The sequence below is a fragment of the Rhodamnia argentea genome, chromosome 6 (assembly GCF_020921035.1).
Source record: "Rhodamnia argentea isolate NSW1041297 chromosome 6, ASM2092103v1, whole genome shotgun sequence".
Taxonomy (NCBI): Eukaryota; Viridiplantae; Streptophyta; class Magnoliopsida; order Myrtales; family Myrtaceae; genus Rhodamnia; species Rhodamnia argentea.
In genome coordinates, this window is record NC_063155.1 from 26,489,198 (window position 1) to 26,551,207 (window position 62,010).

Here is a 62,010-nt window from a genome sequence, read left to right on the forward strand (position 1 = left end):
TCGGCAAGCCACGTAGATGCCATGTGTAATTTTAGGCAAAGGTTACTAGAGTTGGCACCGAAATAACCGTTTTTCAAATAAATTGGCACATAAGTGTCCAAAAAAAATGGCATCAAAGTGAGTGTCGTATACAAGTATTGGCACCCTAGGGGCATGCATGATAACATTTCTCTTCCCCGGCCTTATTTCTGGCTAATCTATTTCTTGCCAGAAATAGATTTAAGTACAGAGAGATTGACAACGAGCCGTCGTTGGTGGTAGCGAGATATGGAGATGGAGGTCGGTGTCGCATGTTTGCTAGGTAGAGAGAAAAAAGGCTTCAACGTTGCAGTTTAGAAGAAGAAGCCCTAACGACAAGCGACACCCTAAATTTTGGATGGGCCGACTTACTTCTATTTTTTGTTCTAGGAACAAAAAAGTAACTTTTTTCTACTTCTGATTTCTCTTCTAAATCTATTTCTGAATAAAACATTTATCCCAAGAATAGAAAAATAAAATTACGTTACTAAATAGATTTCTATTCCAGAAAAAAAAAACATAAAAATAGAGAAAGAGAAATGTTATCATGCGTGCGCCCTGAGTATCCTTTTGCCTTAATTTCATGTATATACGAATAAATTACCGTTTTTTTTTATCTAACCGGCGATTTTTCACACTTGCCCACTCTTTTAGACGTTCGCCAGCATCAAAGAAAATTTATTTATATTTTTTTGTGGCAATGGAATTTAGAATCGGTCGATGAGTGGGAAAGAACAATATCAAGTGCGAGAATGTGAGGAGCAAAAAACTTGGACTGGACTAACATTTTCAAGGGTCCAAATCCAAGCTGACGAGGCCTAAGAACATCTATATACGATTGACACAAATAAATCTAACAGAGGCAAGTATCATATTACTAACATAGTTGTTTTTATTATGATTATTGTTATTATTTTTATTATTTGAGGAAATTTGTCGAAAAGGTCCTAAGCCTTGCACTTTTGCCACCTTTTAATTTTGCAAATTGAGTCCTAAATCTTTTTTTCGTTTTGCCAATTGAGTCTATCCGGTCAATTTTGATCGGAAATCATTGATGTGGACACCGACCTTTCTATGTGACACGGTCAACGCCGACGTGGACGCCGACCATCCACATACACACTTAGATTAGAGACTGGATTAGCTATTCGTTGGGTGTCGGATGCAAAAAAGAAAAAAATTGATTAGAGATTACCTTGACGAAAAAACAATCATAAGTACAACCACTTTGTCATAATCATCAAAAGAAATGATGGGATGAACTTATCTTGCTTGCTTCTTGTTCATGAAGCTTGGTCCTTGCTTGAGAAAAGCTATATGCTCTCACAAAAGAGTGGCCAACCCAACGTCCGCGGAGGCATTCCTGTCCTGCTATACCTAATCTCATTGCATTTCCAACAGTGCCAAATGCACAGGAACACTGGCCACAATTACCCCTAGGGCGACCTGAAAGGGAGTCATTTTGTGCTCCCAGAGGTGTCAATTGTCCGAATCTATTTGAAAACGAAGAGGGGAGAAGGGAAGAATTGTCCAAAAAGTCCTAAACCTATCATTAAGCCTATCGTGCAACGGTCAATTCCCCTAAACTGTGACAATTTAGTTCTAAACATTTTGGCGATTTGCCAATTTAGTTCTAAATCCAAAAAATGAAAGTATGCAATTCTGAAAGAATTTTTAAGAGCTCTCGATGGGCCACTAGAGCTCCTTTCGCTTTGGGTAAGGGTTCCAACATTAGGTGGTCCATGCCGAATGACTCTGGATTTTATCCTCAGTCATAAATGTTCTTGAACAGGCCCAAAAAATAGGATATGAACTTTATTAAAAGGGAAGAAACGAATATGATATTTAGAGACCCAACCTTTGGCGGGTGAATCTGGAATATTTAATGGGTTAACTTACTAATAAGGAAGAGAATCAGGCCACAAAACAAACATTTGATAGATTGGCATCTATGCATGGAAGCTGCCAGCCTGACAGTCGAACAATACCGTCGGTTACTTCTAACCACACGATCTTTCAATTAATGAGTGCTTTATGCAAAATATGCAGTAATGTTGTATGGGGTCTACGATTGAGATTGTACTATCTCTAACAGTATTGTCAGGGAAGCTTTTTCCTTTATGCATATACTCTGTTTTGTGCATCCCTGTTACAACTCAAAAATGCATGAAATCGGCCAGGGTTTCGATTGCCAAAAAGCAATTGACTCTGTTCACGCCGGGACCATTCTTTCTTCACGAGGAGGAGGCAAATGAATCGATAACGCTCGAGAGATGGAACAAACTATTAAAAGAATTTGCAAACTGGTGCGCCTACAAAGTCAAAAGATTAGACCTTTTCCACATGGGTTGAGTTCCTCTTATTAATTTAATCTGGTATCAGATCTCGGCATCATGACACAAATCTTCAATAAAGCCACTCTAATGTTCATAACAAAAAATGAAAAAAACATAGCTTGTATTTTTTCTTGTATTGTTAGATGTATCGAGATAATTGAAAACGGGGTAGATTGTAACTAAATTTTAGATGCGACACGTTTATTGAAATGTACATTTGCAATTTGTCGCGCCAATTTGCTTATGTATATAATAAACTAAGTCTAATGTAATAATTTTTTTTTTTTTTGCAATTCTCAATAATCAGCCATCAGGAGGGATCGTTAACTGTGTGATTAAGAAGAAAACGAGAGGAAGAATTTGGGTAAACAGACAAGCAAAACGAAACAAACGATTATCATCTGTACATCGAAAGAGAGAGAACTAAAGAGGACTTCCAAAGATGCTCATCATCAGCAGGAAAAGAACAAAACGAAGCAATACTCTAGGGACACGATACCGACAAAAGAGTATTAAAAAATCAAGATTGATTGACCGCAATTGGAAGGGGCTAATTACAACTCAAAATGCAGCACCAGAAACTGTTGTTGCTGTTGTTGATGATCCTCTCTTGATGCTCTCAATACATGTGGTCTCGTATACCGGCAGCCCGCTCGAGCAGTAGCCTCCGAGGTCGTAATTCTGCAACTCGAACAGATCGGAGCTCGAGTCGCTCTGCGCGCCGTCGTCTTCTTCTTCCTCATCGAATCTCTTCACGTCTGTGCTCTCTGATGCATGTTTCGCGAAACCATTGTTGCCGAAACCCTTCTTCTTCTTCTCCGAGCTCGGTTCTATCAGCTTGAACTTCTCGTCCAACCAACTCAGGTCGTTGCTTCTCTTGTTTCCCGAGACGGCGTCGTTTCCCAAGTGCGGCGCTTTCACGTGCTTGCCGTCGCGGTTATTCTTCGAAACCACCACTTGCTTGTGATCAGAGTAGCTTCTGAATTCCTTGTACGATTTGGTGGGAGTGTTTAGTATGTATGCTGGAGGAGTTTTGGACCCGGAGCTCAAAGAGGTATACACCGACTTTGAATCCGCCACGGCGCTCGAGCTCCTGAAATGGCTGATGCTGCTCCGCCTTCGCCGCCTCCACCCGGGGCTCTCGTCCTCATCCTTCATGGACTGCGTTGAGGAAGGCTTCGACGACGACTTCTTCTTCTTCGAAGAGGACTGGCTGAAGAGGGAGTTCAAGAAGCTCGCGAGCCGCCCGCCAGGCGAGCTTGGCTGCCGTGGTTTGGTGATCTTGCTCTTCTCTTTCGTTTGCTTGTTCTCGCTTGGGACGAGATGAAAGTGTTGGTGAGCATCCACTTGGTGATGTTGATGATGATGGTGCTGATGCTTCGTCGGCACGTCTAAACTCATTCTTCCTCCCCCTCTAGAATTGGCTTCCCTTTCTTGACCTCTCGCCATTGCCGCCTTTTGCACCAAGGTCGTGGCGTCGTACCCGGAAACAACATCGCCGTAGCCGGAGAAGTACCGGGCAGCCTCGAACACGTCGAGCTCGCCGGAGTCACTCCTCTGGTGGAGCGATTTCCGGCTGATAGTCCTATCGGCATCTGGACATGGAGTGATGGACATGACTATCGCCAGGGCTCCGATATTCCTCTCTCTCTCTCTCTCTACTGTGTTTGAAAGGCGTGGGAGGTACTTATGATGAGAATGGCGATCACAAGAATTAGAAAGAAAAAAAAAAGCGAGAATTTGTGAGATTGTGTGGAGAGAAATAAATCAATGATGCGATTGGGAATGATTGAGAGGTGGGAATAAGGTCGCCTTTAAAAAAAATTGTTTGTTCTTCACTGTTCATAATACAGTGTATGATGAGTAATAATTGACTTCGATTCGTTAATGGGTCAAGTCAATCACCTAACAATATACATCTTCCCAACATATTTTGTAACCTGCCATTTATATCTTGTTCATCATATTAGAAAACTAGTCTATGTAATATTAGGTAATCACATCAATATTGGGTAACCCCGCTTATTTTTTTCACTCGCATGTTATGTAGTCCACGATCATTCCACGTATTGAGTATTCTACTTTGAGAAATGATTATGTAAATATCATTGATCTGCTGTAAGATTAACGACTTATTTTGTGCCACAAAAAGAACATATAACAAATAATTTAAAATTATTTTGAGGTCCATTCTTTTAAGAATTTGTGACTCACAATATTCCGAAGACTTAGTAAAGTCCTTATATTTTCGGCCCAAAATTTGCTTAGATATGTATAAACAGGTTACCTTCAGAGATTTTTGGAAAGAGACAACCACACATGATGGATTTTTTTTTTTCCTTTCCTTTTTGGCTTTTTCATTTGTGAAGAAAAAGCTGTGGGGGCAGAAGGGAACAAGCTGTCATGATTTTATGCTTCTGAGATATGAATTAGCAGAAGCGATGTTGGGGATGATGGGGGGGCAATGATCTGTGAAGAACCTTGGATTCTAGGGGTTGGACTTGGATTTTACTAGTGGCACTGATGCGTCCATGAGCAGTATGTACTGTATGGGGCTTAGCATATGATGGTCTGGAAGATCATGATAGTGATGAGAAATTTTCATGGTGTCCCACTTTTTTTCTCTTTCCAGGACAGACATTATGTGCACCCATATGTATCCCCTACATGTTAAAAAGAGTAATGAGAAAGTATATATCAGTGGGGTTGAAATGGAGAGAAAAATTGACAGTTTGGTCTTTTGCTTGTGAAGTTAGAAAGAAGTCCACGGTATTCAATTTTGGATTTTCTATGGTATAATATTGTACCGTGCAATTTTTCTTGCACGACATTATTGCGATATAAGTACAACGGAATGTGGTAAACTAAGAAAAATCAACATTTTACGAGGATTTGTATTTAGTCACGAAGAAATGTCAGTCACGCGGTTTTCATTGTTGATCTATGGACAATCCCCATTTAATTTTTGTTTGTTATGCTTGGATTGGAAATTCTTAGGCAATGGTGGGAAGATAAAAGCTTCCCATGGCCCATGCATAGCCATGGTCAGAGAAATCTAAATATACTGCTTCAGATCTGGCGAGGTAAATTAGATTTACCTCCTCTGTTTGACATATTAGCAATCGAATTGGAGGCTCAAACTAGGCTACATCTTTATGAATATTCTACAATAATCAACATACCATTATATTTGTGAAAAAAGGCATCAATCATGTCCTAGCCTCGAATTTTCTCTAGCAACAATGACATAAATGGTCCCGAATTTTCGTTCAATATGCAATGTTGTTCTTGAACTTTTGATTCGTCTAATATGGCCCCTCAATTATTAGTAAATGTTCAATCTAGTCCCTAAACTATCTCGCTAATTTAAATTGACAAGATCTGCTAATGTCGGTTCCAATCCGTTAAGGTTGAACGGGGAAAAAGTTATTGTAGACGATTCAAGCAAGATGTTAATCTCAAATCAGGATATTATAATCCCACATCATTAAATAGCGTTTAATTTGTCGTTTGAGTACACGGAAGGACTACATCGAACATATACTAATAGTTCAAGGATCAAATTGAACTAATTAAATATATAAGGACAACATTGAATATTGAGCTAAAGTTCTGGGCAATTTGTGTCATTTTCCTTTCTCTCTTTGCTCCATCTAACCCTCTCGCCTTAGCGCCCCTCTATGGCGGTTCCGTCACCATTACCTACTACAGATACAGCCTTGGCCACCTTGGCAAAGAGAGAGAGAGAGAGAGAGAGAGAGATAAATTTAGATGAAGGTGGTGTTGGAGTTGGCGAATATTTCGGGGACCCTTGTTTCTCACACTGGGCACGCCCATGTGAGTTTAGGGAAACCGAAGTATGATCCGACGACATGTGACCCTTGCGCACGTAATGCGGGGGTGTTGGAGTTGGCGAATATTTCGGGGACCCTTGTTTCTCACACCGGGCACGCCCATGTGAGTTTAGGGAAACCGAAGTATGATCCGACGACATGTGACCCCCGCGCACGTAATGCGGGGGTTCGAGGGCAGCGACCCCGACACGGGTGTCCTATTGCCCGGTCGCAGGAGGGGGGGTTCCGCTCCCGGTGAGTGGACGATTGCCTCGTTCGCTAGTGAATGGGTGGGAGTTCAGGGGCAGCGCCCCCGAAACAACAACGGTTTTGGGCTTTTGTTTAAGTTGGTCCATTGTTGAGGGATTAAAGGAGTTTCGGATAAGTTTAGGTTTTGGGCTTGTTTAGGGCATATATATTTGCTCGTTTTTTGGCTGATTATTGTAACAAGTTGTGAGGTTGTAAACCTAAATATAGTGAAATCTCTTTATAAGACGTATCCCTATTCCGGGATGAATGCGGGCAAATCGTGTGTAGTCTAATTTTCTTCTATTATCTGTGTGATCATTCCGAATTGGTTTGCAATACATCTTTTTAGGTGGGGCGGTGATGGTAGCGGCGGCTGCGGTGGCTGGAGGTGCATCGGTGCAAACCGTGCTTGCCATCTCGGGGAAGAAGAAGAGACGAGGGGGAAAAAGGGAAAAACAAAGGAAAAAAAAAAAATGAAAGATCAAGACAGATATCAGTAATTGAATATGTTGATGTGATCTCTCAAGGGAACAAGTTTACTTAAATTTATTCCTAAGCACCGAAGTCGGTTAACACACGCATGCCTACTCTTGTGGGACTTTTATTCTGCCTGCAGCCGTAAGTTAAGACATGGTGAGAGTGTACAGTAAAAGTCCATAGGAAGATTGCGAAAGGAGGGTCCAAGTTTGAATGTGTCAACATATACGGTTGGACCCACCATTACTCAAAAGTTTAAGGCGACACGTTTTGTGACAATTAGGATATATTAGTTACTCTACACTACACTAATTCTCCATAGTGGGACTTTCTAACATAACTCTCGCACGAATCTCAACAAGATATAGACGAAGAGTGTGTTTATTTTTTGGAAAATTTCATGATGTTTTCCATGAAAAGTGGTTAGCTCTCATTTGTTGGTAGTATGGTGAAAAAGTATGTTCGAAAACCTTTTTTTTTTTTTTTGGTCCAAATGTTCGAAAATCTGTTCAGGTGTTGGATTTTATTTGAAAAATGGGCATCGTGTTCTGTTCTGTGAGTCGGTGTGTTTTTTCGTCCTCAAAGAGCGAGCTAAGAGTGCACCTTCAAGAAGGTGAAAAAGGGACCGAGCCTCAACGAAGAAAAGCGAAGAAAGTGAAGAAGAGCGTTTGTTAAAAGACATTTATGCTTAGAAAAATGATTTTCCCTATTCAGAATCGGGAATCCATTTTCCTAATTTGAAGTATCAATATATTCATTAACCGTTAGTATTATTTTGCGTTGACGAGTCATTTCCAATAAACCAAACAAGTGAAATTTCGAAAAATTAATTTGTGAAAAACTCTGTCCTTAAAACCAACACAACCGAAACATAGATTTCATTGTCAAATGAAGGGGGTAGTTGCCAAAAAAAAAAAAGTCATAAACCTATTATAATTATATCAATTTAGTCCTAAATCTTTTTTTTTGGCCAATTTAGTCCTAACCCTTTTGCATTTGTGCTAATTTAATCTTTCTCGCCGACATGATGCGGCCGACGCTGATGTGTCAATTTTTAATAATATTTTTTGAACTTTTTATTTCTCTTTCTCTTTCTTTTCTTTCCCCTTTTTTTTTTCTTTTCTTCTTCCTCTTGCCTACCACTAGTGACGGCGAGGTTGGGCCTCACCTAAGTCTAGCAATCAACTGGAGGAAGAAGAAAAGAAACCAAAAAGAAAGATAAAAAAAGAAAAAAATATAAAAATGTAAAAGTTTGAAAAAATATTAAAATAATATTAAAAATTATCACGTCAACACCGATCACGCCATGTCGTTGATTTCCGATCAAAATTGATTGAAAGAACTGAATCGGCACAAATGTAAAAAGGTTTAGGACTGGATTGACACAAATGCAAAAGGTTTAGAACCGAATTGACACAATTACAACTGGTTTAGAATTTTTTTTTCGATAATTTTCCCTAAAATGAAGGTATTCATTATGATACTTTGCGTAAATTTGATTGTGTTTCTAATACGATGGATTATATGACGTAAGTACCCCGAATAAACATCCAAAGGAGTCATGCAAGAATCCCGTCCTATTCGTGAATATATATTTAGTACATCTGATTCCTAGAACATTAAATGTTGTTGGCACTGATATCGACTTCTTCTTCTTCTTCTTCTTTTTTGTTTTGTGCCAAAAGCAAAGCAAACCAAGCATGGCCCAGCAATATTTGCATGCCTCCCACTTACTGCGCCGGTGATGGAGCCTTTAGAAAAAGGGGGTAATGCTCCAAATTTGCATCTTCCTTGATCTCTGTGTCAAAAAAGGCTACTACGCCTATTTATCGAGATTCAAAAAGTTTAGAAATGGAATTTGATTGAATACCTCGCTATGTGTTCTTGTCGTTTTGCGCGACCTTCAACTCTAGATCTGTACCGTGATATAAAATAAAGAGAACCTCTTACTTTTAAGATATCTCAATATTTTTCCCTCGCGAAACCGTATCCCCGTCGGCATATGTGTTAGTCGATAGTTCTATTTTGATCTCTCGCCCGTTTCCAATTTTAAAATTTAGTTTTCTTTTTTTCATCCTAAAATGACCTCCCGGGATAGTTCAAATGTCGAAATACCCTTTATCTCTCTACATGTGATTATGCAGTTCTTTTGTATTCTATTTTTTTGGCCATATAGCTTACGTTCACTATTAAATGATTTAAGTATTGCGTAAGAAACTAGTTTCATTTGGTCTTTCAAGTGCCATTTTTTGTGTACTTGCAATGCATGTGCACGTTTGTTAGTAAGAGTGATTTAGAAGGACGGTTGCCACATGCCAAGTTTGATTAGGAAGTAGGATTTCATTGTTGTGAGAAGCAATTAATGGGCGTGAGAATATATTAGTCAACTCAAATTGAACTACAAATGTTAACGAGCTTGAATTCGAGTGTCTTCTTGGTTATCTCTCGAGTATGAAAATATTAGTGGTTGTACTCCTCGCTCTCAGCAAGTGGCATCGGAGCTCATGGCTGATCGCATGGGCCACACCCTCAATGTGTGTGCACACTTTGTGGATATCTCATGTAAGAAACATTGGACGAATCTGGAATCAGGTGGAAGACGATGATTCAAGAGGAGTTGGAATTCGGTTCTTGCCGAGTTTGGCTAGGCTAAGATGGAGCTTTGAGTTGAGACATGGTTCAAAAGGATACTTAGAATAAAAATTTTAACGTCAAAAGACACCCATGAGAAGAGATTAGTGGAGATACAAGTGTGGGAATGTTGGTGAAACAAAATCAGACATCCTACAAGTTATTTGAAACGAAGCACTTCTGGGGATATGAGTTTGAGCCATAACTAGGTAACTTGCTGGAAAGTCTGAGTATTGCTAACACATCAAGATTCAATTATAAAAAAAAAAAAAGAATTACCATCAATGATCAACAACTTCAATAAGATAAATGAAAATTTCCTGATGGTAACAGTTGTGTGATGTCTTGTTTGGAAATTGCTTTGAAATGACGAGGATGAGAAACAAAAGAAAAAAGAAAAAGTGAAAGGTAACTTTTGACTATTGAAGAACAAGATAAAAAGAGCATACTTTTGAAGTGTTAGCAACTCGATGGAGGTGCTCCATAAAAGCTTGCACGTAATTGGCGGGAATTTCAAGAGCTGATAACCCGTTTCTTGTATATAAATTTACCTCGTAAATAATCGCAAGTGCTTCGAGAATACTTGTTAAGAAGAATCTGCGAGGATTTTCGCAATATTAAATCCTGAAAAGAGATAGCTAGCAATCACTTCATTTAGGTACATAAAGAAAAGCTCCAATCTTATTTTGTGTCGGCCTGCACTCGTGCCATCACTCGTGCAAGCATAGAATTCCACGCAAGAACACGACGTCAGGCCAAACGAAAAACGAATATGCCCAAGCAAGCAAATTTTGCTAACACCAGACCGGATAAAACTGAAGATGACCTGATCTCGACAGTTGCATTAACCATGCTATGGTCCTGTCAATATCCAACAGCAGTTCTATCTTGCCCTGGATTTGGGAATAGCCCCTAAGCTTCCAGAGGATGAATGGCGATGGTCCCTTTGCTCTTTCATCAGTCACCACCACAATTTGGCCCAACACCAATCCGGGACCAGGACACACAGACCTTGAGGTGCTGTGATCATTCACTGTCGACCCTCTTGATTGAATCTTTTCTGCTGATGTGTTTTTGGAAACTTGCGTGCAGAAAACCCGTGTGAGAGTTTGTGAACTGCAAAAGGCAAGCCTTTTCTACTCGAGTTCAGAAGCATTTTGTCAGTTTTGCAGATCATGTGATCAGGGCAGCCTCATGGGAAAATTGATGTTTTGGTGTGAAAAAATATGGATAGAAGACAAATGGTCTTGGTACTCGGGGTTTATTTTTGGAGTTCAAACTTCAAAACACCAGAAGTGGACAAGAAAATCAATATCAATTCAATCGTGACCGAAAACTAATAGTTAGAAGCATCACCTTCTTATTTGTTGGAAAAAATATGGGAGGAAATGGAGTAACAATGTAGTCGGTCTTTGGTGCGTGTAATCACCCTCTTTTAGGATTGATTTGCCCCACGAAGTTGCTATAGGTTTCTGGTAAATTTTCTTCAGAATACAACAAAATCATGGTGAGATTACTGGATAGCAATTCCAGTAAATTTCCTAAAACTCTCCGCGAAATAATGAAAAGATGGTTGTTTCTCTTTTGAAGGAAAACGAAAATGAATGGAATGGTAGAAAATGAACAGAATTTTCCATATATAATAAGAATAGAACGCACATCTTGGTGTCCGAACTTCTCATACGAACACACCTATTCATGCCTGAAAAATAAATCGCAATTTGGAATACACCTATTCATGTCTGAAAAATAAATAGCAATTCGGACATGACCGTTCTTATGTGAAAATCGCCATTCGGACACAATCGTTCATGTCGAAAAATAATTGTTGATTAAGGCTTATTTTCGTCCACAAGCGTGCAAAGTGCGCCTAATAACCGCGCACTCTCAAGCGGGTATGATGAGGTCTAGCTCACCCATCCATTTCTCCATTTGAAAAACTACAATAGTCTTCTTATATTTAAAGTGTATTGCACTCTCTCATCCCTTCTGTGTGGGATAAGGAAAATGCGTTATTTGTTTGTTTTACAAATAAATACCAACATTATTTACAATAACATAATGTTATAATCAAGATAATGCCAAATATACCCATAAATCTCATTACAAATCTAAAAACTAATCAGAGAAAATTTCATTTAGGATACTCATCTGTACGCTCTACTTCACAAGATTTGAAGCTTCTGAATATTTCGCATGGTAGGGGCTTATTCAACGACGTATTCTATTTTGTCGAGGATAGGATCGATGCCCGGGAGACCTAGCGATTCCGACAATTCCATTGAGTAGCCCCACGATTAAGTTGGACACAACTGCCGATTCGCGCCAGAACATTGGACTAAAGTGGTGCCTTGTTACCACATTGTGATGCAAGAAAATCGGACCGTCTTCACTAGGTCAAGGAGTTACAATTCCTAATCATTCTACCATTTGCTTTGGATGGTCGTTGTCTACTTTATTTAACATCACAAAAGTTAGATGACAAAAGACTATACTTAATTAAAGCCCTATGATACATTAAAATGCATCTCGTCCTCGCCATCTGAAGTTGTGTTTGGTGGATTGAGTTTTCTGGACGACTGGAAATAGCTCCCAATATGGATATCCTGTTTTATGGAGTGCTTTGTGAGCGCAGGAGTTATAAGACTAGATTTGAACAGAAAAGCGAAATCCGAGAGATCAAGAAAATCAATGGAAAAACGAAGAAGTGTTTGGTTTGATGGCCGGAGGGGACAACTAGAGAGAGAGCGATAATCTCCGATTAATAGATATCGCCACTAAATCGATGAAGTCCACCACCATCGACCGACGCCGATGGTGTTCCACAGATAGTTACCGCATTACTGTCTAACGTTGCTCATAATCTTTTCTTCTTCGATTTTTGCCCGGACAAGAAAAGTCGTACCTGGACAACAAATCCGTTGAATCTTGACCCTAGGCCTGCAGCTTTTGTTATCCCGGTTGTATAGATGTTAAATCATGTTGGTATTGGATATCGTCCTTTATAACCATGCCTTTGTCTGCCAAATTTGGCCCTGGACTTAAGAAGCTAGACAATGCAGTTAAATGTGAACATTTCTAGTCTGATCCTGATAAGCAGGCCAATGCCTCTCGAAGCATCGTATGCCATTCACATCGCCTGGTCGAGAGAAGGAAACAAGCTCAATCGACCAGCCCGATCTAGTGCGGCGGTGCCCCATATCAGACCTCCATCGAGGACCCACAGTTAAATCCGAGTTACACCATGATAGTATCGACCGAATTTTTGTACAAACACCAACCATAGCCTCATTAAATCCGAACAATTACATGTTAATAAAAAAACCCCAATTCCGGCCCGACCAAGAACACAAAAAAAAAAAAAAAAAAAAACCAATTGCGGCAAAATTTCTTCGCACTCCCGCTTGATCACGTCGATCATATCACTCGTGGAATTGAGTTCATGTAAGAAAAAAATAGAATGGTTTTTAGGATAGGATGAGTTTGGGGTCATGGAGGTCGAAAAGCGCACGCGACACGTTTTGTCGCCACACGGAAAATTGGCCTGGCCTTGGTTCGCCACCCGCAAGGCGAAAATCGACATGCATGTCATAGTTTGTCTCGGGTTCGATCTCTGGTTCTCTTTCTTTCTTATCTTTCGGATAGATACAAATGCCTGCGACGTTCCGTTGCTTTCTTTTGCTACGCACCATGAGTTCTAAAAGCCAGCTTCTATGGCCTTGGTTCGTCCGTGCGTCCCATCTAATGTCCGCCCCCTCGTGTTCCCTTTCGGTGTCCCGAAATAGTCCCCATTGGAAACCGAAGCCCTAGTGTCGTTATTAGGAGTCCTCGAGAAGTGAATTTCTCTTCTTTGTGTCGGAAATGCCACAAAATACATGTGTTTGTCCTTCATATTGAAGGGAATGAATGCTGGGAGCCAAAAATAGTGTTCCGTCACTATTTTTCAATGGATGTGGCCGCAGATCGATGTTAATTATGTCCAATGCTCGGTCAAGTAAGAGGAGATCGTGCTCGATCCAAATCTGGACCGACGCTATGTTTCCATCGCTTAAGTGATCTCATGTTATTTCTAGGATTTGTCACATCCATCGCGAAATGAGCTCAATGTGGTTTAAGCTTATAAAACCCTTGACGTAACATATGGATTGTCGGCTGATGAGCTAGCTAGACAAAAACTGCCATTCCGAAATGGAATAATAGCTGGAAAAGGGACATATTGAAACAGATACAAAGTGGTGCTTTCCCAACTCCCTCATCAAACCCTAGTTACAACCCCATATCCTCAACTCTGTGGATAGGTTGATCATCTCCAATCTAAGTCTTGATTCAGTGTGCATGTCTCCTCCAAATTCATCGGACCTACACGACCCAAGAGGAGTTGCTCATCGTGCCAGTTCCAGATGGGACACGACCCGAGTCTGTCCCTTCATGTCACCTCAAAGTGGTCATCGGTGGTCTGGTCGGCTCGAGCTACAGGCCCCTCCCCAGCTGAAATGGGCACTCGGTTTGAGTTGGCCAGTGCTTTACCTACCCATAAAGAGAAGGGATGAGATAAGATGAACATGTGCGACGAGAGTCCGTGGGTTTCGAAGCTCATTCAGAAAGCAAAATCCACATAGAAGTGATAAGAGTTGTGGATCTGTGAAGCGAATCTGGTCTCCGCCAAAGCTATGCCTCCTCTTCTGAGTTCAAAAGGCTTATCCTTCTTTGAGGTCAAAATGGAGTAACGTGGCCATACTAGCTGCACTTAGAGTGCTGCATTTTATAAAGCAATTATCGTCTGAATCCGAGTTTCCTTTGGAAAAAAAAGGCAAAGCTCCATGCGGCTTATCTTGTTGCTGACCACCCAAGTTGATGAGTGAGATCTGATGATGTCTATGCAAGTTGACTCCAGGAGGACTTCTAAGGGAGCTAGACGGGGAAAAAAAGGAGGGACCGATGCTGAGAGGCGCCAATAATAACTATTCTATTCCTGAAAACAATTTCAATTTCCTGGATAAGTTTCTGAGCAAAAAAACGTATTAGATAACGACACAAAGTTTATGTTCCTGAAACAGCAATTCATTTAATAACACACATACAATTTCTACGGCTGCGATAAAGGCTAGGATTGCGACAAGAAGTGGGGCTAGTATTGCAATAAGCGGATGGCGGCAAGGGACCGAGGGCTGATGATTGGCGGATAGCAAACGGTGACAAGCGGCTGAAGATCAACAACTTGCGAGCAGGGATGGTCAACGAGAAGGGTTCTTATTTCTATTTTTGTTCTAAAGATAGAAAGTGGAAAATTTCTACTTCTCATTTCTATTACAAACTTATTTTTGGGCTAAAAGTTTTATCCTGAAAATAGAAAAATAAAATTGCATTATTAAGCAGATTTCTATTTCAGACCTGTTCCTAGAAACAAAAAAAAAAAAAAAAATAGAAAAACAGAGAAACATAATACTTATCATGCGCACCCTAAAAGTGGTCCCTAGGGAATTTGATCCTCTATGTTTGCTTGAATTTCGCAAATAATATTAAAAGTACTTATTGGTATTTGTTATAGAAGATCATTAAACACACATTTAAAGAAAATTCTTGACTTTAAACATAGATTGGGAATCTAGTTGTCGAGGTCCAGTCTGCTAGAGGCCTTGGCCTAGCCGTCGATGCCCTATTCCAAGCCTTTCCTCGGGGGATCAAGATATTTTTCCTAGCCACAATTAAATCTTAAATGCGGATAATGACGTTCAACTTTCAAAATTAAAAAAAAAAAACATTTCTTGTATTAGTAGATCAAACAATAAATGCATTCAATGGATTTACTCCAAGATTGTGGTGTGGAAAAACCCAAGGTCATCGAAAATTGATTTGATTTTGGGCGGATTCAAGCGGTGAACATTTAGAGATCTCTTATGGCAGTTCAAGACTTTTTCCTTTGTTTGGATTGTCTTTTCTTTTTTATCCCACTCTATTTTGGGAGCTTGTAAGTATAAATAATTTTCTGCAGCTGATTTTGGGTGAATGTGGAAACCGGTTCAGCCATTCGTCCAGTTGACAATGATGATGTTCATGACATGACTCCATAAATTCTCCGAGTTAGGCCCCGCTCCCGGATTTAGATTTAAGTCTAGATTTAGGATTTCACTCTCTCGAACTAGATCTAGATATAGATCCGGGAATTCCTTATAGGTATTTGATATATATTCTTTCAATAACATACTGATGTTCGTGTTACGTCGAATTTAAAATGTGCAATGCAAGCCGTTGCAAATAGTGTGAGAGTTCTCGATGTGTGCTCATCTTTGAATTTGGTGATCGGACGTCGAACTTTTATGGTGGCAGTTCTAGTCTTAAAGGATGAGAATGTGCCTCTAGCTGCAAAATATGTTTTGTTATTTGCTTTTCGGTATTTGCTTTTTTCTATAGTTATTTGGGAATTGTTAAGCTTGAAAGCATTCTACGTAGAGTATCATCCTGATTAATGAATGGAATCTTTCATTCAACTCACATTTTTTGTTTTATCTCAAATCAAAAACAGATTCTGAGAGTTTTAGGGCGTGCATGACAACACTTCTGCTTTACAAATAACTTCAAAAGTAGAAGTTGATTTTTTAACTTCTCCTTCAAAAGCAAAAGTTGATTTTTCTACTTCTGCTTCTACTTCAGAAGTTGATGTCTGATCAAAGAAAGACGTTTGATAACAAGACAAAATTTTTGCTTCTAAAATAAAAATTCATTTGGTAACGATTGAAAATTTCTACTTCTAAAACGTTATTAATACAAAAATATTCTACGAAAAATTATTAATCCTAATCAAATGAAGAAAAAAAAAGACTATTTATTGACAAAAAAAAAATAAAGTAAACACGTGGATCAATCTAAATGAAATGCAAACACGAATAATCGAACATGAAACATCGTCGGGTATATAACCAACTAGACCATAATGGACATTGTTCACCACCTATTGTGAAATAACAACTAAAAAAAATACAAATGAAAAGATTATTTGGTTCTTCCGTAATTTCTTTTTCTTTTTCATGTCCCCTTTCGTTTTATATATATACAAAGAAAACGCAAATCTGATTCTACATTATTTTTGTTAAAAAAAATCGAGGCTGCCTTTTATTAAAAGAAAGAAAAAAAACTGTCGAAGCAGAGGCCTCAACTCGACAAATAATATACGAATTGGGTTCTCCTTTGAAGCTGTCCTTGAACATTCCTGTCTAAAAAAATGCTAGAAGACTATCTTTCGGAGGTTCCTATTAACCTTTGGTCTCGAGATATAAGTGCAAAAAAAGTGACCTCAAACATGGATATATGCGAGATATCCCACTTGACCAACTACATGATTGCCGAGCAACACAAAAACCGCAAAACCAAAATCAGTTAGGATAAAGAGAAATAACAGAATTCATGGTCTTAACATGGCATCAACATATTCCACATTACTTGAGCTGTAATGTCAACTTGATTACGAGTTCACCGATTTCGAGAAAATCAAGGGTCTCGGCCCGGCGAACACGAGTACATGAACACGGAAAAGAGAAAAGGAACAGGGGACAAGCCAAAAACATCCACTCAATACTTGAGCTGCAATGTCAACTTGTCAACTTGTACTTGAGCTATAATGTCAACTTGTACTGAACCAAATGAGTGCTTGAGTTGCAAAGTCAACTTGTCTTGCTGAACCCCACAACTCTAGACTAGACAATTGCCAGGTACAAGCCAAAAAACAGACCTACAACACAACAAATTCACCGGCTAACATTAAGAACATTGCCAAAAAGAGAGCCATCTAGAATGCAACAAAAGTTCAGTCTAGGAACAAGATTTTAGACTAAAAAAAGAACGTTAAAAGAACGTCAAGTAAGGCTAACATTAAGAACATTGCCAAAAAGAGAGCCATTCGGAATGCAACAAAAGTTCAGTCTAGGAACAAGATTTTAGACGCAAATTTGTAACCACATCAAGTAGAAGAACTTGCACATATGTCAAGTGTCAAATCAGATGAAGATATAGTGAATGTGATCTGTTACAAACATCACTAAAGACGAGTATAAGACTACATCATGATTTAGAGATAGAACGTAACTAAAGAGAATGAGGAATTCACAATGATGCACAGAAACAGAATGGACAATACTATGCCGGAATAAGTGATATATTTCATAATCATGACCATGATGTTCATTATCTACCTTGCGCTATGTCAATGATTCAAAAAACATATGCGTATGATGCTCATTCCGGAACTGAAGCTATGATAGCTCTAGTCCAAGCCCTTGTTCCAGGAAAAGGCACGGTCGCAAACAACATGAGGCCAAGCCACTGAAACTCTTCCACGGGGCTAGCCTTACTTGCATGATGAATTGAAACTACTAGTGTTCCGCAACATGAACAACAATGTTTTCTTCACACACTAATGGGTTAATTATCCACTTGATATTGCATATGAAATAGGGAGGAAAGATAAATTGCAACTTCCGCGAGCTTTTAGATTATACATTCTAACCTCACTAAGCATTAAATGTTATGAAGATCGTATTTAGGATGAGTCTAGAAGACAGATCCAACGAGCATCTATGATAGAACAATAGGTTTCACAAGTAGTAAACACGCTACCTGCCATGGTTATATCCAAAATCTAATTGCAGAGCAACCTTGTTACCGATCTACTTTGGGCTCCTCACTCTTGTCGAAGCCATTCACTCGTACAATGTAAACCTGAAAATGGCAATGTCAATGGCGTTTCACTTAAAATGGTAGCCAAATGAATGAGCACCATCCAAGAGGAAGTAAAGCATTGTACGAAATGATATACATGCAATTCACAGTTAAATTTGTGTTTACAACATCATATGTGATGACAGTACTATGTAAAGCCAAACACACTTCTCCCCTTCAATCTATATCCATGATATTTTTAAGTCCTTATAAATTCTATGATCCATCAATCTTTGGCAAAAGAAAGAGATGATAAAAAGATACGCCTAAATTAGCAGCACTTGGAAGCAAGAATCGATATCACACAAATATAAATTCTATGAACTCCATGTTTTAGGAACTTGTTCAAGTTGTCCTCATGTTTGACTCAAGCATGACCATCAACCACAAGCAGAAAACCAAAAAGAAAGTAAATTTACTAACAAACAAAAAATTCAGTACCCACAAGCAGCAAAAAGGAAGATCATCATAGTTATCTTCGAGCTAATAGAGGTAGAAAAGCAGCCCTGTGTTTGTGTGTAGCATCTCTTGGCATAAAGTCACGGTTCGTAGGAGGTAGAGAGAGTGCGGGAGGTGGCTCCGTCCCCGACATCCAAAATATTTACAACCAAAGCTTTATCTCAAAATTCATGTCATTCAACTATCAAAAAACAAAAAACCCAATATCATGGAATCTCGTCCATATAATGATCACTTGCTATTTTATTGGCAATATGTTTCCTAAGAATGTTCATCTCGGTTCCCTCCTCGGTCGATAAAACGCATGTAACCTCATCATGCGCAGGTTCACACACATACTCCGGATTCCCATATTCGAAAAAATTCCTATCCCTCTTGTCTTGATCACGGATGTAATTATGGATAGCACAACATGTTACTACAATATGTGCTTGCTTTCTAATTGAAAATGGAGACATGTGTCTCAAAACAAAGAAGCGATTCTTCGAAGCCGCAAAGGATCTCTCAATGATATTCCTTAGTGAAGAATGCTTATAGTTGAACAACTCTCTTGCTCTTGTTGGTCTCGCATTGCTTTTGAAATCATTTATATGATATTGTTCACCTTTAAAAGGTGTTAAAAATCCCGGAGTTGATGCATACCCGGAATCTACCACATAGTATTTGCCTATAACAAAGCGTTCATAGATTTATCATGGTATGCACCTGCAACAAAATCATAAAGAAAATTTCTCTTAGAATGAACAAATACCTAAGGGTGGTCGAGGAAATTGTAGTTCGGGAGTCTCAAGTGCTACCGATGGCACCCGATAATCGTTAGCCGATCCTTCCCAACTAGCATATACAAATGTAAATCTCATATCAAAGGAACACACACATAGCACATTTTGAGTGGTAATTCCCTTTCTACCTTTGAATCGGATTTGCTGGGCAACAGGTACGGCAGCATGAATATGGGTGCCATCAATAGCGCCTACGTATCCTTGTCAGAGTTATGAAAGACTAGCATCATACAACGTTACCAACAAAATTAAATCGTTTGTGCAAATAACGTATGAAAATCTTACCTTGAAGTAAGGTTCATGCTTAGGATTTAAAAGAATCTCTTGTGGGACGACATCAAAGGGAGGTGGTACGATAACCTCCTTTGCTAATTTTCGAACCGCTTTCAATGCTAAGTTAAAATACTTACCGATAATCTGTCCCGAATGTTGGAATCTCTCACACAAATCTCTATTAGAGTTCTTGTGAGAAATCGTACATAAGAAAATCCTAACATGTTCATCTATTTTAAGATATCGACTATCTTGTAACCAACCTTTTGCTTTCGGCAAACCACACAAGTTAAGAAATACATGTCTCTCCATACTAAAAGCTTTGAATGCTCTATCCGAATGTCCATGAAGAACCTCCCTCATCCAGTTAGGTCCCGACAATATCTTGTCTCTAACAAGTTCTCTCGTGTGCATGGACCTATGCAACTCAGTAAGGTACAACCATGCCGTCGGTAAAAAATAATCATCCTCATCAAAGTCTTGATCACCCGATAGAGTTCCTTCAACTGAAGCTATTTGATCATTTACCCCCTCCATATTACTTAAAAAATGAAAGGTGTGAACTAATAAGCTACCTTATCACAACATAAGCCATCACGGGGAAGTGGAAGGTGAAAACAAAAAGTAATTAAGGAAGCTATAACATATCTACTGATAAGTAAGGAATATAAATAATAATCGGCGGATAACTAGCAATCCAAAGTAATCGACATAAGTCACGACATAACCATAGTAGCATAATAAAAACAAAGCCAAAGTGTATCAAATACATAGGTCTTCAGTGAAATGAAGCCATATATAAATTCATAGCGTTTGCAAATATCTACTTAAATAGAATTAAAAAGTGCAAGTCTCCATCCGGGTTCTGTAAGGACGAAAGCCTCTCTCCAAGCAGCATTTAAGTAAGCATGGTTCATTGCTTTGGTGTAAAGGCTTGGGTCCATGTCCGGCATGCCTTTCAAGATGGTAATCATAGCTCCCATGGAGTAGGGGTCTACAGGTTGTGGAGCGTGTGAGGTGACAGAGGTATGTGATGATTGACTCATCTTCATTTTGACGGCTTCTTGAATGACTTTGCAGATGCTGGCAAAATCGTATGCAACGCTCTTTCTCCTCCTTTTGGAATTTGGAGTCCTATCCAACTTGTGCTTCTCACAAGTTGGGGTAGCTGTCTGTTCATTATCGAACCCATCTCCAGTTTGGCATTCATTACCCGACCCCTCTCCAACCTGTGGATCTCGTCCTCCTAATTCCTTACCACCGTCATTTTCACCAAAAGCACCATTGTCACCATCATTTGATGACACAAACTCCTGCACATTTCCTGTTGTATACTCCCCAGTAGCATATGTATCCTCAAACAAAATACAAAGATGATGATACAAAGGAAGCCATTCATTCCTGAATTTGGCCCATTTCGGATTAGCCTGCGCCATTTGCAAAAGAACATACATAAGCAATGTTATTAAAGTATGCATAGAAAGAAAGAACCAAAAGACCAAGTAAGGTTGTACCTTGATATGAGACCCCCAAACAGTGTCATTCTCCACGACAACCTTTTTGTTTATATTATCCCATCCAAATCCCGATTGGCTAATAAGCTTCTTAAAACTACCGTATTCGTCCTTCGGTTTGAAAGTCTTGTTCTTGAACCGAGCTAGAGTATACTTCTGTCTTGTCCGTTTATTGTACTCTCACCGAATGTTATTCCACCCCGCTTTGTTGAAGGTAGTGGTAATTCGATTTCCCTTTTTAACCTCGTCTACCATGACACTTACAAACAATTGGGTCAATTGGTCGGTCCACTTTGCAATGACTGTGTCTTTGTGGGAAGCCATTTAATCTAAACTGGTTGAGTATAAGATGATGCAATTCATTAAATTCAATTACAACATTCCTCAAATTCATAAAGAACATGCTTATACGCATTACAAAATAATAATAAATAAAAAAACATATCATAGCAATGGAGGGGGGGATACCATCTATTTATTGGCAAATCCAAATAAAAACAGTCTCGATAGCCGATATCTGCTGCGAGTGGAATAGTCTTTGCATACCTATCAAATTCAAAGTGTCCGATTTGATCGGTTAGGGCAAATTTCCAACCATTCGGGGACAAAAAAGTAAACAACTGAATTTGATGCAAGAACTAAATGCCACATCATACGCTTAAAGGAAAGCTCCATTGAACAACAATAAGCCCCATAATGCCTTTTGACATGAAATGGTAGGCGATCAAACACCAGCATGCAAAAAAAGATGAGTGGCAAAGATTGAGGGATCAAAAGCCATAGTAGAAAGTTCACTCTCCCTAAATTCTTTGATTTTTCCTTTTCCATGGGAAGCATGTACTTCTCCTGCTAGACTACCTAAACACACGGTTTAGCCAGGGAAGCATAAGACCGAGGGCAATGACAACAAGCACCTCCCTCCTCCCATCTTTTTCCCTATTCATCCTCCCAATTCCCGTCTTCTTTTCCTCTTTCTTCTCAAACAAAAACCTAAGAATATTTACTAATCAATTATGCATAAGATTTGTAATTGTGAAATATGATGCTCTAATATAGCAATTAGCTCGACAAGGATCAATAAAATTGTGACAATAAGCGTAGTGGAATAAAAGTATACTAATAGATGGCACCGGTACAACATGAACGCTTTGACTGAACCCGAAGAAATTTGACCGAATTTCTCATGGAAAGAAAAAGAACTTCCCGACCATTCCATCGATTATAGAGCATCTTAGCATGAACAAGTAAACGATTAACATGAATTTTCTATACGATGCAGTCTTAAGTTGCAATGCCTTGTATGAACGATTTTGCATTCCCAGCTATATCCTCTTGTGAAAGAAAAGTCAATAGAAAGAAAGGGCTTTGGATGTCCCATCGTGTCCCCTGTTGCAAGATTGTAGTTGCATCTAACTAAACTTATTTGTAGTACATCTGATGGCACATGAGACAACCAAAGCCCTTTCTTTCTGTTAACGTAGCTTGGATTTAGTCAACATTTGACTAATGAAAACCCTAAAATCGAATTCAAGATAAATGCAACACAAATGCGAGGGAGAAAACCCTAACCTCCAGCAAATCTGAGTTGGGGATAAGCATGCGTCGAAGATTGAGGTTGAGCTTCACGGTAGGGAGATCGGCTTTGCGGTGGGTTACTTGTACAGAGAGCGAGCGAAGTGGGAGATTTTGCGGTCGGTCACTTGTACAAAGAGCGGCTGAAGTTGGAGATTCACAGCTTCGTGGTGGGTCACATGTACATAGAGCGCGCGAAGAGATAGACAGGTGCTCTTGTAACTTTTTGATGACAAGCGAAGAAAAGCTTCGTAGACGAGCGAAGAGTCGACCTTCTCGGACGAGCCAAGAGAGAGCTTCACGGATGAGCAAGGAGTTGACCTTCGCAGAGGAGCAAAGAGAGAGCTTTGCTTTGTCGAGCTTCGCGGCAGCGAAGACGGACCTTTGCTTCGTACAGAGGACGGATGAGCGAAACACCACCAGAGAGAGAGAGGACACGAGAGAGATAGAGAAATATGAAAAGGAAGGGCTAAAGAATGACAAGTTACTTTTTTTTACTTCTAAGAACTTTCTCAAAAATAGCTTCTGAAAGAGAAAGTTGTTTCAGAAGTAAAAATATACAATTACGAACCAAACGAATTTCGCCGTCAGAAATTGCGTTACCAAACGGATTTACGCTTCATAAGCACTTTTGGAGCAGAAATTTAGCTTCAAAAGTGTTACCATGCGCGCCCTTAGTTTTGCTTTTTTCTTCCCCGTAGAGCTCGACGAAGAAGCATACCTTTTGGAGGGTGCTAAAACTCGGATTTTAGTATTGAAATCGATATTATGATGCCCTAAACATCTCTACTTACGTATGCAATGAAGTCGGGAAACATCATGACATTGGAAACAAGCCAACTCCACCAAACATTATAATTGCTCTAAACAAAGAAAGAAAGTTGCACCTAGAGGTTAGAACCTAACAGAAGTTGTGCAACTTACGATCAAAAGAAATTGAACAAAGAGAGACGTAACACGGTTGCTAACTTGATTAAGAAAAATAGTACCAAAATGTAACTGTTTCTAAGCAAACTATCTATCTATTGAACACTCCCATTGTGACAAGGATCATGCTCTTTGTTTGTTTGGTGTCTCGGTATATTTTAACCGCCAGTAAAGTTAATAATTTGTTGAGCGAAAAAGTATTAGCCTTAAGCTTTGTTTGTTTCACGATAAATGGATGATTTGGAAAATATTTTCCTAAAATAGATTGCTCGTATTGCACACAATAATGAATAGACGAAAAATATTTACATCATCCACAAAAATATCGAGACATAAATTATTGCCGATAATTAAACATCTCTCGTTGACTAATTATTTCAATTGATACAAGCAATCGCTTGTAGTCAATATTTTTCAAATCATCCATTTTTCACAAAACAAACTGAATCTCGGAAAGTCAAACTTTTACCTTGAGGTTGCGCTTGGTCGTCGGGATAAAAACCAGGAGATAATATGTTTTATTCTATCCTATGTTTGGTAGATGTCCAGGATAGGATAAAAGGAGATATAAAGGGCATATAACCTACATAAAAATATCCTATGGGAGGGAATGAGATAGATCTAGATAGGATTTCTTAAGGGAACAGACACGAGAAACGAAGCTTTTTTCACAACCATTGCTTCTCCTCCGCGCCAGGCCATCTCTCCTCCTCATCGGGCCACCTCTCCATAGTGCTGAGCCACCTCTCGAACGGAGGACCGCCTCTTCGGCTGTGGCGGCCATCAAGTGTGACCACCTCTCTAGCGGCGCTAGGCTGGAGTCTTCGGTGACAAAGCTGGGTATCTCTATGACCTCGTTCTTTAATCGATAGTTTGGTGTGATACGAGATTACGTTCCTCATTCTTTAATTGCTTAAACCTTTTCAACATTCGAAAGGCATCTAAAACATGTTATGAAGAACTTGAGGTTAATCATTGACTTTCAAGGTAGTTCTCTTGGACGGCTTGCATGAATACATCTTCAACTTGTGAAAAAAAGCTGAATAAATTCATTGTTCAACACTTGTTTTCTTGACAAGACAACGAGCAAGGCTAGTGAGTCATTTTCAAATGATTCAACTCCAAATCAAGATTCCCGATTCTACTGGGTCCGCTTGATCGATATCTTACCCGAATTTAGATGGCACAAATCTCCGCTCAACAATAACTAATTCATCGGAATTCATCACTAAATAATTTCTAAAGTGTTATGATGTTTCAACAAAATAGAGTCGATCTCGGTTGCGCGTTTCCTCTACTTATTCAACATTATATCCGCAGTACACCAAATAGTAAATAGGATATGAAAAAATCATTGGATTTCTTATCCTATTTTGACTAGAAATCCGGACAACCAAACGTAGTCTAAAAATATAATAATCAAAAGCACACATAATCGTTGAAAGGAACAATTTTTATTGCTGTTTCCAATTTTGAGATTTAGAGGCGAACCGTGTAGTAGGCTAAAAATTTTGCCTCTATTTTTATTAGGAAAAAAATCACCAAAAACCTTAAACTATGACAACCGTGACACATTTACCCTAAACTTTTTTTTTGTGACATCAAAAATCCAAAACTTTTACTCATATAACACATTTGTCCCAAACTTTTTCTTATGACACCGAAAACTCTAAATTTATACCCATGTGACATATTTATCCAAAACTATTTTTTATGACATCAAAAAGCCTAAACTTATATTCATGTGACTTATTTACTTCAAAATTTGGGATAAATGTGTCATATGCCTACAAGTTTGGGATTTTTGGTGCCACAACAAAAATTTTGAGGTAAATATGTTGCACGGGCACAAATTTGGGGTAAATGTGTCGCATGAGTACAAGTTTAGGGTTTTTTGTGTCATAAAGAAAAATTTGGAGTAAATGTGTCACAACGGGCATAATTTAGGATTTTTGGTGACTTTTTCCCTTGTATTGTTGTTGTTGCAATAAATCGATGGCTGTGATTTATCGATATACTGAGAGGAGCTTCGTACTGTCACCATCCGTCAAGCTTTATATTGGTTGGGGGTGGGCTAAATTTCCTATTGAAATCAATTTCGCTCAAAGCTTAGCGCCTAACCCCAAATGGATCCTCCGGGCCCAATCACCAACCACCTTTTCCGTCAACACATGGGTAGGCCAGAAAACTAAATCCGATCCATTCCTGATCCGACCCGGAATTCATGACCCGTGATAAGCAGGATTCGGTTCGGATCCGACTTTCCCCAGGTTCATCCAGCACCATCAATTTGGGAATCAATCTCTCCGCCGGTCACCTCCTGATAAAACTCTCATAAACCCTAAAACCCTCGGTGTCACCGTCTCTCCTGGACCAATTTCGGCCGGGAAAATCGTCGACATGGCGAAGATGTCTGGGCTCGGTAGCTCCAATTCCGGCAACAGGACGAAGAAGAAGAACAACAAGAGCAAGTCGCGTCCCGATGCGGTCGCCATGAAGGCGAAGGCCCCGAAGCCCAATCCGTTCGAGACCATCTGGTCCCGCCGCAAGTTTGACATCCTCGGCAAGAAGCGCAAGGGCGAGGAGCGCCGCGTCGGCCTCGCTCGCTCCCGCGCAATCGAAAAGGCAAGCCACCTACGTTGATTCAGTCATTCTGTCTGTGTGCTTTTGTGCTTATGGGCGGATCGTTTGATTGGTTGGTTTCTTGGGGGGTTTCGGTTGAATGCAGAGGAAGAATACGCTGTTGAAGGAGTATGAGCAGAGCGGCAAGGCTTCGGTTTTTGTGGATAAGCGGATTGGGGAGGATAAGGAAGGGATGGGGGAATTCGAAAAGGCTATTTTGAGGTCTCAGCGGGAGTACAAGGTAAGGGACGATATTAGCTTGCTACATTTTGCATGCCGATTGCTTTAACTTGCTCACGTTTAAGTAGCAACAATCAAGTTGTGGTGGCCGAGAAGTGTCTACCTTGTAAGTGTGGCCGACATTTTGCACAGATGCAATCAATGAAGCAACTAAATATTTGAACTTTCTGCAGCGCACTTAGCAGGGATGATGTCCTCTTCGGGTTGTGTAGTGTTGTGTATGTAACATGCTTGGCAACTGCTGCAGGATTGAATGATTTGCTTAATGAGATTAAACTGGAATGTTTCCCTTCACCTCTCTAAACTGTTCATCATAGTTTTGTAATTGTATCTTTTATATGGCAGTTGAAACTGAATAAAAAGAGCAAGTACAATTTATCTGATGGAGAAGAAGATGATCATGAATATGAAGCAGGTGCATTTATGGGAAGGGACGATTTTGAGGATGAAATGTTGCCGGACGATGATGACGATGGTGGTGGTGCCGAAACAGCTGGATCTTACAGTATGTCATGACTGGCAATTTCGTGCTAAAGTACTACTGGCCAATGATTTAGGAACTTGATTCTATCTATCTGATAGTTTCTATTTGATCCTGTTACGAGCATGAATACCTTATTCTCCTCACTATGCATGATTTGGAGCAGGCATTGGTTTAATGATAGACTAGCAATGCAGAATGCAACACATAAATATTGAATTAGTGAAGTTATTTCCTTGCACTTGGGGATGTATCGAGGACTTTGGGGGACCAAAGTGAAGAAGTTTTAAGAAAGCAAACTACTAATATTATTGTCAAATGTTAACTTCATATATGAAGAAAAGTCATTCATATGAAGAATCTAGATTTGCTTCCTCTGTATAAGAAGTCTCCCTCCCAAAGAGCCACTTTATATGAGGTGAATATTTAGAGAGGTGCAGTTTATAGTAAGAATGACTGTGTGGAATTGATGACATTTCTCGGATTTTGACTGACAATAATATCCCCTTGGATTTTGACTTATGATCTTGCCCGTGTCCATTCTTGTGATTTATTGGCATGTGGCTTGGCTGCTGATGACTCTTGCTGTTTTCCTTTTGGATATTATTGATATCTACTAACACTGACTTGTCTTATTGCAGAGAAGTCATCTATCTTGAAACAACTCTTTACTCAAGGTGCGAATTCACCTGAAACAAATGGAATAGAAGGCGAAGAGAATGTGAGATTTACGGTATTATCTCACTGACTGCTTTGACATCACTTGAAGTGTGTTTCTGCCTTTAGCACTAGGGACTATCCTCCTGGTTGCTAGCTGCAACATCTCCTGCGTTATGTTTGAGATGTCAGGCAAAAGTTATTTCTCTTAATGTATGCTTGTGCATCAGTATGGAGAGCCAATGTGATAATTTGGGCTAAGGTGCATCTCAGGATCATCGATATTAGACACTCTCTTCTAAATCTTCCAGAACAATGTCTCCAAAATCTCTTTTCCTGATTATATTACAGGGCTACCCTCATGATTGGACATATGCCACTTTCTAGCATTTTCTTTTTATGGTGAAAAAGAGCAATGGGTGTCAAGTCGGTATGACTTCAGATATCTTCCCACTGTTGCATTTGCACTGGCATCATGCATTCCAATAATTTGTCAACTGATGCTAGATACTGATGGGTCTTCTTTTGATGGCTTTGACTTTAGAGGCACAAAAGCAAAAAAGAAGTTATGGAGGAGATCATATTTAAAAGCAAGTTGTTCAAGGTGGGGACTTTTCTTGTTTAATGTGTTGATTCATTCTTGAGGCTGTATTGCACAACGTTTTGATTCTTCTCAATTTTAACCAGGCTCAAAAAGCAAAAGATAAGGAAGAGAACGAGCAATTGATGGAAGACTTGGACAAAAATTTTACTTCCTTAGTCCAGTCTGAAGCTTTACTTTCTTTGACTGAGCCTGGCAAGATGAGTGCATTAAAGGCACTTGTCAACCAGAGTGTTCCGAAAGAGCCTCTGAAGATTACTAAATTCTCCGCCACAGAGAAAGCAGAGACTTTTGCTCAGGTAGAGTTCTATTATAATGTTTTTCGCCCATTAATTTATATTTATCATTCCCAGATAATTTGTATCTTCTGTTGTGGTGGTTAGCTGTCGAAACCGTCTATCTACCTTGTTATTGGTTCCATTTTGTAGCTTATGCGCTGTGGCCACCTTTAACACTGTCAGAATTTCGAATTCATCTGGTGAACTTTGATCATTTGTCAGTGTCAGACTCTTAATTGGATCTGCTTGTGACAGGAAAAGCCTGATACTTATGACAAACTTGTAAAGGAAATGTCATTAGATATGCGAGCTCGGCCATCCGACCGAACGAAGACACTGGAAGAGATTGCCCAGGAAGAAAGAGAACGACTTGAGCAACTTGAGGTATAAAGTGCAATATTTGTAGCTATTTCTCTTTGATTTCCATCCAGGGCAGTTCTATTTTTCTGGAGTTCTGTAATCAACCATTTGAGAGTTCTGGCTTCTAGTTCTTACAGGGATGGGAAACAATGGATTAATAGTGGAAAAGATACTGTATTAATAATGTTCGATGTTGTAGCTCATACTCTGTCCTTTCTGGTGTTAGATGTGCTGTTATTATCTTTGGATAATATTGCCTCTGGATGGTGGAACAATTCAATTCAAACAAAATAGTTGTTTTCAAATATTTAATCTGGTTCAAGTTGATATCTCATTCTATATTTTGAAGAATATCATTTATTCAAACTATTGCATCACCCTGTTATTTTGCAAGTTGTCAGCTAGCTTTCAGTAGTATTTTGGTGGGACATGGCAAGTACAGGTGCTCTAATCATCTCAGCAGGACGCTTGCGTTGTTTTCTTTGACCATGCTTGTAGTACCTGTGTGGGCTTGCTATTTCACCTATGAACCCCATATCTGACAAGGATATGCTAATTAGGTTTTGGAAGTTGGATGTCCTCTATTAGCTTAAAATCATCTAGGAGAGATGGAGCCCTTCATTTCAAAGTCGAATGTGATTTTTCACTCTATGATTTTTTACTACATGCCAGGAAGAACGTAAGAAAAGGATGCTTGCTACTGATGATAATAGTGATGAGGATGATGAAGATGATGAGAAACCATCGGCTAAGAAGATTAGATCCTTATCGGGCGATGACCTTGGTGATTCCTTCTCAGTGGACGAACAAACCCAGACTAAGAAGGGCTGGGTTGATGAGATTCTTGAAAGAGAGGCTGCTGCTAACTCTGACGATGAAGATGAGGGTTCTTCTGAGGAGTCAGACAGTGCTGAAAATGATAGTGGATCTGATGATGACAAAGATGATCATGACAAAACATATCTTCTCAAGGATTGGGAGCAAAGTGATGATGAAAGACTTGATGCTGATCTAGAAGAAGAAGAAGAAGAAGAAGAAGAAGAAAGAGAAGGAGAAGAAGATTACAATGATGCTAGTGAGAATAGTAAAGAACAAGTTGGGCATTTAGACAATAAAACAATGAAGAATGTGGACGTGCACGAAAATAAGAAGAAAGTTGCCAATTTTTCTGAAGGGACTAGCATCCTTCCCTTTTTGATTGAAGCACCAACAAGCTTGGAAGAATTTAATGTTTTGTTGGAGAATCGTTCCAATTCGGATATTATTCTATTAATTAGTCGAATTCGGGCTAGCAATGCAATAGCTCTTGCTGCAGAAAATCGAAAAAAGATGCAGGTATGAATCATTATCTGGCTATATTGTGCTTATAGTTTAATTGTGCTTCTGACAGGACATTCTACTGCATGTAATCTTCTATATCTCAACTGTTTAGTTTAGCCAATTAACTGTGCTTCACTTGTGGTTCTCTGATTTGGTAGAGTTCTTAATTATTGGCAGAATTATTGTTTAGTGTAAATGTTCGTTTAATCAAAAATACTAAAGCCTATGCAATCAAACCAGGCATGTATTGCCTACATAAATTCAGGTTGTTTTCCGGCATTGTACTGTTGAACATCTTTCTATATAGGCTACAAAACTATCTGTTGTTAATGTGAACATTTTAGGCAGGTTTTACAATTCCATTTAGAGTAATTTTGCCCTTTTCCCAATAATTTTTGGTTATGCGTTTGAGGAGTAGCCAAACACTGTCTCCAAATTTGTAGCTGAAGCCTACGGTCTGAGTAGCAAGCATTTCTGAGGATGATCTGAGATGTATCTCATTTTGCAGGTGTTTTACGGCGTACTACTGCAGTATTTTGCCATATTAGCAAGTAAAAAGCCATTGAATTTTCAGTCGTTGAATATGTTGGTCAAGCCACTAGTAGAAATGAGCACGGAGATTCCATACTTTGCTGCAATTTGTGCTCGTCAAAGAATCCTAAGAACTCGTACACAGTTCTGTGAGGTCATTAAGAACTCAGGTTAGCTGCAGTGGAACATTATATAACAATCTTATTACTGGATGAAAGTTTGGAGAATTTTTTGTTGAATGTATTAAATGCTAATTGTCTCTTGTTTCCTTTTCATTGGATAGAGACCAGCAGTTGGCCATCTCTGAAGACATTGTTCCTTTTGCGGCTATGGTCGCTGATATTTCCATGCTCTGACTTTCGTCATGTTGTCATGACCCCAGCTGTCTTGTTAATGTGCGAATATCTGATGCGTTGCCCCGTTCTTTCGGGTCGGGATGTTGCTCTAGGGGCTTTTCTATGCTCTATGCTTCTCTCGGTACGTTCTAAAAACATATTTCTAGTTCAAGTTGTTGCATATAGGATTTTTTTCCGCAATAGGTCACTGAGATATGTTACTGATTTTAGGTTGGCAATGGCATGCAATGCACTGTAGTTCAATGTCGCTATTTTGAGGGGCCATTATCGCTTTTGTGGCTTCAACTTATTTGGGTGCACGAACAAGTTCTTTTAAATACCCCTTGTTCCTCTCATTGTGGTTGAGATGGTTACTTTTTCCTCCTGTGTGAGTATTTCCATCGTCATGGTGTGGAATTTCATCTTATGGGTAGTGCCTCATACATGCTTAGTGTTTCTTTAAGATCAGTATACATTGGTACAGCTGTCCTACAAATTAAGGTCAATTGTAGTTGCTAAGTGGTTGATTACAATGATTGGACATGATGTGACTTAATTGCTTGCTAAGAATGCTTGGTTTCAGGGTTTCTGCTTGAGCTAAATAGTCATTTTCTTCAGCACTCGACACGGTGTTTTCAGTTTTCCACGTTGCATTCACGACCTTGATTATATAGTGGTGGTATTTTGAAGCTTCATTATTGATTTTTGGATGTGCAGCTGCAATTAACTGATGTCACTTGTTTTTTTTATTGAAGGTAACTAAACAATCTCAGAAGTTTTGTCCAGAGGCCATAATGTTTCTAGAAACTTTGCTCTCTGCAGCGATGGACAGGAAAATAGGATCTAACCAAAATTCTCAGGTATGTGTCATGGTTTTCCTTTCCATTTTTGAATCTGCCTGACAACTTGGAATTTCAAGGAGACTGATAGGTTGCGATGAAAATGACTGGTATGCATGTGTGTGTTTTTCTGTGACAGTTTGGCAATCTTATCCAGTTTAGAGTGCAAACGCCTCTACTGTGTATTCGTGAAGGTGCAAGTGAATTTAGCCCTTTGAATTTTCTGAAAATAATCGACATGCCTGATGAATCCCCTTTTTTCAGCTCCGATGGTTTCAGGTTAGTATGTTTTGGGTTTATCTCTTCCTTGCCCATCGTTCTTTTTAGTGCAGTATGGATGTTAGCTATTTGCTGTATTCAAATGGCCAATTTTGTCGTCAGAAAAATTGAAATCAGATCACAAGGATCTCATTGTGGATAAAATCTCATGTTGGTTAAATGCATCTGTATCTATATCTTCAGTCAAGTAATCTAGGGGGCAAGGTGGTGGTGTGTGGTTGAAACTGTCGTATGGCCAGGGTACCTTCATATATTTTCTTCATTGAAAAGTTTTAGGAATCAAATCATGTTGTTTAAAAAATGAACTCGTTTATATGCAGGGCTAGCGTACTGGCTTCCATGATTGAGACCCTTAGCGGTTTCGCCGGTATATATGGGAAATTAAGTTCATTCCCTGAAATTTTCATGCCAATTTCATCTTTGTTACTTGAAGTGGCACAGCAACAAAACATGCCAAATGAGTTGCGAAATAAATTTGAGGATGTTGCCCAACTTATCAAGAGAAAAGCTGATGAACATCAGATGCTCCGGCAACCCCTTCAACTGCGGAAGCGAAAGCCAGTTCCTATCAAGCAACTTAATCCTAAGTTTGAGGAGAAGTACTCTCTCTCTCTCTCTCTCTCTCTCGTGAGCAGATGTGGATGTGTCATGCATCTAGTGTTTTGAATATGTATAGTGCACCTTATTCACTGTATGCTTAGTGTAGACTGCATTCATCGCATGTTGCCCTCTGTTAGTGAATGATTTACATCAAGTATAATCTGATGGAGATATATACTTCTTTTTTCTGACAGCTTTGTTAAGGGTAGAGATTATGATCCAGATCGTGAGCGTGCTGAAAGGAGAAAGTTGAAGAAACTTATTAAGCAGGAAGCCAAAGGGGCGGTTCGTGAACTTCGTAAAGACAATTATTTCTTATTTGAGGTGAAAGAAAGAGAGAAGGCATCACTGGAACAAGAAAGATTGGAGAAGTACGGAAGAGCTAAATCTTTTCTGCAAGAGCAGGAGCATGCTTTTAAATCTGGACAACTTGGAAAAGGCAGGAAGAGGAGGAGATGAAAACGGGACTTGACAATACTCTCTCATCAAAGCGTATGTTGGACTGTAAAGGAGGTTCAATGCTTTGGAACTTGTGAATTCAGCTTCTGATTGTAGAAATGCTGGTTGTTGCGTAGTGTAGAGGATATTGATGCAATGCGTCTGAGCACATGCGGCATGTAGAAATTGCAGTGGATGAGCAAGTGATATACCAAGAGCAGTTTTCCAGTCATGCTCCACCTTGTTGAATCAACGGTTATTTTTCCTGTAGGAATGTCACTTGAATTTTGAAACAGTTGCGTAAAACAGTAATGTTATCGTTTTGGCTTTCAGTTGCTATCCCTATGATTTATGTTTGATGCTAGGTGTTAAAATGCATTTATGATCTATGGTCATTCTGAAAGATTTGTTAAAATGTAACGGAAGAAATCCTTTATTGATGGTATCACACTGTTAATCTATGGTTGTTACATGGGCCCACCCATCATGACATATTCCAATATAAAAGAGCATAGATTGATGATTTCTGCAGACTGATGAGCAAAGATCGACCCGTAAATGCAGAAGAAGACAACTATGCAACAGGATCTACTTGAATTAAGGAGCACCAGCGAACATAAGGTGCAGCTACCCCACAATAAATTCTCAAGCTCGGTTATAAAATCCTTCATCGAGCAGTCGGGTGAATAAACTCGGAAAATTCTGCCCTATATTCTTATGATCGAGGAGTGGCTAATACTGATGAATCACTGGCCAATATCTTATTTGCTGGACGGCAGAGCTTTTCTCCGTCCTCCCGGCTCTGGACCCTGCTGCTGCAAGGTTAGCTCTAGTTTACGTGAAACATCTCCCATTGACGGTCTCTCTCTTCCCGTTTCTGCCAAACGCTTTGCTGCTACGTCGGTGAATGTCATGAAAAAACCAGGGTCGATCTTTCCGAGAAGATATGGGTCAATGATCTGACCAAGCATACCTGAATGATGACATTTTAAGGCCCATTCAGCCAGACTCTGCGGTCCATCCTCATTCCCATGTTAAGGTAGTATTGCGGGTTTGGCACAGAGAACTTCAAACAGCACCACTCCGAATGAGTACAAGTCAGACTTAGCTATAAGTTTTAGGGTGGGTTTGGTTCGACATTTGGAAAGAGCTTTGGGGGAATGCAAATGCTGAAAGCCTAATGCTGGGGCTTCTAGCATTGGGCTTTCAGCCTTCCCAAGAGGAATATTTGGCCAAATGCTCATTCGAAATGCTTGCCAAACGGTTCAACATTTTTTAAAGGAGCATTTGGGGCCAAATGCTACTTCTAAATGTCGAACCAAACTCACCCTTAGACAGTGATAGTACCCTTGGTCGAGATATCCGATGCTTCCTTTTACCTTGGTGCTGACATGCATGTTGCATTGGTTCATCGCATCAGGCCCGAGTTCAAATAATCCGAAGTCAGATACCTTGGCCTCCCATCTCTTGTCCAACAGTATGTTGCTGCTCTTCACATCACGGTGGATGACAATCTGCTCAGAACCTGCGTGAAGGTAGTGCAACCCACGTGCTGCGCCGATGCAAATCTTGAGTCATCTCTTCCATGGAAGTGGAGAATTTTTGGTCTAGTACAGATGTTCTCGCAAGGTCCCTCGAGCCAACTCGATCTTTGTCACTGGGATGACATTCTCCCAGTGGGGCCTGCAGGGTTTTAGGCTTTGATTTCGGTTTCTGGAGAAAAAGCTGAACCACCCCGAGGGTATGTAAAGTACATAGAAACTCAGAGAAATCAATGCTGGGATCCCACATACGATAAACAGGAAAATCCGGAAAACTGCGTGATTGTTGTGAAGCGGGATCCGAGAAGTATTGGGACCAAATGGACAGAGGCCAGCAAAATTACGAGTAGAGTCTGGTAATTTGAAAATTTCCAGCCCATTCAAGATTCCCTGATCGGAAAAACTAGGCGATGCATTATTACGTATTGTGATCACCAGATACTCCATTCCCGTTTCAGGTGTGTCCCCCAATGGGGTTGAAGTAACAGAAGAATTGATGATATAGTCTCTATAAACAGGCCGCCCGGGCATGCCGCTCCACTCCACGATATCTGCATGATCTTCTGCAGTTGCATTAATAACATAGACTTGGAAAACCCTTCCATTTTGAGTGATTCTTCTTGTGATCTCGCAGAAGTGAAACCTGACGAGGTAGCAGAACCGAGAACTTACAATGAATGACAAGCTCATATTCCCTTCGGGAGTAGTACTACTGCAGGGAATAAATGTTCTAGCCGAGGAGTATACCTCCACTGGTGCAGTGTAAGCAGGCACCTCTGGGCTGTAACTTATTTTGACCTTGGATGGGTGAATAGCCGTGGAGGCTCCATAAGGCCTAAGGTAATCTTTATCTCCTGACCACGAACGCAACGTGACGGTGTTGTTAAAATATATTTCGAATTTGACCCCGTTGAACGAATATGATTCAAGTTAAAGCGAGTACACTTGCGAACGTCCAAACTTTATTTTTGACTTTGTTTATTCATGCATTAATTACTTTGCACGCAAGCCGCTAAAGATTGAAGAATGCGACTGACGGACGCGTGCAGCTGTAAAGGAGGAAAAGGGTGACCGTTTGTTCTTCTTATTACTATTTAATGCTGTACCACTCCTTGGACATGGCCATGTGAACGTGCAGGGAAGAGAGAAGAAAATGAGCAGCATTTGATGAGCCCTCATTGTTGTTCCCTTGGACTTTGACCAAGAAGGAGAAAGATGAAGACACAACTAGAACTCTTACGTGTATCATAGAGAAAAAGAGGCCTCTGGATTCCCTGCCATAAAGGCAGGTGACATGCCCCATCCCCACCCTCCAAAAAAGAGAGGGCCATCGTAGAAAAAGAGAAATGAAAGATGAAGTGCATTAAATGCACATGGCCATTCCTTTTTGTCTTCTTCTTTCTTCTTTTCCCATTGAACTTCCTCTATAATGCGAACGTGCAGGGAAGAGAGAAGAAAATGAGCAGCAATTGATGAACCCTCATTGTTGTTCCCTTGGACTTTGACCAAGAAGGAGAAAGATGAAGACACAACTAGAACTCTTACGTGTATCAAAGAGAAAAAGAGAGGGCCATCGTAGAAAAAGAGAAATGAAAGATGAAGTGCATTAAATGCACATGGCCATTCCTTTTTGTCTTCTTCTTTCTTCTTTTCCCATTGAACTTCCTCTATAATGCGAACGTGCAGGGAAGAGAGAAGAAAATGAGCAGCATTTGATGAGCCCTCATTGTTGTTCCCTTGGACTCTGACCAAGAAAGAGAAAGATGAAGACACAACTAGAACTCTTACGTGTATCAAAGAGAAAAAGAGAGGGCCATCGTAGAAAAAGAGAAATGAAAGATGAAGTGCATCATATGCACATGGCCATTCCTTTTTGTCTTCTTCTTTCTTCTTTTCCCATTGAACTTCCTCTATAGAGCACGAAGAGGAAGAGTGAAGAATTAGAGAACTCCGAGACTGCATTGGGAAGGATAGTTCTTCTCGTGAGGGTTTGCTTGTTGTAATTATGCCATTTAGTCATTTAGCCAGTTAAATTCTTATAAATAGAATTTGTATAATTCTTTAAGTGAGATTTCATTAGAAATTGTGAGGGGCTAAGCATTGAGTGAGTTATTAAGTGTAATTGGGGGTTAGAAAATGCGGAAAGACTGTGCTTGTTTCCATAATAGAATTTCGTACTGCTCTCCCATGTGAACGTAGATTCGGATATTTGGACCAAACCACGTAAATCGGATGTCCGATTTCCTTTCATTCCTTTTGACCATATTATCGATACGCTTGTTTCTTACTCGCAGCAAGTGTCATGTTTACGGAAAATGGATTGCTGTGTATGTTTGCCCTGTACATCGTCTTGAGCGTGTGCGATTGTAGGCATACAATTGGGATGCATTTCCTATCGGTGGAAGTCGAACATCTCGGATACACAGGTTTCGAGGCATTGATATGATCTCAATCCTGTTCACGAATGTATAGGCGTTGGAATGATCGGGCGAGGGGGTAAAGGTTATGTTCAGACCGGGGAAATGGGTTGTTGCGTATGTTTACCCTGTACATCATTTCAAGCGTGTGCAATTTTAGGCATACGATTGGGATGGATTTCCTATCGATGGAAGTTGAACATCTTGGATGTACAAGTTTTGAGGCATTGACATGACCTCAATCTTGTTCACGAATGCATAGGCATTGGAATGATCGGGCGAGGGGGTAAATGTTATGTTTAGACCAGGGAAATGGGTTGCTGCGTATGTTTACCCCGTATATCGTTTCAAGCGTGTGCGATTGTAGGCATACAATTGGGATGAATTTCCTATCGGTGGAAGTCAAACATCTCGGATGTACAAGTTTCGAGGCATTGACAGACCTCAATCTCATTCACGAATGCATAGGCATTGGAATGATCGAGCAAGGGGGTAAATGTTATGTTTAGACTAGGGAAATGGGTTGCTGTGTATGTTTATTTTGTACATTGTTTTGAGCATGTGCGATTGTAGGCATACAATTGGGATGGATTTCCCATCGGTGGAAGTCGAACATCTCGGATGTACAAGTTTCGAGGCATTCACATGACCTCAATCTTGTTCACGAATGCATAGGCATTGAAATGATCGGGCGAGGGGGTAACTGTTATGTTCAGACCGGGAAAATGTGTTACTGTGTATGTTTATCCTATACATCATTTCGAGCACGTGCGACTGTAGGCATGCAATTGGGATGGATTTCCTATTAGTGGAAGTTGAACATCTCAAATGTACAGGTTTGGAAGCATTGACATGACCTCAATCTTATTCATGAATGCATAGGCATTGAAATGATTGGGCGAGGGGGTAAATGTTATGTTCAGACCGGGGAAACCCACCTCCACACTGAATTCTCGAATCACATACTCAGTATCTGAAGGATCGCTCGAACAAGAGGATTGGGAGGTTCGCAACAACGTGTATGGCCCCAAGCTGACAGAGAACAACGCGTTGAACACGTCTAAACCTTGATAGGGGACTCGATAAAAATGAATAACGGGTAGGTAAATGGTGTCAGGAGAATACAAGCAGAAGTCTTGGGATACTTCTGGGAACCGGGATCCTGGGCGGCATCTCTGTTGGCTTTAACTGCAAAGACGAGATTTTTTCTCAGGACGTCAGAAGGGACATCTCCTGTTGAAGAGTCGCGGTTCAGAGTTACCTTCTCAGTCGGCACATAAGGAGGTTTACCTGAACGTGTAAGGACTACAAAGTCAGTTTCTATCAACAAGAACATCACGGAATATAGCAGAAGAATAGAGGCATGTCTATTTTTTGCCGTTCGGGTACATCGGATGGAATGCCAAAGGGACATCTACTCCTGGAGTTTGACCGCTGCCGGCCAATAATTTAGATGCAAACGAACACGGAAGCAGTCAGTCACTGGGAGGTCTTAAAATTCATTTTTGTGAAAATTTCGAACACCGGCTTGGGATCATGTGTTTGGCCGAGCAACCACCGTAACCAACTCATGGTTAAACAGCAATCATTTGGCCAAGCAACCATCATCAACTCGTCATTAAACAGTCGAATTCATTCAACTTAAATGTTTGCGTCACGAAAAGAAAGGACGATAAATGAGTCTACAAAACAATTAAACCTCCCGCTGATCACGTCCATTGGTCGCAGCCCATCCCACAACAATCAATCTAAAGCTCCCCAAGACATTCGCAACAACCAATCACTACTCCAAAATATCACAATAAGAAGAAATTACAGCCCCATTAATTCATACGTCTTCCTGAAGCTCCATGAATGGCGTCCCACGCTCTTCAAAAGGAACAACTTCATCAGGCCAAGAAACGGTGGTACATTATCCCCCTGGAATCATTTCCACCCAACAGAATCTTCTCTCTTACTATATATATAGCAAATAAGAAATAATATTTACATATATTCTTAGATATTTAAAAAAAGTGCAAAAATTGTCCTCCTAATTCCCTAAAAAAATCCTTAAATTTAGGTCCATTCCGAACTTTTTTTTTTGGTCTCAGAAAAACCCCAAACTTCACGTCCAGTCCCAAATCCGCCTCGAATTTTATTTTGTGTGAAAAAAAAAATCACTAACTTCCAAATTATTCTCATATCTACCTGTGGTCTAGTCCTAACTTAATGTAGCATTTCCATGTTGATAACAAATCCATATCAGCAAAGTAACTTGTTGATAGATACGAACATAACTTGCATTTCCACATGGACAAAAAATCCACCCAAATAAAAATTAGATGAAACCGTTTTAAGATATGAGAATTAGGAACGAGTAGTGATGATTTTTGAACCGAGGGTTAATGGGCAGATTTTAGATGAGAATGAAAATTTGTAATTTTTTTAGACAAAAAAAAGTTCGTGACTGATTTGAGACTCAACCTAAAATTTGGGGTTTTTTCGAGACAAAAAAAATGTTTGAGGTAGTTTTGGAACTAGATCTAAAGTTGGATGTTGTTTAGGGAATTTGGCCAGAAATTATCTACATCGGTCTTGGGCGTGCCACGTGTGACGCCCGGGAAATTCGGATTTTGTAAATTTGCCCAAATTCAATAAAAAAGGAAGAAAATTGAATTTTAGTCGATGCAAATTTTGGATCGCAAGGACGAAAGTGATGAATTTTGGACGATTCCCGAAATGTCGTTCGATTTCGATTGGGTCTCGAAATCGTGGTCACCGTGACTTAGGATATCTAATCCTTGCGCCTAGACCTTTTTCGGACCAAGCCTAGCCCGTGAAATTCCAAAATTTATTCCCAATCGGTTGAGCCAAAAATCCGATTAGTCCCGATTTGTCAAATTACGAAATCCCCCTTAGATATTATGCGTGGGGGACGAAAACCATTAATTGGATGAGACCCGTGGGCCCCACCTCCGTCTAATCAGCCCACTTGCAGTCAAACCAGTCAAAGCCTTTTCTCTCTCCTCCCCTTTTCTCTCTCCTCCTGTCTGCTTCCTCCCTCTCCCCTTCACTCGTGCAAACGGCCCCCCTGCATCATCGAATACCTCATCCTTCTCCTCCGGCCATTTTTGTGCGACCACAGGCTGAGCCCTCCACCGCTCGACCACCACCTCAGCCCCACGCCGTCCCACCTCCGTCCGGCCCCCGTTCGCCGCCGCGAAACCCCCCCAAACCAGCCCCGGCGGACTCCGGCTCTGTTTTAGCTTCGGTGGACGTTTTGGGCTGCTCGGCCCCCTCACGCCGCGCCAGACCGCCTCCAACCGCCACGACGTCGTTTAGCCCCCTCACCACAGAGCTCTGGACCCCGTCTCGTTGCCTGTTCCCCTGCCGGATCGCCGTGAACAGCCTCAATACCGTCCTCCCCTGTTTTGTGCCGAGCTTCTATTCCGCAACCCTCCGCCGCCCACGGCCCGGCTTCGGCCACCCCAAACCACCCCCGGTGACGGTTTTCAACCCTTCATCGTCCCCCAAAGCCACTGGCAACCGATCGGCATCTGTGGAGCCCGATTACCCCCCGGATCTACGTCCCCTATTTTTCACCTGCGCCAACTATAGCTTCTGTTTGCCGCCGCTCCGCCCATCTTCGGCCACCACGAGCCACCGGTGACGTCCTCCGACACCCCCTCGGACCCCCACCAGCCTTCCCTATCGACGCCTCTACCATCTACCACCCCAAGGAGCCAAGAACAGCTCTCGAAACCCAATCCCCTGTTTTGCCCAAGCACCGTTCATCGCCGGTGCCACTGTTTCGACCAACTCCGGCCACCGGCCACCACCCTCGAGTCCCGTCTTGCTGTCCCAAGGTGCCACCAAGTCCTGCGGACCGCTTTTGATCAAGTTGGAAGCCCGAAGCTCGTTTGGATCGCGAATCGCCGTTAGTCGTCGCCATGGCTCGGGATGAGTTCGTGTCGCCGTTGCTCGAGTTGAGACCGCCCGAGCTATTAAAATTGTGAGTTAGCCCATAACTCTTGGTTAGGACACTAATTGTGTTCGGAATTAGTTTAATTAGCTAATTAGGGTGTTTAGGTAGTTTAATTACGGTCGGATTAGATAGAAATGTGGTTTAGGCTAAATGGCCGTAATTAGTTAAGATTAGTCAATTAGCTAGGTTGTTTGTGGCTAATTGGTGAGTAGAATTGGTTGATTTGACTGATTGCGTTGATTGATCGCGAGCGAGCGATAGGTCAGAGACGAGTGCGCAATTGGAATTTAAATTGGAGTTAATAATTGATTGGCTGCAATTGACTAATGGATTTATGAATTGTTGGGTGTGAATACCGGTTTGATTGTTGATTGCCGTGGGGGTCCGATTAGAGGTTAATCGCCCCAAATTGATTGGTTGGTGTTAGTCGATATAAAGTGCGCATTCATGTGACCACGTATGAGATAAAATTGCATGTTTTTGCATGACAATGGCCTTGGGCCAAGCATTTGAACATGCGAGTATGAGCATTCGACCTAAATCCAAGAAATGAATTGGCTGATTGTCAAAGTGCACGAGTGGTCACATAGTGGGATAATTCTGACGATCATTGTCTTCTGGTCGATCGGTCCTGGCAATCATTGTCTTTTGGTTGCTGGATGCGCGTCGATCATTGTCTTATTGCTGTACGTTTGCTGGTCGTGACTTGTGATGGACCGAAGCCTTTTAAGGATTCCTGTTAGCTTTGTGCCGTGTCGACAATCATTGTCTTCTAGTTGGTCGAGCGGAGTCACATGGACTATCAGAAGCCGTCGTCGGAAGTAAGGGATGATGCCTGGTCCTGCTAGAAGAGGACCAACTAACTAGTGTCTTGAGCACCAACCGACTAGTGTGCTGGACTTACGGGTTCGATCTGATAATAAATGGACTATGTGTGGTGTCCTGTGCATGCAAGTACTTTGATGCTTTGCAGTAGGTTGAATTGATTTGGTTGGTTGATTGTTGAGTCGAGTCCGCATTGCATTATGTGTGGCCCGGAGAGTAAGTTTGCATGTGATTGGAATATCTGCTCTATCTTGATGTGATTGCCTTTTAGGATGTCTGAGTGAATCAACGTCCTAACCGTGTTTAGGCGTTGGCTCACCGAGATTAATTTCTCACCCCGTCGTGGTTAACAATTTTCGGGTAGTGATGGAGGTCGTCAACGTTGAACTTGGAGGATTGTGGTAGGATTTTTGAGAGTAGACGAGGGATTAACCTTACCCGACCTCGTGTCTTTTTGAGGTCCTAGTGAGTCGCCCCGAAGAATGGGGTTGTATATATTTTACGTAGCTCAGTAGGGTTAAGATTCATCTGCTTTGGCTTTTGAATGAATTTGCTTTTGTGAATTGAGCGTGTTAATTTTCCTCTTGTACTATCCCGTTGTTTTTGATTGTTTGGGAGAGTTACACGTTCCGCATGCGCCGTAATTTTATAGGTCGATAGCACATGCGGGACGCTATCATTCATGACCCGAGGTGAGTAAGGTAGGGATGTCGCGAGCTCAAGAGTCGGGGTGTGACATCCTCGCCCCAAGGTGGTATCAGAGCAAGGTCGGCTTGATCCATCTAATCATTGGCCTGGAGTAATAAAGAGCGATTGAAATTGAGATAGTTAGTGGGTTAATAATCGTTGTGCATGTGATTGTTGATTTCTGGATCTGAGTTGTGGGGCCGCCTTCTGATCGCGCTTTGCTATGGGGTATGCGGGACTCCGTAATTTGCCTGCGAGATGAGCGAACGTGGTAGAAGAGCACTCAGAGGACCTCGGACCAGGCCTGTCAGGCCGATAGAGGAGATTCTGGAGGAAGAAAGAGTACGGTGTGCTTCTGAGCTAGTTGGGCAAGAGCCGACTATGGCTGGAATTCTCCAATCTCCGGGAGCTATTGGAGATCCGATGGGGCAGCAAGTAAGGAATCATAATGTTGCTGCCACCGCTGCTGTGGAAGTCCCACCTAGGAATCCGTTAACTTGAGTTGTGAATGATGGGCACCTGGCTCGGAGACTAGTGGAGCAATTTCTTAAGTTGAAACCGCCCAAGTTCTCTAGGAGTAGAGATCTTGAAGCTGCCATTTCATGGATTGAGGAGTTGGAAAAAGCATTTGACCTGCTGAGATATACCAATGAGGATAAGGTCACCCTGGCCATGTACCGGTTGCAAGGGAATGCAAGTACATGGTGGAGAGTATTGGTGGCTAGTGATTTCACCTAGAGGGGGGTGAATAGGTGATAAAGTGTGATTTTAAGATTTTATTGCGGAATTCAGATCACACGGCGTAAAACGGAGATCTCATATGATCAAGCAATTCAATCGATGCGGGCTATGTAGTAGGATCGATGCGTCTTGTTCGTGTGCGGTTTAGCTATCACAAAATATTTAGAGTGATCAGAGTAAGAGATAAGGAAAAGCGCACAGAGGGATTATAGTGGTTTGGCTTTGGTTAAGCCTACGTCCACTTCTTCGGCTAAGACCCAATCGGTTGGATTCCACTAGTAAGCTGCTCGGAGGTTACGGATAAGTGATCTCCTTGACACGCAGGAATTCACACCTAACGCTCAACACTCGTGTGTACACCTCCTCACAATTACAATGGATGAATCAAGAATTGTGTTTGAAATGGAGTACACTCTATCTAGGAATTATGAACACTTTTCCCTCTTTACGCCAATCTCTTTTCCTTTCGTCTTTGAAATGTCTTTTATACTCTTCCGCCTCCAATCTAGCCGTTGCAAGGCATCCGGAAGCGATCTCTCCAAATCTACCCTTTTGGACGAGATGTTTGCTAAAAGAAGATCTCTTAGCCGTTGGGGATTGCCAAAGGAAAGTCTTCCCCGCTTGGATCAAATAGCCCATATAATTATGATCCCGGGTTTCCATAGATGGTTTCTTCCATTTGGAAAGTCCTTGTTTGTCTTCTTGGTTCCACATCCTTGATTGATCTCTATCACCGAGAATCTTCAAGAATGATCTAGCTCGATGGCGTCCGTTGATATACATCAATTTAGCTTAATTTGTATTCCTCTTGAAGTTCTAATTACTGCTTGTGAAGTACTTTTCTTAGAGCTTGAGCGTCATTTCAACGTCTAAGCTATCCCCGCTCATGGTCCGAACTCGAACCAGCGTATGAAACTCTCGGAAACAACATCCGAGCCAAATCCTTTTGCCGGATTCAATCCTGTGCATCCCCGCACCAAAGGATAATATGCAAAACAAGTAAATCACAGCATTATCTCAAAACACAAGAGTACTTGGATTGTTTTGTCAACTTCAAAACTGTCTAGGGATTTTTCTCAACAATCTCCCCATTTTTGATGTTGACAAAACGATCCACTATAGTAATGAAAAATTGAGTTCGGAAAAGGATGAGCAACTTTAGCAAAGTTACTCTAGTGATAATCTTGCTAAGTAATAATTTTGAAGTTTCGTTCCTTGTACTTTTAGCAAAATTAAGTTCTGAGAAAGAATGCATTTATATGCTATGATGAGCAATCTCGGAACTTGTGCTATCTCAATTGAAAAGTTTGTATTCTAATTACATGAACTTATTGAGATGTGAAATGGTTTCAAATATGAAAATTGTAACTCCTCAGAGCATCACATTCTGTCATATGTTCGGAGGTTGTCCCGATAAGCCAAAGCTTTCAAACTTATGTAATCTTAAGAGAAAGAAACTTGTTCACCTGTTTAGCTTAGGAGAAGATGTTCCTTCTCGGATGATGTTTCCACGGATAATGCTTAACCCGAAATCCCGTATTTGAAGGATTCTTGTCAGAATACGCACGCATATCACAGATTGATTTCACATGATTCATTCGTACAATTTTAGAATATATCTCATATCATGAGTCATATATATATCACATTACATCATCACAATTATATCTCAATTATATGCCATTCTCCCCCTTTTGTCATCAAGAAAAGGGAGTGACCTGCATAGTCGGATAGTGATAAAGCGTTGCTCCCCCTGAATTCAATGCCTATTAAGATCATCTTATGCATTATATTCAAATCAAACATGTGAGTATTTAGATATGAAATTTTGTAGAGAATAATCATTCAATCATAAAAGAGAAGAACAGAATTCAGAGTCTGGATCCAAACATGAAATGGTGTAAAAACAGTTTAAGGTTTTGGTGTTTGGTTTGGATGAGAAGATGGTGGGGCTTGATCTGAAGTGGAGGCTTTATCCGCAGGTAGTTGAATTAGGACAAGCTTGGATAGCTGATTTAGCTTGAGATCCGGATCCTTCTTCAGAGTGAGGATCTTGTTGTGCAAAAAGTCTAGTTGAGATTCCGAATGATCATAGACAGTTTTTTGAATCTTTGTAACCTCAGCATCTACCTTTGTGCTCGGGCCTTCAACTTCTAAGCACGGAGAGGTCCAAAGGTCTGATCATTTTTGGTCCATTTCTTGTTGTCTCTATGTTGTTTCCCCGAGAAGGTTTGAGGTCTTGTTTGTCTCATCGATCCGAGTGCCTATATTTGTTGACTCCCCCTGAGTCCTTGCATGGTGCTCGGATGACGAAGCGAATCCGACCGGGAGATGTGCTATTTCAGCAGCATTGATTTCTGTTTTAGCTTGCTCCCTCTCGGACGATCCTTCTCGTAGAAGTGGCCCCTCTGTCTCTGTTCCCTTTTCTGGGACAGATGATGTTTCTTCCCTTGTTGTATCTCCTCCTACTTTTGTGTCCTCTTTTTCCTTTTCCTGCTGTTCCAGTTGAATGGCGGTTTCATCTTCATGTGTTGATCTAATGATCGTTTGGATTAGCTCTTCTAGTTCTATATCATCTATTGTTGAGCTATCCGAGATGTGCTCCTTTTCAATTTTGTTAAGCAGCACCTTAGCAAGCTTTCTTCTTTTGCTGCTAGGTCTGGTTGATTTGTGAGCAATCATCTTGATCCTTCTCTTTCGAGTGGATTCTGAGGATGGTTCTGAAGATTTGTTCTGTGGATTTTCAACGGTAGCCTCCTTCTGAGGAAGATCTATGGGGATCACCTTCTTCTTTCTATCCCTCCAGCTTCCATTCTCAAATCCGTAACCCATCTTTGTGAGCATTGTCTCACCCACACTTCCCCGATGAAGCTCTATGGATCTGAGTTCTAGGGGTATCATTATCCGTAGGTACTCAAAAATTCTGCTTATCGGAGATCCATAGGGCAGGTGACCCTTGTTCTTCTTCACTGCTCTCCTTATATGCAGAAAGATTAAGTGAGGTAGAGAGAAGGGTTTTCTATTCAAAATGACCCAGATAAGCTTTGCTTCATACCTTGAGACATCTGTTTTTGAGGAACCTTTTGGTCTTAGGCAGTTGATAACATGTGGCTTGTTGGCTCTTGAAAGATCGGGGTTGCCAGACGGCTCATTGTAGACATCTTCATCTGAGACATGGATTTTTGTAAAGTTGAATAGCTCGGTCCGAAGAATGTCCGCCAGGTCTTCAACACTCGGAATGATGTTCTGCCCCCTGTAGGAAAACTGAATTGCATTTATATTGATCATTGTGAAGTTCGAGTAGAAATAGGTAGTCAGTTTAGTGTAAGTTGGAGTAGATAAGGAGCGGAAGTTGTGAAGCTGCAGGTTGGTGAGGGGATAAAGGATCCGTAGACCATTCCTTTCAAAAAAGTCTGAGTCAACAGGTGCGTTAGGCATAACTCCTCTAGCAAGTAGTGCCTTGTAGCATTGTTCATGCTCTTTTGATCCGAACAGACTGTCTACCTCTTCTTCATCAGCCAAAAACTTCATCGGTACAGACTTGAAAAAGGAATACATCAGTTCATCATCATTATCCCCCGGATGTTCTATCACGGAGATTTCTTCCTCCTTTGCATCCTCCTTTCGAGCACTTCCCTGCTCAATCTTTGTAGGTTCTCCAACCTTTTCTTTACCCTTTCCGGAGGGACTACTCCTTTGATGTTCTATTCCTACCCTGGTAGCTAGCGTGATTTACGTCCGAGTGAGCATATCGGAGAATTTGTGCATTTCTTCCTCATTGAAGAACCCATTCAATTTAACAAAATCTAGAATATCAACTTCGGACCTACCACCAATCCGCATTCCTTTAATAACATTCAACAGACCCCTAGCTAGCCTTATTCTTTTATCAACAGGTAGACTAGCATTTTCCTCAAGGGTTCGGATTACCGTAGAAGAGATTCGTTGCTGAATCTTCTTGCGTTTCTCCTCCGATACTCCCGATGGTGAAATCTCTGTCATATGAGCGATCAATCTTCATGCTCGCTGTTCGGCTTCGCTCGGCAAGGTGGTGAGGGCTGGAGCATCCCCGGATGTTCTCTGTCCTCTAGATCTTAGGCGACCGGAGCGGCGAGAACCAGCCACCGAAGATTTACGTGCCAAAGGATTTTTGGGTGCCATGAGGAATGAGAGTTGTTGGGTGATTCTGATCATGGAGCTCTGGGAGTTTTAGAGTTTTTAGATTTCTTAGAGCTGAGAGTGCGATTTGTGAGGGTGAACGAGTAGAGAAGGTTTAGGGTATATGAGGCGTTTTCTCAATGGGGAATTCTTTTGAAAAGATTTTGAGAATATTTTAACTCAATAAATTTAAATTTCAATCAAGGCAATCAAATATTCAATCAGAATAATCAGCGCAATCACATAATATTTGCCGAATATTGAGGAAGATTGTGTTGTTGCGTACCTTATTTGTTGCCAAAAATAAAAACGACTTTTGCGCCAAGATTTCGAATGATCAAATCTTTTGTCGTATCTGCTCGGAAGATGTTGTCTTGAGATGATTCTCTAAGTTCTAAGATCCTTAAGTTCCTTCGGAAGATGCTTTCAAGCTCTAAAGCCGCTGAAGGTCTTCCGATGATACTTTCAAGTTCTGAGGAAATTTCTCCTATCTAGATCTCAGCTTAAATAGGAATCATGATAATACCCAATTCTTGTCTAATGTACTCAAATGTATATTTATCAAGTGCCTTAGTGAATATTTCAGCTAATTGATGTTTAGAATCAACAAATTGAATGTTAACATCACGGTTATGCACATGATCACGAATAAAATGATGTTTGATTTCAATATGCTTAGCTTACGAGTGCAGAACTGGATTCTTTGTGAGGTTGATAGCACTTGTGTTGTCACATTTAATTTCCACGTTGTGAGCTTCCACACCAAAGTCCTTCAATTTTTGCTTCATCCATAGGATTTGAGCGCAATAGCTTCCTAGTGCCACATACTCAGCCTTCGCAGTTGATAGAGCTATGGTGTTCTGTTTCTTGGAGAACCAAGACACCAGCATTGATCCCAGAAGTTGGCATTTGCTTGAAGTACTTTTTCTATCTAACTTACAACCTGCAAGATTAGCATCCGAATAGCCATGTAATATGAGATCTGAAGTTTTGAGATACCATAATCCCAAGTTTGGATTAGTTCCTATGTACTTGATGATTCTTTTGACAGCAGACATATGAGATTCTTTAGGATCGGATTGAAATCTTGCACACATGCATACACCGAATATAATATCAGGTCGAGAAGCAGTAATATATAACAGAGAACCAATCATGCTCCTGCACGCCTTCCGATCAACCTGTTTTCCTTGTTCATCCTTATCCAATTTGGATGAGGTAGACATAGGCGATTCTGTTTTCTTGCAGTTATTTTGACCAAACTTCTTTACTAGTTCCAATGCATATTTTTCTTGATGTATGAATGTGCCTTGATTAGTCTGATTCACTTGTAGACCTAGGAAGAATTTGAGTTCTCCCATCATGCTCATCTCGAACTCATTTTGCATGGTCTGAGAGAAGTTCTTACAAAGATGTTGGTTAGACGAGCCAAATATAATATCATCAACATATATTTGGATGAGCAAAATGTCTTTACATTCCCTTATGATAAATAGAGTTGGATCGACTTTACCTTTTTCGAAGCCTTTTTCAGTAAGAAAATTACTTAACCTTTCATACCAGGCTCGGGGTGCTTGCTTCGATCCGTAGAGAGCTTTCTTCAACTTGTACATATGATTTGAGTTCTTAGGATTTTCAAAGCCTGGAGGTTGTTTGACATAAACTTCCTCCTTGATATATCCATTGAGGAATGCGCTTTTAACATCCATTTGGTACAATTTGAAGTCATGATGGCAAGCATAAGCAAGTAGTAATCTGATAGACTCTAGCCTTGCTATTGGTTCATAGGTTTCATCATAATCAATCCCTTCTTCTTGTGAGTAGCCTTTTGCAACTAGCCTTGTTTTGTTCCTGATTACTTTTCCTTTGTCATCCAACTTATTACGGAAGACCCCTTTGGTTCCAATAAGAGGATGATTCTTTGGTTCGGGTACAAGTTCCCAAACTTCATTCGATCTGAATTGTAGTAACTCTTGTTGCATGGCTTCGATCCATCTTTCATCTTCAAGAGCTTCTTCGATTCTTTTGGGTTCAACTTCAGAAACTAGAGCAAATGCATTTATTGTATCCTGGAGTCCGGATCTGGTTTTGACTCCTTCATCTATATTTCTAATGACCTGATTTGCTGGGTGCCCGGATCTGTATTTCCAGCTCCTATTTGATTTGTCACGTTCGGTCTCGGTGAGATCTTCGTCATTTGAATCTTCAGGTAATGTACATTGCGGAGTATTTTCCATGTTCTGAGAGGTTTCATCTAGTTCTGTATCTTCGGATGATGGTTTTTCCTTCTCGGATGACGAGTTCTGATTTTCAAATCTTGTTGTTTCTTGGGAATTCATCGTCCGAGTAATCCACTCTTCTTCAAATTTCACATTCATTAATTCCTCGACTATCTAAGAATTCTTGTTGAAGACTCGGTATGCTTTACTTGTTGTGGAATATCCCAAGAATACCCCTTCATTTGATCTCTCATCAAACTTACCATTCCTATCACTTGCATTCTTGAAAATATAACATTTGCAACCAAACACATGAAAATATGAAATATTTGATTTCCTTCCCTTGTAGACTTCATAGGGAGTTTTCTCAATCAATGGTCTGAGGAAAACACGATTGATAATATAACAGGCGGTTGAAACAACTTCAGCCCTTAAATGGGGTGGAGCTTTGCTTTCAATTAAAAAGGTTCGTGTCATTTCTTGCAAAGATCTATTTTTCCTTTCAACAACTTCATTTTGTTGAGGAGTATATGGAGAAAAAAAAATATGTTGAAAACCACTTTGATCATAGGAATCAGCAAAGTAGTGATTTTCAAATTCTCATCTGTGATTAGTTTTGATACTTGTAATTGAATAACCTTTTTCATTTTGAACTTTCTTAGAAAAGGTTTTAAAGAATGAGAATGCATCACTCTTATGAGTAAGAAAGAATACCCAAGTGAATCTAGTATAGTCATCCACAATAACAAGACAATACTTTTTACCTCTAATACTTTGTGTTCGAGTGGGTCCGAAGATATCCATGTGCAACGGTTGCAGAGCATGGGTAGTGATGACTTCATTTATGGGTTTGTAAGAATTTCTTACTTGCTTTCCAAGTGTGCATGCTTCGCAAAGTTTTGTCTTTTCGAATCTAGCATTTGGAAGTCCTCTCACCAGTTTCTTTTTGGAAAGCTTGTTGATTTGCTTGAAGCTTATATGTCCTAGCTTCTGTGCCATAGTTCTCGGATCGTCTTTGACGGATAGAAGACATTTCTCATTCTCATATGATGTGTCCAAAAGATACATATTGCCATATCTTCGTCTAGCGAATGATGACTTGTTGTCTTGGCTTGTACACGAGCACTTATTTTTCGCAAAAGAAACTCTGTATCCAATATCGCATAGTTGGCTAATACTAACAAGATTGAAATTCAAACCCTTGACTAATGAAACATCTTTGATGAGTAGATTGTCAATCTTCACAGTTCCTTTGCCGATAATCATTCCTTTGTTGTTGCCTCCAAAGGACACGTTTCCTCCATCAAATTTTTCGAAATCAATGAACATGGATGAGTCACCAGTCATATGTCTAGAGCACCCGCTATCAAGGTACCATTTGTTTCTTTTTTTGTTTGGTACCTGCAATGATCAAATATTCTCACTTTTTCTTTGGTACCCAAATTTGTTTGGGTCCTTTGAGGTTAGTCGTATAAGTGTATCTAAGAATGTTACGTGTTGATCGATTGATCTTTGAGTAGTAGCTCCTGGAATGTTTCGGATCACCACAATTTGAACATCCCTAGAGATGTTGTCCTTCGAATCTTACAAATTGTTTTCTAAAGTGACTCACGTAGGCACCTTTAGAAGGTCGCTGCTTAAGTCTTTCTTTTGTTCTTGGAAAATAATTTTTCTCATCACTTTCCTTTTTAAAACCAAGTCCCGACTTGTTGTAGTAGGAAACTTGTATAGAAAGTATATGTTGTAAAGTTTTTGAACTTGATGAGAATTTTTTGTATATCTCTAAAACTTCCTTTTTGAAAATGGAATTCTCTTTTTAGAAAAGATCTTTTTCCTTTTTCGGAGAAATGTCTTCCTTTTCAAAATGATTTCTTTCCTTTTTCAATAAATCGTTTTCCTTTTCGAGAGTTTCCACCCTTAATTTCAATTGCGCATTTTCGCAAGATATACAATCCGATTTCTCATTTAGTAGACAAAATTCTTTTTCGAGAAAGCTGATTTTATCTTTTTGTGAAATATCCTTTTGTTTAAAAATAGCTACTTCTTTTTTCAATTCAGAAAGTCTCTTAAGAGTAGCCTTGTATTCTAAACATAACTCATCTATATACGCAGATATTTCGGGAGAGATGTTTGGGTGAGTTATCTCAAGATCATCATCCGAGTCTGTCATTAGACAAACATTTGCGTATTCTTCATCACTTTCACATTCGGTGTCGCTCCAAGTTTCTGCTTTTAAAGCTTTCTTGGATTTCTCATCGTTGCCTTTCTTCTCTAATAGAGGGCAATTGGGTTTAATGTGGCGGCTTTTCTTACATTCGAAACAAATGACTTCTTGACCTTCATTTTTGGTCTCAGATGATCTTCTACGATTGAATCGTCCGAGATCCTTTCTATCTTTGAAGTTCCTACCTTGTTTAGCCATTCGTTTGAATCTTTTGACCATGACCGCTAGCTCTTCATCATCTTCGACTTGAGAATCCGCAACATCGGAATCAACATTAGATTTTAAGGCAATTAACTTCTTACCTCTAGTTGTGGTTTCATCATTGATTCTTTCTTCTTCATAAGATTGAAGAGTTCCAATGAACTCGTCCATTGACAAGGGAGATATTCTTTGAGTCTCTCAAATGGAAGTTTTAACGTTGTCTCATTCCTTTGTAAGAGCTCGTAGTAGCTTGTTGATTCTCATCGGTCCAAAAACTGGTTGCCCGTGATATGTGAGACCATTCACTATTTCGGTGAACCTGTCAAATATCTCTTTCACTATCTCTTCAGGCTTCATTTTGAATGCTTTATATTGTCCGAGTAGAAAGTTGACTTTTGTCTCCTTTACTCTGTCTGTTCCTTCATAGGTGACGTGAAGCTTATCCCATATTTCTTTTGGTGAGGAACAATCTGCAATACGTCTATATTCGGTAGGAGATAATGCACTGTAAAATGAATAAATGGCCTTTGCATCAAAAACATCTCTCTTGGTTATCTCCGTTGCAGTTAAAGTAGTCGTCGTGTTATCCCCCGCACTTGTAGTCTCTGTCGTTGGATTTACTCCTCTTTGTATGACATCCCGGATTTGAGGATCCCGGCATCCGAGAAATGCTTTAAATTTGTTCTGCCGTCGCTATAATCTTTTCCTTCAAAGTATGGTGGCCTGCTATTGCTTCCACCTTCGATCCAAGAAGAAGAGAAATATTTAGCCATAAAGATCGTTAGCTCAGAAGTAAAAACACTTCATAGGAGAACCTCGCTCCGATACCAATTGTTGGTGGCTAGTGATTTCACCTAGAGGGGGGTGAATAGGTGATAAAGTGTGATTTTAAGATTTTATTGTGGAATTCGGATCATACGGCGTAAAACAGAGATCTCGGATGATCAAGCAATTTAATTGATGCGGGATATGTAGTAGGATGGATGCGTCTTGTTCATGTGCGGTTTAGCTATCACAAAATATTTAGAGTGATCAGAGTAAGAGATAAGGAAAGCTGCACAGAGGGATTATAGTGGTTCGGCTTTGGTTAAGCCTATGTCCACTTCTTCAGGTGACACCCAATCGGCTGGATTCCACTAGTAAGCTGCTCAAAGGTTACGGATCGGTGATCTCCTTGACACGCAGGAATTCAAACCTAACGCTCAACACTCGTGTGTACACCTCCTCACAATTACAATGGATGAATTAAGAAGTGTATTTGAAATGGAGTACACTCTATCTAGGAATTATGAACACTTTTCCCTCTTTACGCCGATCTCTTTTCCCTTCGTCTTCGAGATGCCTTTTATACTCTTCCGCCTCCAATCTAGCCGTTGCAAGGTATTTAGAAGAGATCTCTCCAAATCTACCCTTTTGGACGAGATGTTTGCCAAAAGAAGATCTCTTAGCCGTTGGGGATCGCCAAAGGAAAGTCTTTCCCGCTTGGATCAAATTGCCCATACAATTATGATCCCGGGTTTCCATAGATGGTTTCTTCCATTTGGAAAGTTCTTGTTTGTCTTCTTGGTTCCACATCCTTGATTGATCTCTATCACCGAGAATCTTCAAGAATGATCCAGCTCGATGGTGTCTGTTGATATGCATCAATTTAGCTTAATTTGTATTCCTCTTGAAGTTCTGATCACTGCTTGTGAAGTACTTCTCTCAAAGCTTGAGCGTCATTCCAACGTCTGAGCTATCCTCGCTCATCGTCCGAGCTCGAACTAGCGTCTAAGACTCTCGGAAATAACATCTGAGCCAAATCCTTTTGCTAGATTCAATCCCGTGCATCCCCGCACCAAAGGATAATCTGTAAAACAAGTAAATCACGACATTATCTCATAACACAAGAGTACTTGGATTGTTTTGTCAACTTCAAAACTGTCTAGGGATTTTTCTCAACAGAGAGCTTCAAAGGATAGAGTATTTCCTGAGGGTACGGTCCCAACGTGGGATGCCTTCGTGGAAGCTTTTAATGGACAATACTTCTCCGATTCCGCTAGAGAACAAAAGATGGCAGAATTCTTTCGCTTGCGCTGGAATCGGATGATAGTTGATCAGTACATGATTGCCTTTTAGGAATGTGCTGGTACCATTTAACTTGACGGATTACAACGACCTTTATGAGAGAGCGCAAATGGTTGAGCAAGATCTGATAGAAAGGGCTGCTACATCTGGATCGCGGTTCGCATCCTCGAATAGAAGAGATATTCGGCAAGGGAAGAGGCCGATGTAAGGTAACAAGTTCAACATTCCGCCCAATCGTCGAGGAGCGATTAGTAAGTCGATGCCTCGCCGAGACGATGTCCGCCGCCTGTGTAACCAGAGGCATGGATGCGCTCCATGCTCTATGCATGTAGTCCGCTTTGGATGTGGCCGGCGGGGCCATCTTGTGAGAGATTGCCCACAGAGGCAACAAGCAAGGCCGCCGGGAGGCCAAGTTGGAAGGATCGCGCCACCGAATTACCGGAATAGACCTCGGGCACATGGACGGGTGTTTGCTGTCTCCCAAGATGAGGCGAAGGACTCGCCGACCGTCACAAGTACGGTCTTTCTATAGAATAGCGTAGCCTATGCTTTGTTTGACCCCGGTGCTACGCATTCTTTTGTTGCGGATCAATTTGTTAGACTGTCTGGATTAATTGTAGTGTCATTAGATGTGCTTGTCAAGGTGTCTACACCTTTAAAGGATAGTGTAATAGCTGCTGTAGGCTGTCCTAGTTGTGGATAGTCATGAGAGTGAGATAGATCCGGTTGTACTGGAGATGTACGATTTTGATTCGATTGTGGAATGGATTGGTTAACGAAGTAAAGGGCCACGATGGACTGCTATCGTAAGACTATTCAATTTAGGCCGTTGGATGGGGCCAGTTTTGAATTTGTGGGAAATCGAGAAGGAACCTCGATTGTAGTAATCTCGTTGCTAGAGGCGCCTCGTTTGTTGGAAAGTGGTTGCCAAGGTTATTTGGCTGCGATAGTGGATATGTCCGTTGAAGAAACTAAGTTGGAAAATATTGCTGTAGCATGTGAGTTTCCAGACGTTTTTCTTGAAGAACTGCTTGGATTGCCGTCGGATAGAGAAATAGAGTTCGTGATAGAGTTAGCTCCGGGGATGGAGCCGATTTCTAAGGCGTCGTATAGGATGGCGTTGTCAGAACCGAAGGAACTTAAGGTGCGGATGCAAGAGCTGTTGGATAAAGGATTTATCCGCCCCGGTGCGTCGCCTTGAGGAGCACCAGTATTGTTTGTTAAGAAGAAGGATGAGTCTATGAGATTGTGTATAGACTACAGGTAGTTAAATCAAGTGACGATCAAGAACAAGTACCCACTGCCTAGAATTGATGATCTGTTTGATCGGTTGCGTGGAGCATCGGTGTTTTCTGAGATTGATCTATGGACGGGATACCATCGGTTGAGGATTAGGAAAGAAGATATACCGAAGACAGCGTTCGGGACGCGCTATGGACACTATGAGTTCATTATGATGCCGTTTGGGTCGACGAATGCTCCTGTTGCTTTTATGGATCCGATGAACAGAGTGTTCAAGGAATTCCTGGATCGCTTCGTCATTGTGTTTATAGATGATATCCTGGTGTACTCAAAGAGTTTTGAGGACCATGAACAACACTTGAGGATAGTGTTGGAGACACTGAGGATACATCGGCTTTTTGCCAAGCTCATTAAATGTGAGTTTTTGTTAGCTCGTGTGGCGTTCTTAGGCCATGTAGTTTCTAGCGAGGGAATTGCAGTGGATCCTTTTAAGATTGAGGCGATCATGGACTGGCCAAGACCGACGACGATAATGGAGATCAGAAGCTTCTTGGGTTTGGCAGGCTACTATAGACGATTCGTGGAGAAGTTCTCCGCTATAGCCTCACCTATGACTAAGCTATTGAAAAAGGATGTGAAGTATGAATGGACAGACAAGTGTGAGCATAATTTTCAAGAGCTTAAGCATAAGCTCACTACGGCTCCTGTGTTGACTATTCCGTTTGGTCTTGGAGGGTTCAAGATCTACAGTGATGCGTCTCTCGGAGGTCTAGGTTGTATGCTGATGCAACATGGAAGAGTGGTAGCATATGTATCTCGCCAATTGAGACCCCACGAGTTGAACTATCCGACGCAGGACCTGGAATTGGTTGTAGTCGTGTTCGCCCCGAAGATTTGGAGACATTATCTAATCGGAGAAAGTTTTCAAGTGTATACCAATCATCAGAGCTTGAAGTATCTGTTCTCTCGGAAAGAGTTGAACATGAGGTAGCGTCGATGGATGGAGCTGCTCAAAGATTATGATTGTGAAATTTTATATCATCCGGGTAAGGCAAATAAGGTTGTAGATGCCCTGAGTAGAAAATCGGTGATTACTCAATTATGTGTGAGTGAATGGCGTTTGCTTGAGCAAGTGCGAGACTCGGACTTTAAGTTGGAGATAAGTCGTCTATCGAGTCTAGTGGCTACATTGAGAATTGAGCCGGAAGTGTAAACCGGAATTAAGACCTTGCGGTCGACGGACCCTACTGTTCGTAAGATCCTTCAAAAGGATTCAGCTTAACGAAGGGTCGATTTTCAAGTTGCCAAGGATGGGATACTGAAGTTCAAAGGACGTCTAGTTGTGCCAATCGATGAAAGTCTAAGGGATGATATCTTATTGGAGGCACATCGTAGCGGTTATAGTATCCATTTGGGTAGTATGAAAATGTATCAGAATTTGAAGCAACACTACTGGTGCAATGGAATGAAGGCAGATATAGCCAAACATGTGGCTAAGTGTTTGATCTATTAACAAGTCAAGGCGCACCTTTGTAAGCCTAGAGGATCATTGCAGCCTTTGGAGATTCCGGAATGGAAATGGAAGCATATCACGATGGACTTCGTGATGGGATTGCCTAGAAGTCAGAGAGGACATAATTCGATCCGGGTTGTGGTAGATAGATTGACGAAGTTGGCGCACTTCATTCCAAGAAGAAAAGACTTCGCTTTAGATAGATATGCAGATTTGTATGTGAGACACAACGTGAGATCGCATAGAGTACTAGTGATGATCATCTCAAATTGTGATCCCAAGTTCATCGCCACATTTTGGAAGAGTCTGCAGACTGCTTTAGGAACGAAGCTGCAGTTCAAGACGGCCTATCATCTGCAGACAGATGGTCGGTCTGAAAGGACAATTTAGACACTGGAGGATATGCTGAGAGCCTGTGTCTTGGATTTCAAGGGCGGTTGGGAAGAGGAGTTACATTTGGTTGAGTTCGCCTACAACAACAGTTTTTAGCAGAGTATCAAGATGCCGCCATTTGAAGCATTGTATGGTAGAGCGTGCCGAACGCCGGTTTGTTGGGACGAAGTACGTGAAAGGAAAATCACTAGTCCCGAGTTGGTAGAGCAATCGATGGAAGCTGCCAAAGTTATCAAAGACAGACCGAGGACAGCTCAGAGTCGCCGGAAGAGCTATGCGGAATAGAGGCATAGACCTCTGGAATTCCAAGTGGGTGATCATGTTTTTTCGAAGGTGTCGCCTATGAGAGGGACATCCCGTTTTGGCAAGAAAGGAAAGTTGAGCCCTAGATATGTCGGGCCTTTTGAGACTTTGGAGAGGATTGGAAATCTGGCATATCGTCTTGCACCGCCACCAAGATCGGCTCGGGTACATAATGTATTCCACGTGTCGATGTTAAGAAAGTACGAACCGGACCCCATTCATGTGCTGAGTTATGAAGAAATCGAACTAGATGAGCGAGCTACGTACGTAGAACGTCAAGTCGGGATCGTGGATAGGAAAGAGCAAGTGCTTCGAAGCAAGACGATTCGGTTGGTCAAGGTAGTTTGGTAACACTATGGAACCGAAGGAGCTACATGGGAGAACGAGGAAGTTATGAAGAGTAGCTATCCGTATCTTTTTGAAGAATAGTGATTGTATTGTAATTTCGGGAACGAAATTTCCTAAGGTGGGGAGAGTTGTGACTCTCGGGAAATTCGGATTTTGTAAATTTACCCAAATTCAATAAAAAGGAAGAAAATTGAAATTTAGTCGGTGCAAATTTCGGATTGCAAGGATGAAAGTGACGAATTTTGGACGATCATCGAAATGTCGTTCGATTTCGATTGGGTCTCGAAATCGTGATCACCGCGACTTAGGATATCTAATCCTCGCGCCTAGACCTTTTTCGGACCAAGCCTAGCCCGTGAAATTCCAAATTTTATTCCCAATCGGTTGACCCAAAAATCCGATCGGTCTCGATTTGTCAAATTACGAAATTGTCCTTGGATATTATGTATGTGGAACGAAAACTATTAATTGGATGAGACCCGTGGGCAACACCTCGGTCCAATCAGCCCACTTGCGATCAAACCGGTCAAAGCCTTTCTCTCTCCTCCCCTTCTCTCTCTCTTTCTGTTTGCTTCCTCCCCCTCCCCTTCACTCGCGCAAATAGCCCCCCTGCATCACCGAATACCTCATCCTTCTCCGCCGGCCATTTTTGTGCGACCACACCCGAGCCCACCATTGTCCAACCACTACCTTAGCCCCACACCGTCCCACCTCCGTCCGGCAGCCGTTCGCCGCCCCGAAACCCCCCCAAACTAGCCCCGGTGGACTCCTGCTCTGTTTTAGCTTTGGTGGACGTTTTAGGCCGCTCGGTCGCCTCACGCCGCACTGCACCGCCTCCAGCACGCTCGACGTCATCCGGCGCCCTCACCACGCCCCTCCGGACCCTGTCCCGCCGCTCGTTCCCCTGTCGAACCGCCGTGAACAGCCCCAACGCCGTCCTCCCCTATTTAGCGCCGAGCTTTTGTTCCGCAGCCCTCCGCCGCCCTCAGCCCGGTTCCGGCCACCCCGGACCACCCCCGGTGACGGTTTTCAACCCCTCATCATCCCCCAAAGCCATCAGCAACCGATCGGCCCCCGTGGAGCCCAATTACCCCTCGGATCTACCTCTCCTGTTTTTCGCCCGCGCCAGCTGCAACTTCTATTTACCGCTGCTCCACCCCTCTCCAACCACCGGGAGCCACCGGCGACGTCCCCCGACACCCCCTCGGACCCCCACCAGCCTTCCTTGTCGACGCCTCCACCATTCACCGCCCCAAGGAGCCGAGAACGACCCTCGAAACCCAGGCCCCTGTTTTGCCCGAGCACTGTTCATCGCCGGCACCACCGTTATGGCCAACTCCGGCCACCGGCTGCCACCCTCGAGTCTCGTGCTGATGTCCCGAGGTGTCGCCAAGTCCTGCGGACCACCTTTGACCAAGTTGGAAGCTCGAAGCTCATTTGGATCGCAAGTCGCCGTTAGTCGTCGCCGCGGGCTGGGACGAGTTCGTGTCGTTATCGCTTGAGTTGAGACCGCCTGAGCTATTAAAATTGTGAGTTAGCCCCTAACTCTTGGTTAGGACGCTAATTGCGTTCGGAATTAGATTAATTAGCTAATTAGGGTGTTTAGGTAGTTTAATTACGATCGGATTAGATAGAAACGTGATTTAGGCTAAATGACCGTAATTAGTTAAGATTAGTCAATTAGCTAGGTTGTTTGTGGCTAATTGGTGAGTAGAATTGGTTGATTTGACCGATTGCGTTGATTGATCGCGAGCGAGCGATATGTTAGAGACGAGTGCGCAATTAGAATTTAAATTGGAGTTAATAATTGATTGGCTGCAATTGACTAATGGATTTATGAATTGTTGGTTGTGATGCCGGTTTGATTGTTGATTGCCATGGGGGTCCGATTAGAGGTTAATCGCCCCAAATTGATTGGTTGGTGTCGGTCGATATAAATTGCGCATTCATGTGACCACGTATGAGATAAAATTGCATGATTTTGCACGAAAATGGCCTTGGGCCAAGCATTTGAACATGCAAGTATGAGCATTCGACCTAAATCCAAGAAATGAACTAGCTGGTTGTCGAAGTGCCCGAGTGGTCATATAATGGGATAATTTCGACGATCATTGTCTTATGGTTGATCGGTCTTTGCAATCATTGTCTTCTAGTTGCTAGATGCGCGTCAATCATTGTCTTACGGTTGTACGTTTGCCGATCGCAACTTGTGATGGGTCGAAGCCTTTTAAGGATTCCTATTAGCTCTATGCCGTGTCGACAATCATTGTCTTACGGTTAGTCGAGGGGAGTCACATGGACTATCAGAAGCCGTCGCCGGAAGTACGGGACGAGGCCTGGTCCCGCCAGAAGAGCACCAACTAAAGAGTGTGCTGCGCACCAACCGACTAGTGTGCTGGACCTACGGGTCGGATCTGATAATAAATGGACTACGTGTGGCGTCTTGTGAATGCAAGTACTGTGATGCTTTACAGTGGGCTAAATTGATTTGGTTGGTTGATTGTTGAGGCGAGTCCGCATTGCATTATGTGTGGCCTGGAGGGTAAGTTTGCATGTGATTGGAATATCTGCTCTATGCTGATGTGATTGCCTTTTAGGATGTCCGAGCGAATCAACCTCCTAATTAGGCTTAGGCGTTGGCTCACCGAGATTAATTTCTCACCTCGTTGTGGTTAACAATTTTCAGGCGGTGATGGAGGCCGTGGACATTGAACTTGGAGGATTGTGGTAGGATTTTTGGGAGTAGACGAGGGATTAACCTTACCCGACCTCGTGTCTTTTTGAGGTCCTAGTGAGCCGTCCCAAAGAATGGGGTTGTATATATTTTACGTAGCTCGGTAGGGTTAAAATTCCTCTGCTCCGGCTTTTGAATGAATTTGCTTTTGTGAATTGAGCGTGTTAATTTTCCTACCGTACTATCCTCCTGTTGTTGATTGTCCGGGAGAGTTGCACGTTCGCATGCGCTGTAATTTTATAGGTCGATAGCCTATTTGGAACGCTATCATTCATTACCCGAGGCGAGTAAGGTAGGGATGTTGCGAGCTCAAGAGTCGGGGCGTGACACCACGCAAGATGGATGACGTCCATATCGGCAATTTCATGGTTGGAAGGATTAAATAGGCTAATTGTCAAAATTAGTATTAAAATAATTAAGATTGAATTGGCATATGTACATTAAATTTAGAATTGTTTTTTGTAATAATTATCTCGGTCAGTCGTATTGTCTTAAAAAAAAACTTTGTTTTTAATTTCCTTATCACTTTGCCGTCGGATGCAAATGGGGCCGCCTAAGACAAAGCACAACTCGTTCGTCAGGCTTTCCCATTACAGCTGGAGACTTTGGAATAGGACCAAAAGAGCCGATTGATCGTGGGAAGGAACCAGGGCGACCTTGGTTTATCCGTTTTTCGCTTGTGGACATCCTCGGTGAATTTCCTAGGAAGAGATCGAACTTAGTATTTACCTTCACTCCCTCAAAATGCTTGTTTTGAATCTATTGACCTAGTAGACTACGAAAGAATAAGCAAGGCTGTCTCTCCTTGTCCTCGTCAAACTCGGGTTTCGATTTTGAGGCATATAGAAATGTCCAACCCCCGAAAAACGAGATGTCGTCTTCGCGATTCCTCTTCGGGAACCCGATTTAAGGACTTGAACGATGGATCTCAAATATAAGATGGTTGAGGTCTTGATAATCCGAACATTTGGTGAGGTCTTGAGGACTTGTTTTCTGAAGTCTCGATGACCAAAATTTTGGTAGGGGTCTTGATGACACAAATCCGACAGAACACATATTTGGCTTG

The 62,010-nt window shown here is 41.3% G+C and overlaps 4 protein-coding genes and 1 pseudogene across 6 annotated transcripts; 1 reads left to right on the plus strand and 4 right to left on the minus strand.

The window, feature by feature from the left end:
* Nucleotides 1–2,657: 2,657 nt before the first annotated feature.
* LOC115728164 (protein BIG GRAIN 1-like E) lies at nucleotides 2,658–4,008 on the minus strand. Its single transcript, XM_030658502.2, has one exon. The coding sequence runs from the start codon at nucleotides 3,969–3,971 to the stop codon at nucleotides 2,916–2,918; it is 1,056 nt and encodes a 351-aa protein (XP_030514362.1). The 5' UTR covers nucleotides 3,972–4,008; the 3' UTR covers nucleotides 2,658–2,915.
* Nucleotides 4,009–18,870: 14,862 nt separating this feature from the next.
* LOC125315661 lies at nucleotides 18,871–20,391 on the minus strand. The gene is made up of 3 exons (XM_048281368.1): nucleotides 19,783–20,391; nucleotides 19,467–19,698; nucleotides 18,871–19,382 (listed from the first exon to the last, which is right to left on the minus strand). The coding sequence occupies exons 1-3, from the start codon at nucleotides 20,305–20,307 to the stop codon at nucleotides 18,922–18,924; spliced, it is 1,218 nt and encodes a 405-aa protein (XP_048137325.1). The 5' UTR covers nucleotides 20,308–20,391; the 3' UTR covers nucleotides 18,871–18,921.
* A 24-nt stretch (nucleotides 20,392–20,415) lies between these two features.
* On the minus strand, nucleotides 20,416–21,608 carry LOC115756223. The gene is made up of 3 exons (XM_030695919.2): nucleotides 21,549–21,608; nucleotides 21,285–21,461; nucleotides 20,416–21,197 (listed from the first exon to the last, which is right to left on the minus strand). The coding sequence occupies exons 1-3, from the start codon at nucleotides 21,606–21,608 to the stop codon at nucleotides 20,598–20,600; spliced, it is 837 nt and encodes a 278-aa protein (XP_030551779.2). The 3' UTR covers nucleotides 20,416–20,597.
* Nucleotides 21,609–26,053: 4,445 nt separating this feature from the next.
* Nucleotides 26,054–33,696, plus strand: LOC115726155 (nucleolar protein 14). Of its 3 annotated transcripts, XM_030655923.2 has the most exons (15): nucleotides 26,054–26,408; nucleotides 26,512–26,646; nucleotides 26,991–27,150; nucleotides 27,768–27,847; nucleotides 28,328–28,387; nucleotides 28,471–28,683; nucleotides 28,918–29,046; nucleotides 29,695–30,041; nucleotides 30,075–30,357; nucleotides 30,851–31,043; nucleotides 31,157–31,350; nucleotides 31,964–32,068; nucleotides 32,187–32,326; nucleotides 32,647–32,925; nucleotides 33,121–33,696. In XM_030655923.2, exons 1-15 carry the CDS (start codon nucleotides 26,184–26,186, stop codon nucleotides 33,383–33,385), a joined length of 2,808 nt encoding a protein of 935 aa, XP_030511783.1. In that variant the 5' UTR covers nucleotides 26,054–26,183; the 3' UTR covers nucleotides 33,386–33,696. The 3 variants fall into 3 exon arrangements, with proteins under 3 accessions (XP_030511783.1, XP_030511776.1, XP_048136795.1); XM_030655916.2 differs by having other exon boundaries at nucleotides 29,695–30,357; XM_048280838.1 differs by lacking the exons at nucleotides 32,647–32,925; nucleotides 33,121–33,696 and adding an exon at nucleotides 32,516–32,615 and having other exon boundaries at nucleotides 29,695–30,357; nucleotides 32,187–32,407.
* Nucleotides 33,697–33,804: 108 nt separating this feature from the next.
* Nucleotides 33,805–41,031, minus strand: LOC115756212 (annotated as a pseudogene).
* Nucleotides 41,032–62,010: the final 20,979 nt, after the last annotated feature.

Excerpts from the sequence above, each read along its gene's own strand:
- LOC115728164 (XM_030658502.2), bottom strand. The coding sequence starts at position 3,971 with ATGTCCATCACTCCATGTCCAGATGCCGATAGGACTATCAGCCGGAAA.
- LOC125315661 (XM_048281368.1), bottom strand. The coding sequence starts at position 20,307 with ATGGAGGGGGTAAATGATCAAATAGCTTCAGTTGAAGGAACTCTATCG. Across the intron at positions 19,699-19,782 it reads AGCATGAACCTTACTTCAAG|GGATACGTAGGCGCTATTGA; the intron begins GTAAGATTTTCA and ends TAACTCTGACAA. Across the intron at positions 19,383-19,466 it reads ATTTCCTCGACCACCCTTAG|GCAAATACTATGTGGTAGAT; the intron begins GTATTTGTTCAT and ends GCTTTGTTATAG.
- LOC115756223 (XM_030695919.2), bottom strand. The coding sequence starts at position 21,608 with ATGGCTTCCCACAAAGACACAGTCATTGCAAAGTGGACCGACCAATTG. Across the intron at positions 21,462-21,548 it reads ACCAATTGACCCAATTGTTT|TACAATAAACGGACAAGACA; the intron begins GTAAGTGTCATG and ends ATTCGGTGAGAG. Across the intron at positions 21,198-21,284 it reads TTTGGGGGTCTCATATCAAG|GCTAATCCGAAATGGGCCAA; the intron begins GTACAACCTTAC and ends CAAATGGCGCAG.
- LOC115726155 (XM_030655916.2), top strand. The coding sequence starts at position 26,184 with ATGGCGAAGATGTCTGGGCTCGGTAGCTCCAATTCCGGCAACAGGACG. Across the intron at positions 30,358-30,850 it reads AAAATCGAAAAAAGATGCAG|GTGTTTTACGGCGTACTACT; the intron begins GTATGAATCATT and ends CTCATTTTGCAG. Across the intron at positions 32,926-33,120 it reads AATCCTAAGTTTGAGGAGAA|CTTTGTTAAGGGTAGAGATT; the intron begins GTACTCTCTCTC and ends TTTTTCTGACAG.